This window comes from Pleuronectes platessa, chromosome 1 (genome assembly GCF_947347685.1).
Source record: "Pleuronectes platessa chromosome 1, fPlePla1.1, whole genome shotgun sequence".
Lineage (NCBI taxonomy): Eukaryota > Metazoa > Chordata > Actinopteri > Pleuronectiformes > Pleuronectidae > Pleuronectes > Pleuronectes platessa.
The window spans coordinates 22303182-22375270 of NC_070626.1; the positions used below are offsets into that span (position 1 = coordinate 22303182).

General features: G+C 43.2%; 1 protein-coding gene across 3 annotated transcripts; it reads right to left on the reverse strand.

The window, feature by feature from the left end:
• Positions 1-2543: 2543 nt before the first annotated feature.
• Positions 2544-35793, reverse strand: acsf3 (acyl-CoA synthetase family member 3). Of its 3 annotated transcripts, none has more exons than XM_053419708.1 (10): positions 35733-35793; positions 33402-34194; positions 32497-32652; positions 28984-29138; positions 27989-28134; positions 23446-23543; positions 22947-23073; positions 6887-7021; positions 6293-6404; positions 2544-3981 (listed from the first exon to the last, which is right to left on the reverse strand). In XM_053419708.1, exons 2-10 carry the CDS (start codon positions 34110-34112, stop codon positions 3867-3869), a joined length of 1755 nt encoding a protein of 584 aa, XP_053275683.1. In that variant the 5' UTR covers positions 34113-34194; positions 35733-35793; the 3' UTR covers positions 2544-3866. The 3 variants fall into 3 exon arrangements, with proteins under 3 accessions (XP_053275683.1, XP_053275700.1, XP_053275690.1); XM_053419725.1 differs by lacking the exon at positions 35733-35793 and adding an exon at positions 34745-34985; XM_053419715.1 differs by lacking the exon at positions 35733-35793 and adding an exon at positions 34659-34985.
• Positions 35794-72089: the final 36296 nt, after the last annotated feature.

A 72089-nucleotide genomic window follows, 5' to 3' on the forward strand; every position in this document is an offset into this window, starting at 1 on the left:
CATCTGCCCGTCACCCTCTCCAGCCTGCCTGGTTTCAGAACTCCTGTTCAGACACAACCTGCCTGTCCTGCTCAGTCAATCACAGCCACGTCTCCCGTCAAGCACCTCAGCCGAACAAGCCGGAGATCTGTTGCTAGCTTTTACAATAAACACTTAAAAATCACCAGTTGAACTCTGAGCCTGTCTTCTGCCAACTGAGACCAGTCATTTTAAAATCGTTAAAACCAAGACAGGAAACGGGAGAGAACAGCCTGGTTCTGTTCAAAGGTAACATGACCATCACCACCACCCACTCCTGGTGTGAAACCCCATGTGGTGCTAGAGACAACTTACATAAAGCTTCTTCAATCTGTAAAAAGAACTGTACATCAGGAAGCTGTGGTTTCACTGCTGGACTGCCTCTGGGCCTTGGGCAGCAACTTCTCGGTTATCTGTAAATCCTCTGTTTCCCGTCCTTCCGCTGAGACAACTGGCTACACACAGGAACGAGAGGAGATCCTCTCACCCAATTCATGACAAACCTATCTCTGCACATGAATAAATATTTATTTTATATTCCATGAGCTGTAATTGTGCCTTAAATCCCACGTTTCATGTTTCACAAAAGGTATCAGTGACGGGTGAGGGTGTATTCCTGGGGATCAGAGGGACTCTGAGGCACCAGGTTTAATGAGAATACGCTGGTTGTACATGTGGTTACACTGACGTCGAGTGCACTGAAGCATCCCTGTACACGTCCACATCACTGCAACACAGTGAGGGGTTAAATCACTGGAACCCCCCCCCCCCCCCCCCCTCAGCTGCCATTAAGTTTCTCTTCAACGGCTTTTTACTTTGAAGCTTTGGTGTTTTGTTATTCATGCCTGCCTTTGTGTCATTTTTTTATTTTTGTCTAGACTGAACTATGTGGCCATCGGTGTCTGTCAGTCCCTGTGGGCCGCAAGCTGTCGAGCGCTCCTGTTTGCCTTCGACCAGGTGCATGCTGGGATAAGATTCTGAAAGGCGCGCTCAGAGAAAATGAATCAGTGATTGAATGAGCTGGCGTTCAATCAGTGCGCTGGATGTCGTAAAAAGTGTAATTCTCTTTCAATCCTTTGTCGTCCTGTGATGCCACCTGATTCATGTTCCCAGATGATGTATCCGTCATCCGGACAGGAGGCCAAATTAGACCAGAGGAATAAATCTCACCTTCGAAGGAGGTTTACATAAAAAGTGAAACTGCGCCATGAGAATACCAACTTCTCCGCTATCTCTTTGTGACATCACCTGCTCTTTGAACCTTTTGTACTCTACAGAACACACAAATACGACCTCACCGGTGTCCCCGATAAACCCGCCCCTCCACCCTCAGGACCCTGGGGCCCAATAAGCAGCCATCTGCAGACAACTTCCTCCGCCTTGTCTCCAGCGGACTCAGGCAGGGAGCGTCTGAATGTGTGCTGGAGAGAAGAGGAGCGAAAGGGGAGGTGGAGGTGGTTCAAGGGCACGAGCGCTCCGTCAAGCTGGAGTCGAGGGAATATCTCTACCAGCTTCCCCGTGAGCACTGGATCCTGAAACACCCCTCATCCAAAGTACATCAACTACAACTGTGCACCAGCTCCACACTCTTCAGCTCTGACCCTCAGCTGCGGCCTCAGCGTGGCAGCCTCCCGCCCGTGGCCCCGGCCGACTCTCAGCTCTGGCGTGGGTGGCTGGGTGGGGCGGCGAGGGATTCGGGGGCACCGAAGCTGTCCTCTGGTGCTCCTGCAGCCCTGCCTGCTCATCCATCCTAGCCTGCCAGCCCACAGATCGATAGCTCTGCTCTCTTAATCAGGTCTCTGGTGACTGTGGGCGGATGAGCGTGTGTTTTAGTGTGTGTGTGTGTGTGTAAGTGTGTGCGTGTGGACGGGCGGTTTTATTGGCCGAAGGTTTTTGTGTTTCTTTCCTTCTTCAGTTCTCTGGCTGTTCATCACATCTGTTTATCTCAACCGTATTTTCGCACATCCTCTCTTTCCCCCTCTTCATCTCCATATTTCTTTTAGCACATCACTTATTCAAAACCACACACTGACTTTTTCTTTTGCATTTTCATTTCTTTCATCCCCTCCTCCTATCAACTTTCTCTAGCCAGCTCTTGTTAAGGCTCCAATCTCTGACAGTCCTGCTTTATGTTTTAACTCCTCTCTCTGCCTTTTCTTTCATCTTTTCATGCACTCTCCGTCTATTCTGGCTGCACGCTAGGGCTCATTGAAAAAGATCCCCGCTGTCAAGTTGGTCCTGTTGCTTTTGCAATCTGTTTTGACTTGTGATGAAGAAAGAGGCGGTGAAGTGTCTGGAGAAACGGAGATGAGAAAAGGACGAGAGGTTCCGAAGAGCGAGCGCAGAGAGAGGGTTAGTCAGATGGAGTGCGGGGCATCCAGCTGTGGTGTTGTGCCTTGCTAGAGAATCTGCCTCCAGGCTCTCATCACACCTGTGTAACCACAGCTGCACAGACACACACACACATGTAAGAAGTCTGCAAGAAGCAAACAAAAAATAACACTTTAGAAATTTATATTTTATAAAAACTTTTTTAATTTTCAGATAAACATGTCAAGTGCATCAGTGTGTGTGTGTGCACAGAAATGAATCTTAACCATGTTTCCCGCTGATTCATTTCAATGTCTCCTTTTCTAACCCACTTGTTCAGGTGTAATCAACCACTTCTACCAACAAAATGATGTGATCGCACCAATAAAACATCCGAACTTACAAATAACAGAACCCCTAAGCACTCTTTACCGAGAGGAACCGCTGTGTTTAACTCTTTTCTTGGAAAAGTTGGACATCCTGAACAGGGTTTGTGGATCTATTGATCAGGAGTCACAGCAGACGACACACTAGCTGTTCATGTCTCATTAGATGGAGCCGTGGATGGGCTGGGGGACTCTGAGGAAAGTGTATCAAATAGTTTGTCCCACTTCTGTACAGTACACACACCATAAACAGAACAATCCACAAACTGCACCAAAAGTTTCAAATTAATTTCATTAAAGAGGAAAAGATTAGATGTTTTAAGAGCTGTCTCAGTTTAGAGTAATTACAATTAACCTCTACCAACGGGTTATGTTTACGTCTGCATGGATTTGTATGTTATTAAGCAGGATTACGCAAAAACTACTCAATGGATTTCCATATATTTTGGTGGAAGGCTTGGAATGGGTCAAGGAGAAACCCATTACAATTTGGTGCTGATCAGGGGTTTGGATGCAGTTCTTTTTTTCATTTTCTTCAATGATGTTGGGAGGTTGATATTTATGAGTGTGTGCAATTTCGTGCAGATCCAAATAAAAAAAAAAATGGATCTAGTTAATTTAAATGTGGTTGCATAGATATGTGCATTGCTTCCATTTTATTTGTTCGACAATAGCTCTACATACTTATACATCAGGTGTCTTTTATCAGTATTATGACTGTCTAGAGTATAAACTTCTGTTTCCAGTATGAACCACTACATGGTCTAAGCCTTGTTATACAGTTTTGTGGCATGAAACTGTGACACTGCTTCAAATGTGAACCCTACAAAAGTGGGTCATATTATGTTGCGTCTGACACATCCATGTTAGTTAGTTAGAATTTTAAATCTATTTTTGATGCAACATCAGAAGATTTTTCCATCAGGATTACAATCTGTTTAAAATGGTCAAAAAAATACATATCAAATGGATTATTTGACATAAAGGGATCTCAGGACAACTGGCATTCAAGACATTAGAATTACCTAAATGTTTATCCATTATTTTGTGTTGCCTGCACTTGTCTGTGATATTTGAATCTAAGAACCAGATGACATCAGCCAGGAAGAGACCAGGAACCTGTTTGTTGTCGTACACATCGAGGTGACTCGGTCAATGGAAGAAGTGTTGCAGGAGCTCCTTCTTGTTGACCTTGCCCATCTGATTCCTGGGCAACTCCTCCACCAGGACCAGGCCTGTGGGGATGGTGTAGGCAGCCATGTGTTCCCTGCAATAAACACTGGTGTTAATAAACGGATGACTGTTTACTGCAGAAACGCACAGACTAAACTAACACAAGCACGCACAGGGACACACATAACACGAGCGGATGCATAAACGTGTGCACGCCGGCACGTATGCAACAACAAAAACAGAAAACAACTCCAAAACAAAGGCTAGCCCTGTGGCAGAGCAGTCGAGATAAGGAAAGAAATGTCCTTCATACACTCTGCAGCTCTCATCCCTTATATCCCCAATTCGCCTTCCAGACACAGACAATTCCCTTTGTGCAAAACAACATAATCACTGTGAGATGAAAAAAAAAAAAAAACTAATAATAAAAGGAAAAACAGAAGGCTGAGATAATTAAAAGTGTTTTATTTTTTCCCTTTTGAGTGCATGGTTGTTACGTCAAGTCCTGAAGCCTGAAGCTTTTTTTATTATCTCCTAACCTAGTTTGTTTGTTTGTGAGCGTTGTTGCGTGTGCGCGATTGCTTGTGGTGTGAGTGTGCATAATGACTCATGTTGCTGCCATCAAACACTACTTTTAGCAGATGTCTCTGTCCCTCAGTGAGTGAAGTGTGAGCGAGTATTTGTACACACATACACATCTCTGTAATGGGGCTCGCTCGTGTCACAGGTTTCTCGGGGGCAGCGTGTTCGTGCGTGTGCGTTCGAGGCTGCGTGGGGCGAAGGGAGCGTGACGGAGATCCAGACTGACAGCTGAAGCCAGGGCACTGAAGAGTGAGCATCCATCTACTTGTTTACGTCTCATCTTATCTCCCTCCCCTCTACACACTGGCCTCAGCACAGTGCGCTGGCACTGCCTGTCCACTGGCAGCACCCGTGGCTGGAAACACTGGGTGTGTTTGTAAGTGAGTGTATGAGTGTGTGAGTGTGTGTGTGTGTGTGTGTGTGTGTGTGTGTGTGTGTGTGTGTTATCCTGGGTAACAGGCAGCAGCAGTATGACCAGCCGAGCAGTCCACAGCAGTAGCATCTAACACCCCCACACCATATGGAGCCCACAGCGTACACCGACCCACCCACTCAGGTTACTAGACAGGATAGTGGAGGAGACAAACAGAGAAAAAAATGTTGGACAGATGAATGGATCCATATTTTATGAAAACGAGGTAACAGACGGGGAAAAGAAAAGGTAGAGGGGTGTCTGTCACTGTGTAGTGGAGGGCAGCGTGTCAACGGTACCTGTCCATGTTCGACAAAGCAAACTCTGCTGACATTTAGAAGGGGGGGGGGGGGGGGAGACAAAGCCCACTGTAACTATGGTTCGTTCACTTCTCACACATATTCCTCTTTTTCATCGCCTGTCTTTCTTTCAGCTCCCCTCATTAGTCCATCTCTGGCCTCTCTCTCTCCCTCACATCCTCTCATATTGATCTGAAGACTGCAGGGCCAGTCGCTGGGGATGTGTGTGCTGAACTGCTGGAAGAGCATTAGGAGCCTTCATTTGTTTACCGCAGGACTGAAAAATCGTCTTCTGGAATCACCGCAATAAGACAGGGTCAGCGGTCTTTGGCAGTAACGGGACAGAGCAATTCTTTTTTTGCGTTTTTGTTTTTGTGAATTCAGGATGATGGATTGGTCGCAAGTTATTCAGGTCACTGTCTCCACTGGTGGTACTGGTTGGAGTCCACCTGCTGCCACAAAGCACTTTTAAAGGTGGCAGGTGGTCCTGTGGCTAGTGGTTTCCTCCTCACTGGTCATTCATGCCAAAAATAACAGAAAAACTAATTGCTGCGCTGGTGTGAACGTAGCAAACCTTTGGTTTCATGTAGTGAGATCAGATATTATCCAGAAAGGCAAGTTTCCAGTTAATGTATATATCCATGTATTTATCTTGCTTTATTCCTTATTAGACACCAAAACTCTTTTATCTTTTTATTAAGAAAAAAGGACCTGACAACCATCTTTCTTGTTCCCAATACGTATCTTTTAAAAATTTATAATATAAATCACATTATGCTTAGTGGCATTTCTTTTTAGTTTGACAATGGGAGGAGAGAGAGGAATGAATGAAGGGGATGCTTAGACTCCTGCTTAGACTCAAGGATGCAGGTTTATTAGCATTACCCTACTTTAATGTCAATGAACAAAGCAATTGAGGTTGTTGTTGTTAAGGCTTATGTGTTGCTAGCCCTGTAGCAACAGTAATGTGACAATGAAGTTCATTTATTGATCTGTTAACAGACTGTGGCATGATATTAACATCATTCTGAAATCAAGTATAAACACATTTATAGGAGAAATAAAAAGTAGTTACAATGAAGGAATAATTACAAAGCTGAAAGTCACAGTACCTCGCCCAGGTCTTCAGCTCCGGCAGGGTCATACTCTGGCCCTTCTTCAGCTGCACCACCGCCGTGACTTTCTGACCCCAAACGGCATCTGGGGCCCCGACGACGGCCACGTCTGTGAAGTGAAGACCACACGAAGCAGACGCGTTGTTGTAAAGTTTCAGCTGCTCCCATTCTTTCATCTTAGGGCAGTACTTATAATAAGACACGGCCATGTCTGCACTGTACTTAAACACATTGGATTTAAAGGGCAGCAATGACTGGGGTTAGAGGTGCTGACTCTCAATTGTCATTAGAGGTTGTTTACGTGCACATTAGATGCTGAAATTACACTTTCTTTGTAACAGCTCACGGCTCGGTCATGAATTTCTCCTCCGTCATCTTGTCTGTGCAGCATCATTGTCTTATTTCATTTTCTCGACTGAGAAATACGATAATATTTAAAATCAGCTATAAGTCTTGATACAATATTGATTCAGAGGCCCATCAATTTCAGAACATAGTCACTTAATCTGGATCCTGAAGAACAGACATATACAAATTAAAAGTGGGTTATTGTTCTAAAATCTACAGACCAAACCTGTTCAGCTCTCTTACCTATGATGGCTGGATGAGCCAGTAGGTGGCGCTCTACCTCGAGAGCACTGATCTTGTAGCCGCCGCTCTTGATGATGTCGACACTGGTACGGCCCATGATCCAATACGCACCATCTCTATAGACGGCTGTGTCTCCTAAAAGACAAACAGGGAGAGAGGGAGTGTTCAATAAAAACAGTCCAGTAAGATTTTCATGGCTCATTCTTTTTTTATATTTAAGAGTGCCGAAAATGTATGGACTGATACAGTGTTTAGCCTGGAAGATAGAGTAGATATGACCGAAATGAAACGTCCTATTACCTTGACTCTGGACTGTACATTAAATGATTAAGTACACAAGTCAACAAAATGCTTAAGATAGGTCTATTCCTTTTTAGACATGTTAATAAATAATGCAAATATTATCTTTAATCTTGAAACGTCATCCATTTGCCCCACAGACACTTTAAAGTAGCATGATTGTCCATGATCAGCAGCTTATAGCATTTTCTCCAACTATATGCTCTCATCTTTCTAACATGCAGAGTATATTTTATTCTATGCCACAAGACCTCCTCATTTGCTGTAAAAAGCCATGAATGGATGATTGCGACAGAAAAAACTTTTCGGTTTTCTGGGGTATACTCAGCGGGTGACCAAAAATGTAACTGTACAAAACAAGCATATAAACTAGGGCTGATAGATATGGGAAAATAATGGAATTGCGATTTTTTTCCCAAATATTGCGATTGCGATTTAATATGCGATTTTTTTATTTTATCCTGTTTTTCCCCCCAAAAAACCACAATGAATGATTTAAATATGACCAACACAATATTAGATTCTTTTACTGTACAATATTCTTTCCCACATTTTTATTTAACTGCTCATTACAGAAACAAGAACAACAAATAAGTCAGTGGAGCAGCAGCAGTTTAAGCTCTGTGTCCACGGATGCGGCGGGCCAGCTGGATGCGCGGGAAGGGCAGTTTGCGGATCAGCAACTCCGTAGATTCCCGTTCATGTCCGGGTGGTCGTGTAGCGGTATGGAGGCGCCGGGCCTCAGCAGGAACACCCCCATGCTGAACACCTCCGTCTCGTAGATGTGCATGTAGGTGACTGGGGGGCTCTGGAGCCCCGCCGCACGGCTTGCTTTTCCGGGGAGCAATTTTCAGGTCCGCCGCCCACACCGCGGTCAGCAGCGGGATGAGCTCGCTCTGTGAGTCCGCCAGGTCGGCCGAAGACTTTAGGACCCTGTAGGTGATGCAGGCTTGCTTTGCTATCTCCTTGATCAGAGGAGTTTTGTGGTCCCGCGGCATTCTTGCTGCGGGTGAGGAGAGCATCCCAGAGGCCTACTCTCTTTCGCACGTTTTAATCGCTCACGTTGCGATTAGAAAATCGCGTTTTATCATATCGCGATTTTATCGCAAATGCAATTAATCGTTCAGCCCTAATTACCGCCATCTACTGGATCTCAATCTTTCTGCATTGATGTTCTTTGATCTTTATAAAAAAGTGCAGGTAAGGTTTAGGAAATTATGACAGATAATTTTCTGTCCTTTAGAGCTCTTTGATCTGTTTGTCGTCTTTGTATGCTTTGATCTTTGTTGCTGCTGAATTCTTTGAAATATTAGTTTATAAAGGCTTGGGAGAGGAAGTAAATTCACTTTGGTGTTGGTTGCAAGCCGAAAACTTGGTACCAGTCTATTATCACCAGGAACTAACCGACATCCGATGCCAGTCCATCATAACATGGATCAACGCTCCAACCTGGGACCAGTCTATTACCACCAGGATCAAGCCGACAACCAGGTACCAATCCATCATAACATGGATCACCTCGATCAAGGCGGTGGTCACCAGGGACCAGTCTATTATCACCAATATCAAGCTGACAACCTGGGACCAGTCTATTATCACCCGGATCAAGCCGAATACCAGGGACCAGTCTATTTTCACCTGGATCAAGCCGACAACCTGGGACCAGTCTATTATTACCAGGATCAAGCCGACAACCAGGGACCAGTCTGTTATCACCTGGATCCAGCCGACAACCCGGGACCAGTCTATTATCCCCAGGATCAAGCCGACAATCTGGGACCAGTCTATTATCACCCGGATCAAGCCGAATACCAGGGACCAGTCTATTTTCACCTGGATCAAGCCGACAACCTGGGACCAGTCTATTATTACCAGGATCAAGCCGACAACCAGGGACCAGTCTGTTATCACCTGGATCAAGCCGACAACCCGGGACCAGTCTATTATCCCCAGGATCAAGCCGACAATCTGGGACCAGTCTATTATCACCCGGATCAAGCCGAATACCAGGGACCAGTCTATTTTCACCTGGATCAAGCCGACAACCTGGGACCAGTCTATTATTACCAGGATCAAGCCGACAACCAGGGACCAGTCTCTTATCACCTGGATCAAGCCGACAACCCGGGACCGGTCTATTATCATCCGGATCAAGCCGACAACCAGGGACCAGTCTGTCATCACCTGGATCAAGCCGACAACCAGGGACCAGTCTATTATCACCCGGATCAAGCCGACAACCAGGGACCAGTCTGTTGTCACCCGGATCAAGCAGACAACCTGGGACCAGTCTATTATCACCAGGATCAAGCCGACAACCAAGGACCAGTCTATTATCACCTGGATCAAGACGACAACCTGGGACCAGTCTGTTATCACCTGGATCAAGCCGACAACCCGGGACCAGTCTATTATCACCAGGATCAAGCCGACAACCAGGGACCAGTCTGTTATCACCAGGATCAAGCCGACAACCAGGGACCAGTCTGTTATCACCTGGATCAAGACGACAACCCGGGACCAGTATATTATCACCAGGATCAAGCCAACAACCAGGGACCAGTCTATTATCACCTGGATCAAGACGACAACCTGGGACCAGTCTGTTATCACCAGGATCAAGCCGACAACCAGGGACCAGTCTATTATCACCAGGATCAAGCAGACAACCTGGGACCAGTCTATTATCACCAGGATCAAGCCGACAACCAGGGACCAGTCTGTTATCACCTGGATCAAGACGACAACCCGGGACCAGTCTGTTATCACCTGGATCAAGACGACAACCTGGGACCAGTCTGTTATCACCTGGATCAAGCCGATAACCTGGGACCAGTCTGTTATCACCTGGATCAAGCCGATAACCCGGGACCAGTCTGTTATCACCTGGATCAAGCCGACAACCTGGGACCGGTCTATTATCATCCGGATCAAGCCGACAACCTGGGACCAGTCTGTTATCACCTGGATCAAGCCGACAACCTGGGACCGGTCTATTATCATCCGGATCAAGCCGACAACCCGGGACCGGTCTATTATCATCCGGATCAAGCCGACAACCTGGGACCAGTCAGGGTAACCAAGGAGAGTTGATTGACACAGCTGAAGTTAGTTGGCCAATGAAGTCTCCCTTGATACATGTAGAGAGAGACACAGAGATGCAGGAGAAGACACACGCCAGAGCTGAGCTGTCATGACAGGCAGAAACTGATAGACAACTTATGTTTTGTTGTGTTAATGTTTGCTGTTTATCAATTAACGTGCTGAAACGGGGAATGTTCATCTCTGTCTGTTGTTGGGAGACCCCGGAGCCAACGTCCATTGCCACAGTTTCTCTTAGATTACTGTTTCAATTTATATTTTTGTAAAGATTATATATAATAAAATTTAAAATAATGTTATTATGTACATTTGTCTGTCTTATTAACATATTGTAATGGTACAAAGTCTAGAAATGATCTTGGCTCAGCAATATTTTTTCAATTTTTCCCACAATAGAGATTTTATCAGGTAGGGGAGAGCGGGGCAATGTGAGACATTTTTTACATTTGCTCCCCTCTAGGCGAACTAAAACGATATATCGGTAAAGTTTACACATTTCCCATTAATTCAGGATGTTTCCTAACAATGGAAATGATCAGGATGTCTTCAGCAGAAAGGGCAGTGAAAATATGATTGTTTTTAAAAAAGTGGTCTTGTGTCTCACTTTACCCCAGCATAGGGGTAAAGTGAGAAAGACCAGAAAAATCAAGGGGGTAAAGTGATCCACTTACTTTTTCCACTTTAAAACTATCATAACAACACATGTTATAATAGTTAAAATCCTGACAGCTAGATTGACAACCACACATTCCAAAACTAATATCGGACTAGTAACAGAATCATGGGGATTGGTCAATTAAGCACATTTATAATTATTATGATTAATGTGATCTCTTGCACACCCTAGCTTACCTGCACATTGTTTCTCTGTCCAATTGGCAGGAACAGGGATATTGTTTTTCTCTGCGTATTCAAATGCCAGTTCACGGCACTTAACTGGAGCAAGGCCATGGAACTGGTCAGCTAGTTGTTTCGAGTGTTTGGCAAGCTCCTCCTCCATCTTATCTGTGAATATTCTCTATACCTCAGCTACTGCACCCCAGGCTACTGATTTTACTTTCCCTTTTTTCTTTCTTTTTATGAATCTTTTGAGGGTTGTCTTATCAATATTTCTATCCCTTCCAGCTTTTCTTAAGGACTTCTTTCCTTGCATGACCTCAGCGGCTGCACTCTCCATCTCTGCGAGGGGTGTTTGGCCCCAGGTTGTATTCCTGGTAGGGCTGAACGATTTGAGAAAATAATCTAATTGCGATTTTTTCCCCAAATATTGCGATTGCGATTTAATATGTGATTTTTTTATTTTATCTTTTTCCCCCCCAAAAAACCATAATGAATGATTTAAATATGACCAACACAATATTAGATACATTTACTGTACAATATTCTTTCCCACATTTAACTTACAGAAACAAGAACAACAAATCAGTGTGCATTTAAGTAATTTAATCAAAGTCATTGTAAGTACAAACAGGCATGCACTTTTTATAACCTGTGTGCAAAATTTACCGTCTTGAGAAAAACATTTTTTAAATTATAGTCTTACTGCTCCCAAGTCAGTAACATTTCCAGTGTTGGGAAGGATACTATATTCTATATACGTATTCTGAATACTTGGATTAGTTCCACATTGAATTGTATTTTATAAGTGTTGGAATGCGGCGTTGTTATAGTCAGTGGAGCAGCAGCAGTTTAAGCTCTGTGTCCGCGGATGCGGCGGGCCAGCTGGATGCAATGGAAGGGCAGTTTGCGGATCAGCATCTCTGTAGATTCCCGTTCATGTCCGGATGGTCGTGCAGCGGTATGGAGGCGCCTGGCCTCAGCAGGAACACCCCCATGCTGAACACCTCCGTCTCGCAGATGTGCATGTAGGTGACCGGGGGCTCTGGAGCCCCGCCGCACAGCTTGCTTTTCCGGGGAGCGATTTTCAGGTCCGCCGCCCGCACCGCGGTCAGCAGCGGGATGAGCTCGCTCTATGAGTCCACCAGGTCGGCCGAAGACTTTAGGACCCTGTAGGTGATGCAGGCTTGCTTCGCTATCTTCTTGATCAGAGGAGTTTTGTGGTCCCGCGGCATTCTTGCTGCGGGTGAGGACAGCAGCCCAGTGCCCTACTCTCTTTCGCACATTTTAATCGCGCACGTTGCGATTAGAAAATCGCGTTTTATCATATCGCGATTATATCGCAAATGCAATTAATCGTTCAGCCCTAATATAAACTCATAAAAATGACATAACGTGTACAAGGAATGTAGGGTGAGTAAAGTTGGTTGGATATAGGGTGTGTGTTTGAGACAGAGGAAGTCGGGGCTGCAGTGGATGGATGAGAGTTCCCCCCACATCCTCCAGACACACACACACACAAGCACAGAGGTGTCTGGGGGACAGGTGTGGGGGAGGATGAGTACAGTATGTGGGATGGGGGACTCAGCTGGGCCCGGGGATGACAAGCACGAGGAAATGGGTCAGCATGGATGAGTGGAGAGAGACAGAGGGATAAAAAAATGGACGGAGGAGGGAAGGTGTGGGGGAGAAGAAAAGAAGGAACAGGAAGGTGTCCTTTTGGATTATTACAGGTGCTGCGCCCACAGCTGGGGCCGAGGAGGGAATGGAAGTGTGTGACGGTGTGTGTGTGTGACACTAATGTGGTTAAGGTTGGATGGGGTTGAATGAAGGAGAGGTCAAGTCAAGGGTGGGGGCCACAGCTGTAGACTACTGCTATATACATATAGAGTTTCTCAGACGAAAGGCTAATTGTCACCATTCTTAAATATGAGCTTTTACACTCACTGACACAAAATAACCCCAAAATATTTGTATTACTCAAACAATACATTTAAATAAAGTAAATACATGTTCTGGCCAAATGCAATAATACCTGCCACAGAGAATCAATTAGACCAGTTTGCAGGGACATCACATGTACAGAAACTAAACCATTAAATGGTAAAATCTGCATACAAATAAAAAATAAATAAAACTTATCATATTTTATATTTATTTATGTTTTGTTTTTTTAAAGGAATGATAATAATGACAATAATTTGACACTTATTTACTTTCTCGCGAACAGTTAGATTAGAAAATGAATTCCAATCTGATATGGAGCCTCTCACCTCGAGGTTTCAGTATTTCTACAATCGTCGGTACAGCCCTGCCAGGAACCTTTCCACAATGTGAGACTGTGCACGTCTGCAGACACCAGAGCTGGAAAAAAACCTGCACCTGAAATATCGACTCAATAAAGAATACAACTGGCCCTCCCTTTACCTGGATTCAACACGATGAAGCATTATAGAAGAAGGATTATATTTTGATAGTGGTCTGTTTTTACTGCCATCTTCCACATGTCTTGTTCTCCATCATTTAATCTCATTTGTTCTCTCTTCTAACCCGGAATCCTTCCATCCATCTCACATTTATGTCAACTTTTCCCCCCCAGCTTCCTCTTCTCCAGTGTCACAGTGTCAGTCAGGAACACACAACTGTTGTTTTTTTTTACTCCCATCCTTACCCTCCATTTTTTCCTTTCACTACGTCTGGAGCATCTCTCATCACATCTCCACCTCTCTTCCTGTCTCCTCCTTTCCCTCCTTGCCTCTCTGCCTCAGCATCAATAGAGGGCCCATCTGTTCCCATACATCACGCACTTCATTTCAGTTTATTAGCTGGGATAAATCATAAATATTTCATTATACATCACGGGCGGCTGTCGCCTGCACACCGACAATTTATCACCGCTGCCCTCTCTGCCGGCTTGCCACGGCGGCTATAAGCTTTCCAGTCTATTAAACAAGATTGATACAGTGTGTAAATTTAGATATTGGGAATTTCTTCACAGACCACTGCTCCGCACTGATAGGCTGGGGTAACAGAGGAGGGGAGAGGGGGGATGGAGGGAGAGGGGAGAGGGAGATGGAGGAGGGGAGTGGAGGAGCTTGGCTGGGTGTTAACACTACTAACAGGGTAGTTCTCCTCCGTCTTTGGATGAGGGGGTTGAAGAAAAAAATGATATGCAGCTCTATCATCTTATGCACATAGATGAGGGGAAAGGGACTGGTTACATGCACGTTGATAAGCTGTTATCGTGCCCTGTGAGTGTGTGAGTGTATGAGTGTGTGTGTGTGTGAGCTGAAACAGATAAAAACACCATAAAATGGGTCCATTTAGCTGCAAATGCTGAAGCGAGGAAACAGAATTATTGAGACTATGTTGGACAAAGGGGGTTTGAAAGAAACACTGGTACACAACATACTTGAGCTGAGTTTGAAGCACTTACACAGGACTCTGACCTTGTCTCTCTTTGAGGAGAAGTAAATAACAAGGGATAGAACAGCATGTTTGGAGAGAGGCACAAGTGGGAATAGTGATTGGAGAACGAAGACTGATAAAAGAGGGAAGAAGGTCGGGAGAGATTGTCGGGAACTGTGTTACTAGGACACACATACACACAGTATGTACACACATGCACACAAACACTACTTCAGGCATCAGAGACTCTCTGCCATTATGTGTTATGGCGTTGGAGCCAGATATGGCCGAATGGCTTTCTTAATTAAAACGATAAGAAGCCTAATTGCACTGGGCTTTCATCTCATTCTGAGGCATTAAAGAAAGTGAAGGCACACAGTGCAGGAAAAAAAAAAAGAAATAAAAACAGATCAAGACTTTAACTGAGGATGGAGGGCGGAGAAAACTTCACTAATGTCTTTCACAGAAAACAAGAAAATCACATTAGTTGCCGCCACAGAACTGTTAAACCACAACGGCAGAAAATCAACACCAAATTACTTTCAGCTATAAAAAATAATTTTGTTTACGGTAAAAAACAACACGTGTTGTTATGCAACATTGCTTTTAGGGGATTAATGAAATTATTCACATAGATTATCGATCTTCATTCCAACTGTCATGTTTTTTTATCCTGAGCACCCATATATTATTTTAATAAACAGACAAAGGCTTTTTGATATTTACAGAAATTACTGGTGACAAATGAAAGACATGTTTCCATTTATACCCACTATCAAGAAAAGAAGCAACAATATCCTGTATAAAAACGCTGCCACTTTTCACATATTTGGAGCCAGAATCTGTGCAGTAGTTATTGGAGGCTTGAGCTGTGGAAGCGAGGTCCTGCAACACCCCCATTCAACCAATCATAAGTCACTCTCAGCTTTCACCACGTTTTGATAGCATCTGATAACTAAACAATACCAAAATAACCAGTCAAATGGTCACTCTGTCATAGCTATATATAATAAAGACCCTTTGGATTCACTTTTGAGGAGCCGTCACATCGTCCATCTTTATAAAGAGTCTATAGCCCAGAAGAGTAAGGGAAGATCCTGGATGTAGAGCCAGGCTGTCGGCTTTAAAACTCTCCCTGCTTCTCTGAGTCCTCACTCAACAAACAAAGAGAGCTGAGGGTTCCACAGTTACGGTGCATTTGTGTTAACTCAGAATTTTTTATTAAAATGCTATAATTTGACATGTTTCCAAAGCAGCTCTGCTCTGCAAAGCAGCCACAAAGCTATTCAAAATTACACAGGCACACGGATACAGGCAGAGTCTGAGCATGTTGCTTTTCTAAGAGGAAAAACAAGAGAGTGAGAAAGAAAAGGGCAGAGTGTGTCACATGACAAAGGCCAACGCCACAACAACAGTTCAGCCACAAGCATCGCTGCCGGAGGTGTTGGGGAAGCAGAGCGGACACGGAGAATGCATAAAAACTGGTTTTGTGGAGGTGAAAGAAGTCATCTCTTCACTTTTAGGAACTTTCATCCCCCGAACACATTTCTGCTGTCACTGACACGGATAGAAAGAAGTGTTAGACGCGTGTTTGTAATTGAATGTGATTCCAGTCTGGCCTTGATCTAAGTACCATGTACTTGTTTTTGTGTGCACACCCCACTCAGCCCTGGAGACGTGGGCTGGCATGTAACTTCCTGTAAAGCGCATACTTTGAGGAATAAAAACATTTCCACATTCATTTACTGCACTCTCAAACAGAGACCAAAACACTTTAATAAGTAAAAAAAACCACTTAAATTCAAGGATGAGATGCGGCTTAATAATTCAAGTTCAATTGGGTGGTTAAAGGCAAAAGATCTTTAGTAAAATGATGAAAACACGCAAACACTTTAATTTTCCTCAAAATCTAAGTTAAAATGAGATTTATTTCTGATTATACAAAGCGTTTGTGTCACTTTCTTACTGAGCAGCTTTTGCACAATTCTTCTTTTGGGAAGATGAAGGAAATTTCTATCTCCTCTTATCTAATGTTGTCTTGCGAAGTCCTCATCAACTGCTTTTCTTTTCATTGCATCTGAAGGTTGATAGAATAAGCCTTGATGACAGCGAGGTCATATACGTCTATAACTTGTCCTATAAATGCTGTAAAATCCAGGTTATGTAAAATAATAAATAAGATGATCCCAAACTGTAACACAGAAAGGTCACATTTTTTTTCTAATATAAATGTTCACATCAGTCGATAGGCAGAATTATGACGTTAAAATGTCTTTTAAGTTTAAAGACAGATTTTTGTTCCTTAGTGAAAATTGTGGTTTTAAACAGATGATGACAGCAACAGCAAAACATGTTATAAATCTGAGGTAGATGAATTTGTTTTATACCTCCTCACTGTGTTTGCACAATGCATTAGTGATATATTGGACGTTAAATAAATTGCATTTGATGACAATTCTATTGGGATAATTATTAATATTTATTTGATGCCTTCTGCTCATTCCAGAAGGACAAAGAAAAGCTTTGACCTGACCAATCCCAGTATTTGTGGAGGTTGTTGAAGTTCTGTAGGCCTTAACTGTATTTAAATTAATCTTTTAACTAGAAAAAAACTAGAAAACAAAACTATAATAATAGATCTGCCTTCAGATCTGGCTCGGCAACTCATTTGAATGGGTTCTTCCCCGTCCTATTCAAAGCTTCCACTGAGTTTTGTAGAAATCTGTTGAGTTGTTTTTGTGTTATCTTGCCAACAAACAAACAAACCACAGACAAACAATACAAAGAAATGCAGATGAAAACATAATCTCCCTGGCCGAGGTAATAAGGAAAGATAGAAAAATGTCTGCAGACACCGAGGCACGTCGATTCAACCTTTTTAAAACCTGTTAAATAGTTTTAAAGAATTTCCCTCTTCAGCCAAGACTGAGAAGTGTCGTATCCCTTCTGAAACATTGACATTTCAGAGGCACTGACAGTCACGTTGTGTGGTGCGTAGGCGAGTCCAAAGTGGTTAGAAGTGGTGGTGCTTCTCCTCTGTGAGAAGGTACAAGTGGAGCCACCGTCTTTCATCACAACCTAAACCCTCACACTGCGGGTTAGAGCCGAGTGCCCTCCATCACAGTGGAGAGGGGAGCCTTATCTGAACAGAGATGACAGAGGTCTAAATGTGAGTCATGCCTCTCCTCAGACTGACTGTAAACACTTAGCATATATGAATATTAATGTTCCACATTAAAGCCCCACCGCCTAGATGGAAGAGTTAATGAGGATAAATAACAGACAGCCGAGCAGAGAAATCTCAGCTCTGACATTATTTATCATCCTTAACTTTTGTCACAGCTCCTTTTTTTTGTAATTAATATTGTACAATAAAGCACTTTGCACTTGGATGAGTGATCTAATTTGTTTAATATAATGCAATTAAAGGAGCGTGAATTGCTTTATGTTAATATTACTGATTATAGTCCGTGCTGGGCTGCCTCTCCACCAGCAGATAACAAGCTGAACTTGAGGATTGATGTCTGTCTCAGATCTTTCGTGATCATCAGGCAAACTACTTAACTGTTGTTTATATGCTCCTTCTCTGCTCTGAATCAAAAGAATAACTATCTGATAGTCAGTCGAGACACATTGAAGTCTGATTCTTGAGCAAAACAGTTTAAAAAAACTAAAATTCATTGAAAATATTGGTTCATAATGAAATCACAGTACATCTAGTGTCTTTGCTTTTGACCAGGGGCCTGAAGCAAGTGCAGCATAATGGAATTATATATATAATATATATTTTTTTTTCTTGATCCGGCTTTACAGAACCTAACACTTCGATATCCTGTTATAAGAAGCCCGGACTATCAACTGGCTCAGTGAACCCTTTGTTCAGTATAAATGAAGCTGTAACATATACTGTGTGTATTTCTTCAATGTGATAATATCTTCCTGTGTTTGTCTGAAGGACAGCCTGGACCAGCAAAAGGATTTGACCGATCTATATAAATATATGAATTTCTCTTCATCATTCGTCAGTTTAATCTTTTATCCCTGTCAGAACCCTGTGGGAAGGAAGTTGAGAGTTAAACCTGAAGTCACCTCGATAACCACAAATCCTGCTTCGTACTACAGGCTCCTAAACGGATGAATGTAAAACAGCAGATACCAATGAAATAAAAAAGTTGCCTTCAACTGGTGTTAATAAAACGAGGAGCAGCATGCAGTGCCACCTTTGCTGTTTAAATGTCACAGGGACGGCTTGTTGGAACCGAGTGCTCGGAGGCTGAGGTGTCGGCGGATCCCACAGGGAGCTCTGACATTGGAGTTAGGAGGACAAGATGTGACCCGGGGTAAAATATGACACTGGAAACACAGAGAGCGAAGGAGGCAGGGAAGAGGAGAGCACAGCTGGGAGCGAAAGACCCATGCACAAATGAGTAGTGATGGCTCTGCAGGGTATGAGCCACACTGCTGTCAGTCTGTCTGTGGAGAAGTTACCCCGCAGATCTGAAGCTCACCTTTACAGCTGGGGTGAGTGCTCGCTCGGTCACACTCAAGCAGAAGTACACACACACATATATGCACACACATACGTACCCCTTCAACCAAATGCTTTATAACCCAATGGTTTTGTCAAATGAAGGCGCTGACTTGTTGTATTTTACAAGCGTACATGAAATCCACTTAAAGCCAATGCAAGGCAGGATATTTTCCATAAATTTTCCAGAGGGGCCGTATGTGAGAAAGCATGTCAGGGCAAGTTGCTCCAGACATTTTTCTGGATCTTTTCCTGCCACACCCGAATAAAATATCCATAAAATATCCAAGTGAGCCCATAATCTATCCCATAATATACATATCTTGAAGATGAGGAAGATGAAGATTTGGGGCTTTTGACAATAAGGACTGAAATCAAATGATGTAATTTCGGCAATGGAATTTATACGTCTGATGCTTGAGTTCCTCTACCCACACGCCACCCCCTCCGGCTATTGTGAACTTGTTTGACACGGACAATCTCCCGCTGTGTCCCAGTTACAATTCTCCGGACTTCCTCAGGAGTCCATGTCAGAAAACAGCTCTATAGAAAACACTGTAGAGCACAAAAAGAGGTTGTGAAAGGTGAGAGGGGGCAAACGCACTCAAAGATGTTTGTGAACAGAAGGTGACAGCTTTCCTATGAAGCTGCCAGTCATGCTCCACAGAAGTCCCTCGCACTAGAGAGGACACCTCTGGCCAGCTGAGAACTTATTGATCTCAACCCTCACACTCCTCCTTTGATTCTTACGCTCAACTTCTCTCCAATCAGCTCTCCTTTGCCGTCTTTTACTCAAACTTTTCAAATTTATCAAACGCAAACTGTGTTATTTTTTTAATAACTCTGAAAATTAATAATGATCTTAATATAAGATGAGGTTTTACTAAGGATAAATGGACCTGCAAAACTAAACAATTCTTCTCTTAAATCTTACCCTCTGTTGGAAGTTGAGTTTGAAATGCTGGACAGTTTTTACCTTCAATGAACCACAAACCTCTTTTCAAACTACAGCGCTATCTCCTTTACTCATTCTGCATGTCTCAGCTAAAATGTTGGTCCTGCACTTAAGTCATGAGCTACTTTGATGAATAACAAATAGAATTTCAGCCCTAAATTGAGTCTCTCGGGCTGAATACAAATCCTTCCCACTACACTGCAGCTGGAGACGGACGAAGGGTCACAGTCCGGAAGTAGATGCTCAAGACAGGAGGCTAAGGTCAGAGCAGAGGAGAAGCTGATGATCAGTTAGTGGATGTGTGAGAGTTGAACATGAAATCACTTTGAAGTAGATCTAAGTCTGATTTCTTGAAAAGGGCTGAACATCCTTTATGTCCTCTTCCCTGACCTGGAGGTTAAATCCTGGGGGATATATAACAACTGACATATGAAAAGCTCAAAGGGAAGGTGACAAAAGATCAGCCAGGACTTAGTAAGTCAGCAGTGGAGTGTGAGAATGAGACAGTGTTAGAAATGAAGGTGGAGTGTGAAACAAGGAGCAGGTGTGAGGGTAAAAATGGTACGAATGTGAGAGGGGAGGTAGAAAGCTCAGGAGAAGGTTAAGTGCAAGAGTAGCGTGTGTGGGAGTTTCCAGACCACAAAAGCACGTGTCTATCTGGAAATTAACCCATTTAACTGTTTAGACTTGTGAATTGGGATCAGCTGCGGGCTACAGATGTTTTTTCTTCTTCGTAAATTGTTCCACAACAAAGAAACATAGGATAAACTAAAGTGTGTTTTTGTTATAGCCTTCACTTTAAATCTCCTCCCCTGACTGCTGCAGCACAGCAGCAGTGTAATCCTCGGGCAACTGCGACAGTCCAAGAAAAGTCCATTAAAAGAGATTTTTTTTATCACTAATAAAAGGTTCAACATTTCATAAAAGGCAACATTACACTTCTCAGTCAACAAGAAGTCTTACTCTCAAATCTTTTGAGACTTGGGTTGTTTTAGGATGGCAGAGGTGGAAACGAGAGAGAGAGAGAGGGAGAGAGAGAGAGAGAGAGAGAGAGAGAGAGAGAGAGAGAGAGAGAGAGAGAGAGAGAGAGAGAGAGAGAGAGAGAGAGAGAGAGAGAGGCTTTTGGATTGTTATGGCTGAATCTTTTCCTAATTTATGATCAAGCATTGACTACGATGGCTGCTCGTGTTTTGAGCCAGAGAATACAAACAAAGAGCTCCTACAAACTGAGGAGCAGACAAGGAGAGTGGGGCAACAAGCATTGGAGGAACAACTAGTCGCTGCACGGTTGCTTAGCTGGTAACACTGGTGGTGTTCATGTGGCTGCTGTGAATCTATGCCAACAGAGAAAGAATGAAAGACTCTTACCAAAGAGAAAACCAGATATTGTTCAGCTCAGTTTTCCTCATTTAAACAGATGATTTCATCACAATGAGCTTTGAAAGAGCTCCAACCAAACCAGAGACCCTTTCAATTCCCAGCTTCATACACTTAGTTGGCAGTTTATTAGGAACACCTAGATTTAAATTATCGAGCCTAATACAACAGTCTTGCAACTACACCTACATAAAGGATGGATGTTCATTTTCAACTGTTTTAAAGAGGTGAGTTGTAACTAGGTGTGTGATATACTGACAACTCAGTGTATGTGTTTGTTTAACTTCATCAGAGGCAGGTAGGGCCAGGATCGCGTTTGAAAGCTTCCTACAGAAAAGTCTACAGTATGTGTGTGTGTGTGTGTGTGTGTGTGTGTGTGTGTGTGTGTGTGTGTGTGTGTGTGTGTGTGTGTGTCAGTGTTCATGTTGCTTGAGGTACCAGTCTGTGGGGAGCTGATTGCACTGGCTCTCATTATGTGGCCAGTGGCTGTAATGGAGTGTGACAGCAGCGTGCTGTGCTCTGGATCTCTGTCCTTCCAGCCTGCAAAGCCAATTAAACACAGTCTGCCCTGCTCTCCCACTGCCTCACCCTGCTTCGCTCTCCATCACTCGCTCCTTCCTTGCTGCTTTTTGCCCCCCACTCCCTCTCCCTCCTCGTCCAACACCACTGTTCGCTCCCCATCCCTACCTTGTCCGTCACAAGTCTCTCTGGGACCATTCATGCCACCCTCTGCAGTTGCCTCTCTCTAACCCCTCCACCACTACATCTCCAATCTCAATACCTCCAGCTCTTTCTTCACTCTCTTGCCTATATCCTGTCGTGTACATTACAATTCAAAGCTCCTTGTGCACTGCCCAGCCTCCCCCATGACAACCTAACACCTGTCTGTCGGTGGCTTTGCAGTAAAGAAGCGCTCCTTTGGGGAGGGGGGGGCAGAGAATGAAGTGCTAGGCCGCAGGGGAGAAAGCCTCCAATGACAGCTTTTCTCTGTGCTTTTAAACGCACAAGTGCACACAAACACACACACACACACTAAAAACAGGGAGAGGGGGAAAGGAAGAGCGAGAGAGCAATACTTGGTTCCTCAAGACCCAGAGCAGTCATAACCACTTAGGAGGAAAAATGCCCTGCAGCACCAAAAACACACATAGTCCATTTATAGTCCCCGAAACACACACACACAACACATATACTCAAACTGTGTGTGTTTGTATGTGTGTGCGTGTGCGTGCGTGGTTGGGCTTGCGCAGGTGGGCGTGCATGTGTGTGCGTGTGTGCTTTGGCGACTTGACTCCTGATCCAGTGCTTAAAATCGGGCCCTGGAAGAGCAGTCTGTAGTGAAGATAAAAAAAAATCTTTTGACATCTCTCCTGCTCCCGTGAATCCCTCTGACAGCACCACTCATGTAGATGCAATTAGTGGCAGAATTCTCTTCCTCCAAGGGATTGTGTGTGCAAGTGTGTGTGTGCGAATGTGTGTGGGCCTGCGTACAGTGCTGAAGTGTGAGTTAAGACCAGAGCAAAGGGAAGAGGAGGAGACGAAGGGCTCAGTACCTGTTTTGAACCAGTCGCCATCAGTGAAAGACTCTCTGGTCTCCTCAGGCTTGTTCCAGTATTCCTGAAAGACAGACGGACCTCGAACCAGGAGATCGCCCTCTTTCCCCTCTAGACCTGCACGCACCTGTAGCATATGCAGAGAGAGAAAAGAAGAGACCGGAATAGATAGTTTAGACAGTTAGAAAGAGTTAATATTAGCCAGAATAGTGTTAAAGGACCATTTGGTTGATTGTATTTGTTGATGTTGATTGCATTTGGGTGATGAACTGTCCAACAAAAAGGAAGAAAACAAATATACTACTTTATATACTAAATATGTGCTGAAAAATAAACCTATCCCATATTTAACATACATTTCTGGAAAGTAAGTCACTATCTGTATCATGACTTTTTTAAGTACATTTCAAGGTTTGAATTTCAATGAATTGTACAGCCTTTTCAAATATTTCCCTTCCTATCGATAATTCAGTGCGTAACCTATTTATTTATAGATTACCCGAGTCTCTCTGTGGCTGCCCTCCGCAATCGTGGTGTTGCTTGCATTATTCATGACAATCCGAACCTCCACACCTGGGAGCGGTGACCCCACAGCCCCTGTCAACAAATCAAGCAGAGACACACACACATAAGTATCACAGTACAAAGGGAAGATGGTTTATTACAAACAAGATGGGATGATTTCGTCCCTTTTAAAAAAAGCTGGACATATTTGGGCCGTATCTAACAAAGTGATGATGATCAGCCTTCGACAACAATAGTGTTCTCTTCCAAGACGGCATTAACCTCCATCTGCAGGGCATAACCAGTCACTAAATGGTTTTCTGAGCTTGTAAACCAGTGGAAACCAAAAGCCATTCGTCTCAGTCGCCACAAGTTGGCTTACGTTGACAGTAATGGGGATTTCTGGGAAAATCACCAGCATCCGCGTAAACTCCAAATAAGAGAACTGTTTCTGGACATCTGTCTTAGACTCTTAAAAACAGATCCCAGATACACTCGGAGACACTGCCATCTATCAAGTGAATTGAATTCTCAAAATGTATGAACTGCAGCATCCATGGTATCAAGTAAACCCCAAAACACAAGATCCTCCTTCCCTGCTTCTACTTTATACAGATTTTTGGATGAATCGGGAAAAAAAAATCAAAGGATCCGAGGTTTGTAGCCAAGCTAATAAGTTATCAAATAACCTTATCAAATGATGTATCTATTCAAATAAAGTCATAGTGCTGGCAAAGTTATGCTTTTAGCTATTCTACAGTATTTTAAACCCTTTTCACACTGTTGTTTCACACTGTATGGACTTATGGAAAACTACAAAGCAAGCTGAATGTCAATGGCCAAGTAATTTTACATTAGCGACACAAACACATGTGATGATTAACAAGATGGGACAAACATTACTAATCTATTGGCTCGGCAACATAACACAATAATTTACATTGTCCGGCAATGAAAGAAGGATTGACTGCTCTTTCCCCTTCCTTGGTAATCCTTAGATTGGTACTATCCACTAGCATGCGCCAGATTAACAAGCTTTCACTCCAACCTCCCCTTTTTCACAATGTCCCTGCTTCTTCTACTTTTCCTGTGCATTAACATTGCCTGTTGCTGTAGCAGGAATAATGTTGTGTGGCATGGACCAAGATATTTTATTTATTTCTCATTTACAGAGCAAAGGCTGTCCAGTAACACCCACAGAATGGAAACTGGCGGGCATTGAGGAGTTATTTACTGAGATTGACAAAAAGTGTATCGGATGAGAGTCGCTTCCTTCACCTTTGAGGTTATTATGCCGTTTCACAGACCACTGATCTCCCAGTGAGGAGCAGGTCAGTTCCTAATTAAAGACTGATCCTCTTGCTTCATATTGATCCATTCCACTCCAGTCTTGATTGGCAATGTCTATCACATGCCCCCCTTCACATGCATTCAGTACATAAGGGAAATGACCACAAAAGAATGATACTAGGTAGGATAACAAACATGTCGGAGTCCGAAGATTAGACAAGCTGTGTCTGTCGAGGGCATAATCAGTGGTGGAAGGTAACAAATTAAATATTTAATATTGTAGTTCATTACATTTATTTGACTGCTTTAGTTACTTTTAAGATTTAAATGTTACAGATATCAAGCTGCTCAATTACAACATTGGCTGTTTCTAAAACACACTGATGCTTCAGTATTAATCATCTTATACTGCCATATATAATACCAGTATTGCATCTATTAATATTGATGTACTTTTATTCATAAATGGGATTTTCCATGCAGGAATTTTACTTTTACATATTATTACTGTATTGGTTCTCAATATATCTTCCACCACTGGTTATAATGATATCCTGGACTGCTGTGGACATTGTGAACAAGGTTAATTGACACCTGCAGCACAAGGTGGTTCTGGTAACTTGTTTTCATTAGTTCAGAAGCAGAGTGGGATCAGGATCAGGTTCAGCTGGAGGACATTCAGTGTCTGGCTAAATGACACTTCAGGTGGGGGGCATTACTTTGCCTTTGGCCTACAAAAAGCAAATTGGTTCAAATAGAGAGATCAGACTAAGTTCGATTTACAACAACCAGAATAAAGTTTATCCACAATCCTGGAGCGAGACCTGGTTCCCAGGAGAGCTCTCCAGTGAACTCCTGGTGACTGGGCCCTTGATCCCTGAAGCCATGGAATTACACAAAGTCATCACCCTGGGTTCACCACAGCAGGAGCAGGCATCAGGTTGGGCTGCAATGTAAGCCGGGCAACAAGCCAGGTCAGGGGCCTGGGCCTGCTGATCCCTGGCATCCTCCTCCAGAAGAAGCTGGAAAAGGTTGCTGGGGAGAGGGACATCTGGACCACTTTGCTCTACATACTTCCATGACAGAACAACCCTAAATAAGCGGCACAAAATTTATGGCTTTTGTTTTATTTTAGTAATTATTAGCAACCGTAATGAAATAATAGCCAAGGATTTAAATTGTCCTTGGGAACAAACCTGGTAATAAAAAGGGATAACAAAAGCAAATAATCACCTTGAGATCTTGTCCAAGTAAACAACTGGACAACAACCTCAATGACAAAGTCTCCAAAATCAATCAATAGTATAACTCAGGCAATGTGTGGAGTGGAACAAGAAGGATAAAGCTCCAAATAGTCAAATTGTAAATTACGTAAAGGTTTGGAAGGAGAACATCTGGAGGAAGAGACTTCGGGCGAGAAGGTGTCTCTGTTCTCTACGCACCAAAAAAGAGGCTGAAAATAAGGAAGAAAACGATTTATGAAGATTAAAAAGGGGCAGCAGAGTGAGATAGTAATGAGATGGAAAGAACTAGGGTGAACTCATCTCACATATTTACATCTCAACAAGGGCAACGTGACCTAGAAAGCCACGCTGCTGTTAATCTGGAACGCTCCAAAACTGTACGCTACACAACAAAATCAGGCCAGTTAGACGCTGTATTTACAGTCGGAACTTATTAATAAAATTGCTGTCAATAAGGTGCATTAAAAGCTGAGTTGTGTGCTGCTTAGTTGGCGAAGGACAGAGAGAAGAGAAAGTGAGTGTGTGTAAGAAGAGCATAGAGAAGGTGACTCCACTCCACTACTCTTCTGAGAGTGTTTCCTACGGTTGGCTATTGATCCATTTTAACCTACTTAAAGACAAGACAGGAACAGACTGACTCAAACAGCCACAAGCTCGTGACTGCATACACTTATATGTACAAACACACCTACGCACACAAACATGCACACATCCTCCACAAGTCTCAGCGCTGCAATGGAAACATCAATAGACCTCTTGAAGCCATTCTTAATAATCACCCGAGAGGAATCAAACGCAACCTGTTCAGTTTATGCCAAACATAACCTGACAAACAAACAAAACAAAGCCCCAGCAAGACAGCAGACAGAGGATTACCCAATCCACTTGCAAGCTAATTAGCTTTACATGTAAGAGGAAGAGTTGACTGGGGAACAGGAAGGGAAGGAGAAGATGGGAAGAGAAAAGGAGGGGGGGGGGAAAAGACGGGAGAAGAAAGCAACCGCCAGTAGTCTGACCTAATTTCCAGTCCCTGTCTTTGTTGTTGCATGTGTGAGGGAGGTGTAGTTGGGATCGTGGGTTTTTTACCTGACATCAAACCAGAGAGAACTTCCTATGATCAAAACACGACCCAAGAAGCTGAAGCACCGAATCAAACTGGTGAGGGAGATGGAATCATATCAGAGAGATCTGAGATTTGTGGTAAAGAAGACGAAAAGTATCTCAATCTGTGGTGAGACCAACGGTTCACTTTCTTTGCAAAAAGTGCAGAATAATCCCGGAGATGTGGCTCAAGCAAACATGGTGTCGTTGCTTTCTGTAAACCTGACCAATAATGCTGTGGTGCAAGGTTGTGGATTTTAAGTTCTTTTGCACTAAGGAAAATGTCCATTAGATCCCAGAAGATTCTACACATAACAAATCTGACATAAGCGAATCTTTAAGAAGGGGTGACTGGCAACCAATTTCACAGTCAGTAAAACTATGAGTTCAGGTTCACCAACAGAGTGATGACAATGTTTCTTAAGAGCACAACACAGAACATAAAACAGTGTTTTTATAATGTGAAAGCCTTGTTTCAGCATTTGAAAATGAAAGACAGAGATTCTTTAGACTAATGTTTGATGCTCTGGTTAAGAATGATGGTGTTCGAGCCATAGACTTTATATAAAGAAGGACAGCTCGTCTCCACTTCCTCAGCAGTCATCACTGGTTAATAATACCAATGACTGTTATAATACCATTCAAAACTTTTAGTTCTGGCTTAATTTCCTACCATTGAACCAACAGTTGGCACAGTTGTGTTTGTGCTGTCAGTCTTTTTACACCTGAGGCAGTACATTATTGTCAGTTATTAAAGTTAAGGATTTCAAATAAACCAGTTTGAAACAGAGCTGTTCTGACAGTGACCTTTTTTCTTACTTTCACTTGTTTGCCTCTGTGTTTTTCCATATTGCGTAAAAACTATTTATGTGTAGGTGTATGCAGTCAGTCAAACTTGTGTACCTGGTATGCGTGGGCCTTTGAGAGAGTTGGACAGTGCCATGCCAATCTCAGTCATACCGTAGCGTTCCAGCAGTGTGTGTCCTGTAATTTCCTCCCAGCGCTGCAGAGTGGGAAGAGGGAGAGCAGCCGAGCCCGAAACCATTAACCTGGAGGGAGAAGGCCAGACATGAGGAAAACACTCCAGGCTCCAAATAAAGAACTTTCTAGGCTTTAATAGGCCATAAAAACACTTATTTACAGTCTGTTGGGACTGGAACTTAAATGGGTATCAGGATATTGATGACCTTAAAGGTTTATCATTCGATTTTATTGCATCAAATAACAAAATAAAACGTAAGTGTGACAGGAACTACCTAAAACTGCAGCTGCCAAAACGTATTCAGCTTGTACTTTTACTTTTAGAGGAGGAGGTGGAATTTATAACCTGTACTGCAGCCAGCCACCGATCGAGGCGCTTTGGCTTCACTTTTGGGGCGGAGTCACGTCGTCAATCTTTAAATAAAATCTATGGGTACAACAAAAGTCAATTTTTTTGTAATATTGATGACCCACTGTGCTCTCACAGTTTGTGATGATTACTCTCTGAAATAATGAAGTTTACAAATGTGTTTGGCATCCCTGGGCAAGTGTCACTGTCCATGGTACTGAAATGTGGATTTACTTCCTAACTATGTTCAAGCATTCTCTAGCATTTCAATTCTTGTTTTGTTGTGTATGATCACATCCACCAACCATCCACATGAGATAGGCAGTGGAAATATGACACTAGCTAGTTGATGAATACAACATTTTGAGCTAAAATATTCAAAAATTTTGGCTATCGAAATTAATATTTTTCCTGACCCAAGTCGGTGGAGGTTGTCGATTGTTCAACACAACCATCCGACGCCCTGGTGTCAGTAATCACCTCCAATAGAATTGCACCCTGCATACACGTATCCACAAACACCTCTACCCATGAGTAAGCTGACTGTCAACCATCCCACAACCAGTACCTGATCCTTTCTTTGCACACGGCTTTGACAAAGTCCTTGACATGAGGCTGCGTGAAGTGCTGATCATAGTACTGGATCAGCTTAGAGTAGATAGTTGGCACGGCCATGAACACATTAACCATGGGAGCCTTAGAGCTCAACAGCATCTCCCACACCTGCAACGCAGCAAAGAGAGAGAGACAGGGAGAAAGGGGAGAGATAAGCACAACACTTACGTGAAGAGGGAGGACAGAGATAAGGAAAAGCAAAAAAGGAAAGCCGTGTATATAATGGATGGAGCCAAGCAAACTAAATTATAACGTCCAGATGCATTCCATTAGGGCATGTGATAGAGAGGTGTGATTTTTATTTTCCTGTATTTGATGTAAATGGCAGAGTATAGTCGAGACAGCAACCTTATTTTAAACCTGTCAACACAATGCCAAAAAAATACAAGAAAATAAGTCAGGGTTTGTAAAGGTCAGGGAGAGGAAAACAGCAGATCGCTGTGGGCCATTGAAAAGGCCTCTGTCCAGCTACTGTTGACAAATGTACTTGTGGACTATTACAGAAGCTTCACACAAAACGCACACACAGACACACACAGATGAACATAAACATACATTGTGAACAACATGCACATATAAAAATACTGTTCAAATATCACATTAACTCACTTATTCAGAGACAAAGCTGTTTCACACACCCAGCCCCACCCACCCCACTCCAACACAGACACACACCCACACACACTCAGAGTCGTCTGGGTGCATCGCAGTAGACAACGGGAGGATGGGACAACAGCATGAATTAAGTGAAGGTGAACGACAGCTTCCCTAACTCTGGTCTCCCCCCTGGGAGACAAACGCTCCTCCCCAGCTGTCTCCGCTCTCCTCCCCTCCTCTCCTCTCGTAGTCTACTTAAGCTCACTTCTTCTTCTTCTTTCATTCTACCTCAATTTACCCAGTGTGTCTTCTTTATTCTTTACTTTCATCTCTGACCCTGCATCTTCCCTTCATCTTCGGCCCCCCCTTTACCTTCGCTCCCTATCTCACATTCACTTACGTTCTTTCTCCATTTCGTAATTTCCTGCTTCGCTGCCTCTGCAGTTGCTCGCTCTCTCTCTCCCTCTCTCTCTCAACACACACACACACACACACACACACACACACACACACACACACACACACACACACACACACACACACACACACACACACACACACACACACACACACACACACACACACACACACACACACACACACAGAGAAAGATGCAGTCTCTCCTATTATCACTCTCCATACAGTACCTCCACATCCCTTTCTAATATGGCAAACCCTTCTCAACTCATCCTTCAAGTCACATCATCATAGACTACACCTTATTTTTCACCTATTAACTCCTCCATCACCTCTTCTGCGTCTAATAAAGAATATCTAGATAAATACAACTCAAATGATTGTTTACAGTCTATACTTGTGCCATTTCTCACAATATCATTAGAAGTTGATGTGCCAGCGTTGACAGTTCACCTGTGCTCATACAGAATAAAACTTTGTGCAGAGAGAGCAGGGTTATTAACTGTGTGCCCTGACCATTCTGGGTGGTGTCTATCAAGTGCAGTGGAGCGCTTCCACCAAGTCCAGTCTAGAGGGGAGAGGAAGGCAATTTATGTCTGTCAAAGAGTTGGCCTCCACCTAGGGGACAGGATGTGGTGAGAACCTTGAGCCATGGACTGCATCTTAAATAACTGTATGAGCTGCTCAGTGCGGCACTCAAATACGTCAATTCTTCTAAAGGACGATCAAATGTTGAAAACGTATCAAAAGTTAGCATTGATGGTTTACCAGATTGTATCATTTACTTATTTCTTCATCAGCTTTTTGTGATTGATCAGTACTTTAAGAATGGTTTTAATCTCCGGTGGCTTTTATCAAAACAACATTGATGCAACAAGGTGTTCAAACAAGGTACAAAAAGTGCAGTGCTGGTATTGGTTCCGAAAGTGTGTCGAAAGAACCTAGAGCTTCCCTACAGGCTCGTAAAAGCCAGTAAGCTTCATGCTCTCAGGACCATGTGACCATTGTGTGTACAAATATCCATGGAATCCATCCAATAGTAGCTGAGATACTTTTGTCTGGAGAAAGTGGTGTTTGACCGACAGGCTGCTATATGGACCTAAATTGCCCTCCCTAGAGCCAAAACACTGTCAAATGCTTTATGCCCCCAAGTCTATTCAACCTGAACCATTAGTGTATAAAATATCACTTTAGAGATAACAGTGTTGACTTTGAATTATAGAAGAGGAAGATGTGTGTGTAAGTAACGCCTCTATCAGTCAGTCAACTTAATAAATGCCTTTACCTGGTAGAACACAAGAATTTGTTTATTATCGTTTCCTTTTAATAAATATCAATGTCAGTGTCTTCAATATTTAATTTGTGCTTTTCTCCTATGTTGAAGGAATAGTTCCATATTGTTTGAAATACAGTATTACCTGTTGAGGTGGTCAGTGGGATTCAAGTAACCAAAAAAAGACTGGTGTTGTAAACCCCTGGATGACTATCTGCTCACGTCAGTCTGTAAACAGCACAGTTGAAATAGACTTAACAGCGATTTACTGGATCACAATTCCTGGGCTGAAAATTCCTGCCACTATCTCCAGGCGAAATCGGTAAAAATCAATGGTGGCCTCTGCTGCTCGGGCTACCCTTCAAAGATCTTCGGGGAGAGAAGAGACAGACTATCGATCACTTCATCAATGTACTGTAACTTCAGCAGGAGGAGAATAAAGGCTTTTTTCTAAGGTTGAATGAAGGGATTTTTGTGGTTTGGTACACAAGGTCAGGGATACCAGTTGAATACTGATAGCTATAATAACAACGTAGCAATACCCATGTTGATTGATGCATGCATGTCCTATAAAGACCTTTACTTTCCCTCTACTGTCACTGCCATCAAGCTGCAGAGGTCCTGACGAACAATAACCCATATACTATAGGGAAAACACGTGCATCTAAACTTCTATACGCACACGCTTAGCACCCCATCTTCCCCTCCCTTCTCCGGGCCAAACAAGCACTATCATCCTTCAATGTCAGCTCATCGATTGATCTGCTGCTTAAGCCCCTGCTGTGAGTCGGCATTGGTCAGATACAAAGCCACACAGGGCAATTCATCACTGAGCCCCAAACACTTAGTTTGACAGGCGGGGGTGCGGAGGTGGGGGGCTGGGGGGGGGGGGGAATGATAGAGGGAGAGACCGTGAGGAGATGAAGCGAGGAGAAAAGAGGGAAGAAGAAAAGTAAAAGAGGAACCATAGAGAAAGATGGGTTGATGTGGAAATTGCTCAAGGTCTTTTTCAACCGTGCAACACTTTGACCGAGCCGGACGTCTTCTTTTTGGCTCTTTCATTCTCCCTCCACGTTACAACTGTAAATCTGCCTCTTTTTGGTTGATGGAAGTTACACTGTACCAAGAGAAAGAGTTGGAAGAAGAGGATAAAGAAAGGAGATAAAGTGCAGGCTGGACCTTCTGAGGCTGGAATTCAGGCAGCATGATGCAGGTGGCGCCCACCCAGAGCGGGCAGAGCAGCTTGTTAACGATGCCATGCACGTGGTGGAGCGGCAAGGTGTGGAGGATGACATCATCTCTGGTCCACGCCCACTCTGAAACCAGACACTGTACCTGAGGGGGGAGGAAAGAAAAGAGGGGTGAAGGGTCAGACTATTTTATCATCTTCAGAATGAATCATCTCAACCGGCTCCCACTGTTGAAGACGTGATGATCTTCCTCTTGCCCTTAGTTGGGACACTTCAAGATTTCAGAAATGATTCCTGTTCTTCACCAGTGTACTAGGACCCTCTGGTAGTATGTAACTTGTTGTATGAAATGTTAGGTTTTTTATAGATGAATACAATAGATTTGATCTTGTCCTTGAGGAGGATGAATTTAAGAAAAGCCTCATGTGTAAGTCTTCTGACGAAGTTGATTTGCTTCACTTTCTATGTCCCATGTCCTTCCGATGTTATATTTCATCAAGATATAAAAAGGAGATTTATTTCCAATTTTTTTATTTTTTATCTATTTGTAATATTAAAACTGAAAATGGGTTGAAGTTTAAAAAAGCGCCTCCATATGAATTCAATAACACAAAACATGATAAATCTAAAATACTAATTATTGAAGGGGTCGTATAAACGAATACAATTATTTGAAACAGGTCTATTTAAAGACTATTGTGAATAAAACAAAAAATTACAGCTTGTTATTTTAATTGTTTTTCCGTCAGTGTGCAACAGCTGTATCATGCTCTACTGGGTCAGAGTGGTGAAAATAACACAGACAAACTGGAAGTCTATTAACCTATGACAACCAGGATTTGATATGTATTTGTTTGTTACCAATGTAGTAATGGTTAAAAAGACAACATTTACCATGGCTTGGATGGAGCTGTGCGTATGTAGAACCCCCTTGGGTCTCCCTGTGGTTCCGCTGGTGTAGATGATCATAGCTGGTCGATCCGCCCAGTCAGTGATGGACGTCTCCTTCTCCTCTGTGTGTTCCACAACTAAAGAGCCCAGGTCAGACGTAGGAGGCAGCGTCAGGCACGGCAGCCCCAGCTTCAGGGCCAGTGGCTCGAGGATCTCGGCAAAGGGATGCCCCGCCACTAGCAGTGAACTCTGGGAGTCAGAGATCACGTACTCCAATTCTGACTGAGGGTGTTTCCGGTAAAGTGGTACTGCCGTCCCTCCACTCATCCAGGCTGCCCACTGTGCCACTGTGTATGAACCGTCATTAGCACACAGGAAGGAGATTCGTTTTCCTTCCAGACCTGCAAAGTCACAGTTGAGAGCGCTGCTGATTCTACCTGCAAGATCTAAGCTGCTGCAGTATAGCTGCTTGTAGCTGTGGCTGCCACTGCTGTCTATAACAGCGAGCTTATCTCCAAATGCTGGAGCTCTGACAAACACTGGCTTCTGGTTCATCCTCGATGACGGGGCGGAGGTCCATCTGTGAGCGCACCTGTGAACCAGAAGCCATTGCCGGGCCTTTGATGGAAAACACGTTCTGTGAAGAGTGGCTTTCCAGTGAGGCACAGTCCCCTTCAGAGAGCGACGGGCAACAGCAACAAGTCCAGGCAGCATGTTTGAGACTCAGCTGTTCATACCCTCCAGAGACTGAACCTCAGGATGGCTTCACCCTCAGTCTGCTCATATCAGAGGATATCTGGGAGGTGACAGGACATAAAAGCATTAGAGCTAGATCAGCATCTTCTGGAATGTATGACTCTGGGTAATATTCACAATAACTTTTTCCTTCACATTTACACATGGTGAACTGATAAAGGAGGACATTTAAAAAATGCACTGAAACGATTATTGACAGAAATTAAAGCATGTATTAACTATTTTGTGTTGACCATTATTAATGAAATGTATGACCTATGTCAACTAAAACAAAAATGAAGGAATATCGTCCCGGTTACCGAGAATTATTCACACTGCCTGAGTACAGATCAAGTGAAATAGCCAAGTACTGTGTGTAATGTTTTAACATTTCTAAGACTGTTTAAAGACCTACAATTCAGATGAATACATTTCAAACTTTTTAAGAACCTGCAGAAACCTGTTAACTTAGAAGAGAGATCCTGACTTTTAGTCTCAATATTTACTCACAACACTTGGTCCTACCTCCGACTCCCAGCTCAGTTAGAACTGAGGAAGCCTCTTGGATGAGAGTGAAATGTCTTCAAGAAACTCAACCAAGTCCAGTTTACCTGTTTTGCAGCACTTGGATACTAGGTCCTACAGTAACTTTGGTTTTCTGGCTCAGACGCTGTCAGACTTGCACGCCTTCACAGCCACAGACTACATGGGGCAAATGTTTACACAGGCAGAGCAGTGCTCTCTGGGACAAGTACTCTGCAGCTGATGTGTACTGTCCTAACAGTGTTGAGTTTCTGGGCTGTTTATTACACCAAACTACACAACAAAAATTATATTACCAGTAGGTATATTTCAGAAATAGGAGTGTCTGACTGTCTGTAGATGTGTGACTGCCTCGAATGTGTATGACATTATCAATGCATAACTTTGTCCTAATCCATATATATATATATATATATTTATATGTGTGTGTATATATTTGTCTGGGTTCAATGCTCGCTTGTGTCTTTCAATAACGTTATACTAATAATATTTGTATTGTAAATACCTACATTATCACATGCTTCTTTACAGTGACAACTTTGTAGTAGTTCTGGTGGCTGGACTTTCATCTCCCTGTAGTGAACTTATTCTTGACTCATTTTGACCTTTATTATTCGTATGCTCTTGTGTTTGAATGTTTTGTGTGACACTGGATTCCTACATTTCCCTCGGATCAATACAGTATCTATCTATCTATCTATCTATCTATCTATCTGTAGGTGTCACAATATCAAGGTTCAACCCTTTTCTCAGTAGCTTCCTGAGATATTAAACATTGAAAAGGGAGACGAAGCGTCTGTGTTTATAACCATCACGTCAGTCACAGCAGCTGTAACCGCTCACATCAAGTTCAACCAGGACAAAAAGGTTAGAGAGTTCAGCTAAACATCACATTGGACTTGTTTCTGCGTCTGACAGCGACTGAAGGAAGCGATTCAACTCAGACGAACAACACGGGAGATTTAAACGCTTCATTTCCCCGAGAATAACTCATAAAAATCTATTTAACATTGTCTGTGTTCCGCTGTCAACACATTTCATTCTGTTCACACTCACCTCAACAAGAAGCCGGTACCTTGTCGTGAAGGACGGTGCACCGGCATTAACGTTCCGACATGAAACAAATATTGCTCGCGATGGTTCCCGCCTCATCAGTACACACAGATGTAACATATTATGTCAATATCGTGACAATTAAAAATGCCTGATATTTTAATAACACTGTTCTAAATTATTTAAGATATTTCAGTGATGATGTAATTTGTCTTCCTCTAAAAAAAAAAAACTTTATTCAAATATTGTCATACCTGGGTACATGAATAGACATATGCATTTTAAACAACGACACACACACACAAACATACATTGGCCCATTCATTTGGACTACACTATTAAAATCAATCAATAAAACAGTAGAAAGTAGTTTGCTGCTCACTCCATTTAGTAAAATCACAGCGTTGTAACACGTGTCACAGATAATGTTGAAATATCCTGTGACCAGATTGTAAGAACTGTATTAATATGACACCAGAGGTTAAGAGATACTGTGTGAGGCTTTATATCAATAACAATATAATGTTATTCCCTCCTGTTTTGTTTAGTATAATCTTCCCACCTTTTCATATAAAAAGCAAAGTTTAGTGAGGATATTATCATATTATCACCTGTGATTAAAGCACAGTTCCACACGATGCTCAGATTGTAGATTGCAGGACCGGGGGAGAGTCTGCTCACCAGAGACAGGGACAGGGGACCAGACAGCGCAGCTACCCCACACAGATTGGCTTTAGATCACATGCCAGTCCTACCACACTGTGTGCCAACTAGCTTGGCTGGCTCCATCATCACAGTGCAAGTAGGCACATTCTGCCGCCAGCTGGCAGTCGCGGGCCTCAGATAAGAGAATGGTACAGACATGGCACACGTTCAAAAAGTTTCATTTCCCTTCCCAAACCCCCTACACTGCAAACGAGGATGGCATGTTCCTAACCAAATGGCAGCCTTTGTTTCGGAGAACTCCCCTCCACTCTCAGGAATAGTATCGTCAAAGACCACTCGTTCCCATTCGTGGGGGGAAATGCTATTTAGGGGGATGCTATGCTACCTCAGCAGCTATATCATTTTCAGAGAATCCTTTATTCGAGGGGATTTTACACAGCCTTCAGTCTTTTTCGATGCTTATGCCACTGCCGCATTTTCTGAGGATTTAACATTAAAATGACCGAACGTCATCTCCGATGGAACGAAAGAAGGCACAGACGACCCACGTTTTGGGGATTTGTTTCCTGGAAGATGGCCATATTTTTGATATGCGACGTATGGGGACCGCATCCGGAGCCATTTAGAGACGTATTTACTGCTCCTGGAGACCTGCTGGGGCTGGATGAAGAGTGGAGGACGATCGGGGCATCGCGTTTATGTCCGTCAGGGGTGAGAAGACCGGACACGGCTAACATAAGGAGTTATCATTATGGTTATGGCGGAATGATGAGACAGAATATCTAGTAAGCAGAAGCTGGCATTCTGCTGCAATGGCCTGTTGCCAGCACACCATTCTGCAAAGACCACCTGAAAGGATCTCGCCACCGATGGGCAGGATGGCCGCAAGCAGGCGCCAACTCCCGTCTTGGCAGAGGATTGCATCTGAGGGAAAAGGGAGACAGGGGACCCCCCACAGATCTGTGCGAGAGGCTGAGATGGTAACACAAACCATGGGGAGTGCCCAAGCATGTGTCAGGTTGGCATCAATGTGCGAATGTCTTGGCAAGCGCTGCGTTCTCTCCCCTCCCACCCCGGCTCGCACACAAACACACTGTTGCCCTGCTTGGAACACATGGTACATCAGCAGCGGCATCTGGCTGCACTGACTCCTGGCAGCTGCGCTTCGTCTTCGCCAGTTGGGAGTCTTGGCACTGCCACTTCATCAACTACCTGTGGCTCCTCCTGGGTAAAAAGGCAAGCGATGAATTATTCCGAGGCTGCAGCTGCAAACTTGACTTCCATCCAAGAGATCCACTGTTAACATATGACTGCCTCGCGGCGCACATGCCACCCACATACTAATGCATGGTGGACAACATGGCTTCCGGTTGGCGCAAAAGGGATTTGTTTGTCTCCGTGTGATGTCATGGTTCACTTGAGGTGAAAGATGCTCAGGGAGGATTTTCAGTTGTATCTATATTTTAAATGCAAGTGCTTCTCAAGAGCCTCATGGGAAACGACTCATCGACACCTGGAAGCCGTTTTGTTTTTGGTAAAGAATTCACATCAACAAAAGCACATTCAGCAAAAGACGCTGTGACACAACGTTCAGAGAGGCAATGCATTTGGAGCTCAGTGCTGAATCGGTCCATCTCTTTTTTAGAAGCGGTGTTGAAAGATCAAATCAAAAGAAAGCCAAGGATTACACTGAAAGGAATTTTCACTTCTCGTTTATACATAATGAACAAATGGATGGGTGACCTTTCAACTCTACAATTATTGCCTCACATTCTATTCCCTAATGGAGCTTTTTTGACAACCAAGGACATTTGCCTGAAGCGCTCTGAATACGTCTCCGCTGACACCATGGGACTGCTGAAAGATAGGAGGACAGCTTTGTGTAAAGACTTCCTCTCATACCGGAGGAGACTTTCTAACGGCATCTTTGTGTGTTTTGTCATTTCTTGTATTAGAGCTAAATAGATGTTAGAAAGTTATTGTGCTGTGCTTAATTCTTGATTATATCCAGTGACCTTTTTACCTTTTTTGTTTTGGAACATACCGTGTAATCTGGTCTGGATGATTCCACGTCATTTTTTTGGCAATTTTTTTTTCCCATCAGTCTCGAAATATGTTTGCGTTCCCCTGCAGCTGATCTCTCTTGTAGAGAATTCCTCACATGGGACATTTCTAGGCCCCTAAACCAAAAGCTCTCCGTCTGTCCAAATGTCCAAATAGTGTATTAGATTGTGATCGCACTGAAGACTATCACGTGACATTAGGAGCCGTGACTCAAGTTATTGATCATGTCAGTTATTGATCATGATATTCTTATTCATATAATTACACATGAGGTAAAAGGTCAAGGGAAGCAGTGGAGGGAAGAGAGGTTAAAAAAGCAGGAAACTAAATTTAATGTTGGACATTCGGACTGTCCTTATTGCTCTTCATACCTGAGGGCTGCTCAAACAAATTTTGAATCCAAAACTTCCAAAAATCTAGTTGGCAAACTGTTCAAATCTGTCAAAATCTAACTACCTCACTCCCATAAAAACCCACACGTGCACATATTCTATCACTCCCCTTTTTTCCTTCTGTGAGTGTTAGTCATCTGACAGTGACCCAGTGGGAGTGGTTTTTCCTCCATCTGTGTCGGTCTGACCCATTTTAGCCCTCGGCCACGTCCAACTGTTCCATGTCCCAAACATATGTGCGGTGGCAGGGGGATAAGCGAACCGCCGCCGCTCGGGACCCGCAGCCACACTCCGCCGATATGACACTGGACCCGGCTTCCCTGTCTATCCGTCTGTTTCCCCACAGCATATGTCATCATCAATATTGGCCCCGAGGATTCACACCTTAGTGATTTGACAACACACAATTCTTACGACTGCCTCTCCTCCTCCTGCTCCGAGCCGGGGATGTCTGCCTTTGTTTGTGAATCAGTTTTGGATTTCAGTTTTTCTTTATTTATTTAGTGTGTATTTATTGTTGTGTAAATCGTGTTTGCCCTCGTTTGGCCTCCAGTTCCCGTCATGACTCTGCATCTCAATCATTAGCTACCCTCTCTTATTTAGTATGCACATTTATTTGTTTTGTTTTGACTGACTTGTCTGGGCACTAGACTGGCTGCTCTTTCTCTCTCTCTCTCTCTCTCTCTCTCTCTCTCTCTCTCTCTCTCTCTCTCTCTCTCTCTCTCTCTCTCTCTCTCTCTATCTCTCTCTTTCTCTCTCTCTCTCTCTCTCTGCAGCTCATGACAATAGCCAGTGAGGGCAAAATAGGACAACCAGAAGAGCCACTGTTTTTTTTCCCCAAGTGGTCCATGTTGGCAGATGAGATGATATCACTGCACATAGCCAGGGCCCACTGGGGACCTCGGGGTGTGAGGCACATATGGGCAAGCAGGCTGCTGATGAGCTGCTTTATATGAGCCTCTCATCATGGCCTCAGAGAGAGGGATCTCTCCAACAGAGGATTTGAAGGAAGGCTGTGCATTATTCGAGTCGATTTTTTATAAAATGGTTTCCAAATTCCTTGCGGACACCCACACTGTATAACTTGCTGCTGTAATTTACACGTTCCCTGAATAACTGAGGCGTGGTCAAATGGATGGAATAAAGTTGATTTAACTGTAGTCTTAAGGTAACTCACCCTAAATAAATGATAGCCAACTTCCTGACCTACTGGCTGTAATAAGCTTTGGATCGCTCTTTTTTTGATGGCTTTTCACTAATGCCTTATTGATTCTCTTCTTTCCCTTTTAACTCACATATGGAAGTGGAAACTGTTCTGTCAGATAGACAATCAGACCCGCTCAGTCTAACTCAGCTCACTTACTCCGTCCTGCATCCTCATCGATGTGCTGCCTCACTGGACATCCAGAGGCTTCTCGCATCTCATTCAAACAAGCATTTAGTTTTTCCCTTATAGTGCGTCCACATGTAAAGTGAAATGATTTGTTCTTCCATCTCCCTTCTCTTTTAACAAACATGTGCATGATGCAGCTTGAATTAAAACTGATTCCCTTCCTTCACATCAGGAGACGGTTCTTTGTTTTCAGAAGCCTTGTGACGGTTTGTCGTGTTCGACATCTGTTTGGTTGATGTGACCATGGAAACAAAAACAATTTCCCGTGCGTCCTCTTTGTTCTGTTTCCTTCGAGTTGTTTCTCTTCTTAAGCAGCCATCTTTCTTACTTTGTCTCCTGCAAAGATTCACATATTATAAGCAGCCACACACACAAACACACACATACATATTTTGAAACAATCAAACACACAGACACACACTCACTCTGAGACTGCCAGGCTGCTCTGGTGGTGTGTTGTTCTCTGGGAGACGGTGCCATATGCTGTCTAGCCTCACAGGGAGAGCAGGGCCTGCCGCTGCACTGTTGTCCTTCCTGACTATAAGGAAACCCCAGAGCAGAACAAAACCTCAAGTACCTACAACTCAACCTGTTCTATTTAATTTACTGCTTAACCTGCTGACGTCTAGATTTTAAACTGGGAGAAATGGAACAATATTTCATTTTGAAAAACTGAAAGGGTTAAAAAAATTCAGATTTTAATCAGGAGAGATTATTCACACTGAAACAAGATCCCCCGTTTTACCAGTGTGTCAAGTTGCCACTTTAACAGAGTTTCATATTGATATAAATTGCTGTTTGTTGGTATAACAGGGCTCTTATTTGTCAGTGAGATAGTGAATCATTGTTTATTATGTGAACTAAAATGAATATTTATAAAGGTATAAAAAGTTCAGATTTGAATCAGAAAAGATGTGTGGCTTTTCCATATTTTATTCATTAAACCATTATTCACATTAAGAAACAAGAACCCTTTTTAATCAGTGGGCCAAATTTGCACTTTAAAAAATTCTAAAGTTGCAACATTTTTTGTCAGCCCCTTCGCCGTTTAGTGCGTGTTTATTAGCATTATTGTTATCATTACGGATTTTTACAATAATACTGGATGGGGGCCCTCCCAGCATCCCTTTCTTACTGGGTGACAGACACTACTACCAGCAGTGTCAACACTTCTGCCAAACTGTAAACAAGCAAAGAGCTGCTGAGATGGATTCCAGACAATGGCTAACCTTGCAGTGAGAGCATCTGTCAATGCCTTGGCACATCTGCAGATAAGAAGTCTTGGAAAATTCATTACAGCCAAGGAAAGTGAAAAGAAAAGATGCTTTTATTCCTTAGTGCCATCCTGGGTCTTGTAGAGCCCCCGGATTTGTGCTTTCTTCTTCATCTCCTCCTTTTTTTTAAGAGAAAAAGAGACAGAGATGGAAAGTAGACAGTTAAATCGTAGAGTGCCGAGTGATGAAAAGAGTGTGTTTACCTTTGGCCACAAGTGCGAGGAGATGATGGGTGTGTTTGCCGAGAAGGGGATGAAGGAAAGAGTGGGTGTAAGAGTGTGTTTGTGCCCTGACTTGAGGGGTACGGCAAGCGTGTTCGGAATTTATGTTATCTGTGTGTTCATTACTACTTTGCATTTCAGGCAGAGAGCGTGGGTGCTCCACTAAATCGCAGGAAGGATTGTTAGACACGCGTGTTATTAATTTTTTCAGGGTCCCTGTGGCGTCTGTATGAATCTTAATGCTGCTGACTGGGCTGCAGCTCTATCGACTTTCTTTAAAATATGAAGAAGCTTTGCTGGAAGCGCCTGGGGTCATTAGCTGAAGAGTAGGCGCAAATCCCTCACGAGCCTGCTCCGGCTTCGCCATGTTAAATGTGCTCTTAAAATATTCATAATCATACTCTTGCCTGCACACACGCACGCACACACGCACATGCACACACACACATACACACACACATGCGCACAGACAATGCACCGGGGACGTGAGGGGATCAATATTAAAATGTATTCCTGTTTTGGTGTGCGGTTAATTAGCTGCGGTTCTTTTAAACCATGAAGTTTGAGAACAGATTAACAGTTTCTTTTCGTACACAAGATAATATTTACTTCTGCTCCGTCCGTGCAGACGTGGAGGAGAGGCGTATCAGAGTCTGTTGACATATGGAGACAATGATTCTATTTTGTACTGCTGCTTCTTTAGTATTTCAATAAAGCCTTTTATCATGTTACAGTGGCTTATGTCTTGAAGACACACAGACTTTTTTTCCACGACTGCTTTAATTTGTATATTTCTATGTTTATTCACCGTGGATCCGCATTAAATTTGCATGAAATGTTTATAAACTAGCATTTGATCCACTGGTGCGAATTTGGGAAATCGTGTGTTTCCAGTTAGTTTAGTACCGTGTCTGCTTCGTCTAAAAAGCCGTTAAGCTTATTATTCATTCACTCCTTTTTTAAATAAAGGTTTGGACCTTTATAACCACAGTCACATATTGTTTAACTACTTCAGGTCCAAATAAAGTCGTGGTATGTACAGTTTAACAGCTTATAGATATAATACTTAACAATCCTTTATTAAAATGTATAAAACATGATCAGACATATGTCATAAATTTGGTTGACACGTGTACTAACATTATCCAAAGAATGTCCAGTGTTCAAACCCAGAGAAATACACAATTTTAGTCAAAGTAATTGTACCTTTCATTCTGTCGTGTTCTGATCGTGTCATATCTGCTTAATTCATAATTGCAAGTCTCTGCTATAACGTCCTGTGACTAACAGCGGATGGCAAAGGGACAAAACATCCCTGGCCAGTCAGTCGGCTGTTTTTCTTGATCCTATGTTAGTTTTGGACACTCGTGGATCAGGATTATTCATTACTTTTACTCTGTAACGTGAAAAAAAACTTGAATACTTAACCTCATCTGTAAACGTGATTTGTACCTGACTCCCGCCAGATAGATTTTCATCAACAACTCCGATGATCCATCACTGGTGCACGATTTCAGGTCTTTCGTTAATGAGACCCCTAGTGGCCGAAGTTACATATTGTACGTTCAAAACTCTTTATCACGGTGCATTGAGCCTTTCATCAATGACCCTTTATCGGCTTTTATTCCATGGAGCCAATATAAGGGTCCTTAATGAGGCTTTGTAAGGAGTATAATGACCCTTGACCTATGGATCAATAACTGTACGACAGGTCAGCGGCCGGTGTGATACACCATGAGTCAGACAGTTCCATGTGTACATATGATTGTCTGGTAACTCTACTCTGGTTTTCATTGGCCAATCACTTGCTCTACGCTTTCTGCAGTGTTTGTTCCTGGCCAGTCCCAATAGAGGTGAAACCAAATATCAGTCACATACCATAATGTTACTTATTCAAATCCTTAGTGGAACATTTCGTCAGGCTTCAGTACACAAATAAATGATCTTTAAAGCTTGTGATGCTGTATCAACACATTTATGGGAAAAGCCCATTTATGACACAGAAATATCCATAAGCAGGAAAACGTCTTAAGCTTCCTCAGGAAAGCAAGGAGTGCAATAACTGATTCGTGTTTTTGGAGGCTGCCACTAATATTTGTGCCAATATTCAGCTTCCTTACAGTAGATGTTTGCTTTGTCAACAGAAACAAACCAAGACCGCAGGAGTCAGCAATACTGTATCTATCCTTGGTATCCTCTGAAACAGCATGCTTACATTGGATTAAAAGTCTCCACTTAGACGCAAAATAATATTCTTCAAAGCAGTGGTCAAGAAAAGAAACTTTGGAATACACCAGTCAAGTACAAATACTTTTATTAGTAGATTTGTCGAATACGAGTAAAACTAAATATCCAATTCTCCAGTTTTGAATCTATTTGAGGACTTTATTTCCATCTTTCTTTTCCCTCATTTCCTGCCATCTCGTCGACTCTCTAATAGACCTGATCCTAATGAATAATAGAGTAACATTTCGAGAAAAGAGAACATCGTTACATATCATCCACATGAAATAAAAAAAGAGAGTTGTCAGAGGAACTTGAAAAAATTAAAGTTATTAGCACAGTTATTAATATAGTTTGTTCAAATTAAAGTTATCGGGTCACATTAGTATGATTGATAACTTATGATATTGTTTGTTACCAAATGAAGAGATGTGGTGAGTTGGTAAATCATTTATTTTTCCATTGCCTACTCCTACTAACGCTCAGATGACAGAGCTATAACTTCACCCGTGTCTGACCATAAATATTGTCACCATTTCAAGTCAAGTCAGGTGAGCTGCACTATATGACTACGTGTGTCTCTTATATGTATGAATAATGATAATATGAATGAATAATTATTATAAACCAATAAGGAAAAAGGGGTTGTTCATGCACACTGTGTCAATGTGTCACAGTAAGGAGTTCTTAACTGATCAATAGCTGAACCTGACCTGTGTGGCACATGCTATTTTTACCCCTCGGATCATTGTAGCAGGGGTTAAGTTACAGACCATCAAAGGCCTCCAACATGTTTGAAACAGGTGCTGTGACGGAGACCAGGCCACAACAATCACGTTGCTACAGAAAGGGACAGCCTGCCTAATTGATGCCTGTTTGTGTGGCACGCTGCTGGACAATGGATCGGGGCTGGCAGATGTATCAGGGGGTGGATGAGCCGCTGAGAACAATAGCGCAGGAACAATGGGTGCAGGCTGCCGCACGTGTGAGCGTGTGTGTGTGTGTGTGTGTGTGTGTGTGTGTGTGTACGTGTGTGTGTCTAAAAAGAGCCAAGAAGATAAAAAGTACTTCACAGAAAAAGTAACGAGAATATTCATGAGATCAAAAGCTACTTATACTTACAGACTTTACTGTAGAATGAATGGTATTAAAAAAACATTAACTTTTTTGTGAGAATAGTTTTATACTGTAGTTTTACCAAACTACAGTATAAGGCTACAACCCGTGTTTGGCCTTGATGTGCTTCACATAGATTGAACCAAAACGTTTTTCCTATAGAACTCCAAATAGAAGTGTGACAGAGGAGATGTAAAACCACACTACGACTCTGTTTGAGTCCTGATATAATAATGTTCTTATGGATTTCAATTCATCAAATTAAAGACTGAAACAGTGTAAAATATTATATAAATATTGATAGATTACTTATTCATCGCTGTAAAAGAACTCACACCGGAGGAAATGGAGTTAAGAGCTTTTTAAAATGGAGAGAACGTGTAACTTTCTCGATGGAAAGGCTTCATCATGCTCTCACTCAAGACTCGCCCTCCACCGCCAGCCCCCAGACCCTCTTCCAGTGGTGTGTATTGATCTGTGTGTTGCTTAACGTTGGTCTTTATGGCGAGGCTGTGGTTAGACAAGCCAGTAGGAAAGCTACTTACTCCTGCCCACTGTTATAACTGAATCAATCCATTAGGTGAGTATTGAAACTGTGGTCACTCCCCACAATGTGTAGTGATTATATATGGCTGCAAATTGAATTATTCAATATGCAATTCAGTTATGAGACAGCATGTAAAAACCCAGATAGAGATGGATGTGCTCGGGCCACAATGCATTACATCTATACATAAAACGGAAAATGGGAGCCATGACATTGGGCGATTGGGCGTAATTACAGGCCGCTCAAAAACAGTGGGGCATGAAAACAACATTGTGTGTGTGTGTGTGTGTGTGTGTGTGTGTGTGTGTGTGTGTGTGTGTGTGTGTGTGTGTGTGTATCGGAGTCCCTGGGAAAGCGGCTGCTGTTTGGCTTGGCCCCCCGTCCCCTCTTCCAAAAGACTGTGAAATCAGAAATTAAACGCTGCGCCATCGTGAAGCAATTCAGCCCGATACGTCCTCTTCTCTTGTAATTGTTTGTTTATTGGACCCTGTTCAAAAGCAATATTGTGAAGGTCTCCGCAGGCTGTGGGAGTCCAGCATGTAAAGTGGACGGAGGTCACACCGTGGCAGTTAGTTTAAGGGAAGAGACGACAGGGGATGAAAAGACAGAAAGTGAAAGAGATGTAACAAGAAGACTGACGAAAACACATATTAATGGAACACATTTAAACATGTACTTTGTGGTACATTTATTGTCTTGATAATTTGTAAGCCTGCTGTGAGGGTCCAAAGAAGAGGGCAGACAGAAGTGACCTGACCAGCAATAACAAGCTGTTGAGGTGGTGGCAGCACAGACCACATTGATACTAACTGACCAGAGGGGTCGTGGCCAGGCTGACCTCTTGACCTTTTTACTCCTGCGGCCCATTGTTCACTTTCATTCTAGTCCATTTGTTCATTCTGGCTCTTCTTTTGTTTAGAGGTTTGTACAATATGGGGAGGGGGGAGGGGGGCATGGCTCGGCATATCACTGTAGTTGATGAGACGACAGAGACGAGACTTTAAAGGGCCGAGCAATAAAATACAGCAATTTAACAATTCAAGGTGAGAGAGAGGGAAGCCAGTCAAGTGCAGAAGCTGCAGGAATTGGAAGCTGGTAAAATGTTGGTATTTTAATAAAACATTTTTTTTGTATATTTGAGGATGAATCACTTTGTGATTTTGGGGCTTATTGAATAAATGAAGAATTATATTTACTGGGATGGAAATATAGAGATTGGTATATTACAATATTTTGTCTTTTGTAACTCATCCAATTTCAATCTATTTTCTCTTTGTAATGTGATTTGAGTAATAATATGAAGGACACCACTGTTCTTTTGTTTTATTTGAGTAGTTAGACTCTCTTTTTTGTATGTTATATTAAACATTATTTTTGCTGTATTAATTCAGTATTAGAACTGTTCTAAAACAAAATAAAGATAAAAAATTTGAAGTAGCATAAGAACATGTTAAAATGACATTTAAAAGAAAAGGAAAAATAGAAAGGAAATACAATTAATTTTTTTTAATTAAATTAAAAACAAAAACATTTGCATGAAAAAGTAAATAATAATATAACCAGGATTGCTCAACCCTTGAAAGTACCAAATATAAAATACAATTTCTAAAATTTCTAGGACTGCAAAGCAGCACTGAGCGGCCCGAGCATATGCATTTTGTCTTAACTGCCTTCCCATATTGTTTAAAATGTGTTTACTGATACCAACTATAGTCTTGTTGCCTTCATATTTCACTGTCAGTCATAATAATAGTTGTTATACCGGCAGTAATTGTTGTTATCACTGCTGAATCAAGTATTCTGATCTCCTTCTTGATTAGAAGTTGCAGGGTCTCATTTGAAAACAAAAATATATATAATACCAAATATTTTGGCATAAAAAGAGTTCTTAAGATTTAAGTCTGATACACACATATCATGTTTTTCATTGTTGAATCCGGCAATTAGGTTATTTCTTTGAAGGGGACGAATGCATGAATGAATGATGTATAGATAGAAAGACAGACGTGGCTTAGTGACAGCTGCAGGGTCTGTGAGCAGGTGTGATGGAGGCATAGAGGAGACTAATTTAGCCGTACACTTGTGGTGCTAACGAGACCTCTGCCACACACACACATGCACACACACGCACACACACACGCACGCACGCACTCACACACACACACGCACACACACACACACACACACACACACACACACACTCACAATGAACTACAAATCATCTGTTCTCAACCCCTGACACCTCCCACCCTTCCTGGTTTAGTGTGTGCATGTATCCGGGCACAGATGCCATATGGACTCACAGGTACCTGTCAATTGAAGGTAGAAAAATAATGGCAATGACATCTGATGAATAATTCAACTTTAACAGCAAGTTCTGCTGAACCTTCACACCGAGACGACTGCATCTCACATCTCCTGTCACCTGGACACAACAGTGTTCGTCTGATTTTAGACTTTAACAACTTTCTTGCAGATCAGTTGTCATTGCTTCACCTCCCTTCTGACAGACATCACCTTTTTGTCAAGCAATGATACGAAAATACTCTGTGTGCCTCAAAAAGTACAAGTAATTCACTTTGTATGGGAAATTGAACATCTTCAATTCTGAAAAACTGAATCAACATGTTTTTTCAAGCAACACTTTGCCTTCACAAACAAGAACTGATGCTGTGAAGCAGTAATTTTTCTCTTAGTATCAAACAGAAGAGCTGTTAGGATGTTCTGTCACATTCATTATATTCAGCTTTGCAGCAATAAACTGTTTCAGCTTCTGTCTTTGATCATATTTCCCTCTAATTTGAACATATTCAGTCAAAGTGAGCTTCAAATTTTAGATAGAATCCCTGTCCCTGATAATATGTTGGAAAAGTATTGAAAACAAAATGTCTGCTTTTGTAGAGTGTAGAGAACAAATCCGAATATTCATGAAAGAACGGAAGCTTCTTTCGGGGGGTTGACAGTGAGGAGAGTAGAGGAGTAAAACAAATTCACGTGTATATAAAGTGATCGGACAACGATTGGCTCATATCATGAGTCAACAGATAAGTCAGTCAAATAAATTATATAAATCCGTTGTTGCTACAAACATTTTATTATTTTCTGATATGGACTTTAACTTGCTCAACCAGGTCTGTAATTTAAAATGAAGTGTAACTTTTTTACGTTGAATATCTGACTCATTTTTAATGGGAAGTTATAATATCTGTCATAAATATTTAAGTGAAAAGTGTACAGGCCTTAAACCTGCTCACCGTAGTGATTCAGTTCTGACTATTGAAAAGCATCACTCTTACATAAGCAATTAAACAAACATCAGTACAGATCTAACAAGTGCAAGGCTGTACACTGTATAGTCCTGTAAACAACAAACTCACATTATGAGCCAATGAAAACAAAATAAAACAGAAGGCCTGTGCATTGAATCCATATTCAGTCGTTGCCAACAATCCAAGGCCGCACAATACATGCTAATGAGCTGTCATTGTCTGAAGCGTGAGCCATGGAAATGAGCACACACTGAGCTGCAGCGTGTGAGATGAGTGTGAAATCTGATAGAGGAAACAGACAGACAGTAGGAGACGGAGCCCCAGGGCCCCGAGATCTCACTGCAGAAAATATGTAGAACAGGGAGGAAAAGGTGTTGCTACAAACTACCGTGTGTTACTGTGTGTGAGTGTGAGTGTGTGTGTGTGTGTGAGGGGTTAGCCGCGGAAGGCAGATGTCAGACCTCTCAGCCCCACCCCCACTATGGGACCACCTGTTGGACCAAGGCCATCTGGAGGGTGGGCTATCTCTGCGGACTGATAGAGCGAGGGGTCTGACCCAGCGTGCTGACCAATGATACATGATCGCACCACATGACAGGAAACGTCCCGTGTGTCTGGTGCTCCTCTGTCTGTCCGTCTTTACTCCCTGTCTGTCCATTTCCATTCACGTCTTTAGTTTCTCTATTTGACTTTTGCACTTCCTGACTGACTTTCTGTCAAACGTACGTCCAAAAATGTCACAAAATATTGTATTAAAAAATTGGCCATGATTCTCTCAGTCCAGAGGCCGGTAATGGAAAAAAATATTTGTAAATCAAATGGTGCATAAGTGCATCTTACATGAAAATCTTAATTAAATCTACTTTTATAAGGTCCTACACCATAGTACCACCAGACCAGTCTAATGGAAATATTGAGAACTGTGCAGCCGCAGACGGAGTACACTCAGTTGTCTCATGGTGCTAACGCTTCTTAACGCCTCCTGAAAATCTTGCTGACAAAACAATTTTTCAAACACGTGTGTGTAAAACAGGTTTTCCTGCTCACACTCCGCTTGTATGTGTCTGTCTGGATTTGAGAGCTGGGTTCAGCCCCGAAAAGAAACTGTGATGAAATGTACTCACAGGTACAGGGTCTACTTGTTTTTGGATCACATCTGGAAATAAACACGACAGCTTTAGTTACCACACAGCTATTCGCAGCGTGACTCTCTCAAATGGCCGCAATGAGACCGTGAAACCTCCACCAGACTTTACAGTGGAGAAAGAGAGTGTGACAGTAGCTTCTCGTGGTCGTTTAGCTGAGCTCTATGGCTTTACATAACTGTCCATGCTACGTTTAGCAGTGGGCTATAATGCTGCGTTCCATTAAACCTCATTCTGCAACTTCCAACCCAGAAGTAGCAATTGGAAGTCGGAATTTCGACTCAGAAGGTCAGGGGAGCCTCACCATCGCCAACTTCGAAATTCAAGATGGCCCCTACGTATGTCAACATTAGTGAAAGTTTATTAGCACTTCTGTCATACACATAGTACTGCCCAATTACTGTCTATGGACATTTCACACAGACCGTTAGTCTGTGTGAAATGCAGCATAATGAGTTATCATGAATGGATTTAGCTAAGTTAGCATAAAAATTGTTTCTGTGCAACTTGAACTCTATCAGGGTTATTTGGGTGAGACGTCATTTGGGTGAGATCCGAGCTCCGAGGTGTAATGGAACTCTGCATCAGTCTCAGTTCTGTCTCCTGATCCTCCATATACTTACTACTTATCCACTGGGCCATGTTTTCTACATTCATACATACTTAGGTCGTTGTCGTCAATAGCTCTCGGATCTTCTTGTCTTTCTAAGTTTACACCTCTGTTTCTTCAAATTTATTTATTCCAGTTTTGTGTCCGTCACTTGTTTCAAACATCATCAACATGCCAACTCACTTGCTGTGAACTTTGTGGCCATTTTCCTGCGGTATCCTCACATGGGCTCATTTATATATTCTCCGGACATTTAGCAGGGGACTGGCCGGTGAAGTCCTAAAAAATGTCTGGACTTCAGCTCACATCAGAAAACATCTTTAGAAATATTTATCTATCCGAGAAAACGTCTACCACAAGGATCAGAAACCTTCTTATCATTAACCTAAGAAAGCTGTATTCACATAATTGGGACAGACCTATTTTCAAATTAAAATAAATATTATCTACTACTGTTTCTTTCCCCTGTATATTGAAAAGAACACAGGCGGCTGTTGAACTGAAAAGCATTATTTTCCATCTTGGTATGGTCTCATTTTGTGCTTTTGTGATACTTTCCTATAGCAACTAAACCGTCACACTCCAGATTGGAGAGAGGAAATATTAACAGGCTGTGGAGATTATGGAGACTTCTCACAGACAGAGGGAGCGGAATCTGCCTTCATGGTTGACAGGAGTGTTTTAAAAAAGTGTGTGTGTATATTTTTAACAATTGTGTTTGCAGTCAGTGTGTGTAGAACTCTGAGAACTCCACCTGTGAACATCGGCGGGAGCTGAGAAAATTATTGGAGAATATATTGGACTCATGCAACGGTTTGTTGTTTTGTTCCTTTTGCTGAGAGCTTGGTTTGTGGAGTAGATTAGTTTTTTTAATTGAAAAGTTGATGTTTCCCCTGAGCTATTTTGGGCTTTATAGTGTAATTGAAATTCGATCCCTTTAATTCTCCCAGTATTTGGTGTTTTTTCTTCAAATTTACAGACATATTGTGTAAAACCATTAACGCCTTTGCACATCGATGGAGACGCACACAATTCTGAAGTGAACTACATCTTGCTTTGTGAAATTCTCTCTCTGATGCAAAAGCTGGCATTGATACAGATTCAGAATATATCAGCAAAATGCATTATAAAACGCATCTAGCGTGCAAGGACATATATATATAGCATCAATCCTGTGCAACTGCAGAAAGAAAATTTGTATGTAGTTTCTCATCTTTTTACTTTATTTATAAATGAATCTTTTTTATTTGTTTGCTATTATTCCAAATAAATTCAAATATATTCTTATATCACTGACATAATGGAAAGTACAACATTTTGAAGAAGGAAGTTATATCTGAAGATTGATACCGCTCCCATGTCTGCAAACTAAATTTGAAATAACATCCAGGAAACACTTAGCTTAGCTTAGCCTAGCATTTTGACTATACAACAGCAAGCCTGTCGGTTTCAAAACCTGCCTACCAACTCCCCCACGTTCAAAATGAATACACGATCTATGAAATCCATGTTTTAACTTAAGTCAGCTACTGTGATGTTGACAGACTGTTGGAAAGTCAGTTGAGTTAATACTTGGATCAATGGGGATTTTAATTGGGCATCCCCACTGTGTAGGTTTGAATACCACTCAGATCGCTGTCAAAAATGAGACCAAATGTTTGGCTTTGTGAACCTTGTGAACAATGGCAAGCGATTTGAATGAAAGTGCCAGAAAATGTTCGTGGTTGGAGTTTCTGTTTTGAAGTGGTGGTAATGACTTGGCTGTTAAGCACATGAAAAGAAGACTTTGTTATGTGGAGGTCTTGCTATTGCATATTTGGATATATTGGGAGAGTTGAAGAGCACAATGTTATGACTTTGAAGTGTTCCCCAATTTTAAATAAACCTTTCACTCATCCGATACAGGATAGTAGGACTGTAATGTTTCAAAGCTTTGACCCATCAATATAAATACATTATTATTATGAATATAATAATAATCATACAATTGAACATCCCGATCAGGGGGGGAAACATATTAACTGTTTTGTACATTTTGGGTTACACAGTGATTTCATGAACTAACTTCCACTCAAATTAAAGCAGGAACAATATTAAGTATTTACACAACAGCATTGCTCGATCTGTTGTGACTCAGAAGTCTGTGGCTGCACCCGCTGGCGACTTATGAAGCTGACTGTGTGTGTCAGGATATTCACGCACACATACTCTTTAGTGTTGCAGAGTGCAAGCATATGTCTGTGTGTTCACCGGGCTTGTGCACTGTACATATTTGTGTGTGTGTGTGTGTGTGTGTGTGCCTATGTCCAACTCTGAGTGCGTATATTATCGCTTGTCTATTTTGGGGTCATATTTGATAAGCCCTTGAGTGATGTCGCGAGATGAAGTGACAGTTTGTCAGAAAGCGGGTCATGGGGCAGTCACTGTGTAGGCGGCCCTCTGCGCCCGTGTACCGGGTATAATTAGGCACTCATTACCATATCAGTCAATTACCAACAACCATTCTGGCGGCTTTCTCTCAGGAATCTGCCCTTCTGGACACCAGCTCTGAAGAAGGACCGATTTTTTTTCCCTGGCTACAGAAGTAATTATTTTCCCTGTCTTCCTCCCTCCTTCCCCTTATTATGATTGCTACTGGTAAAACAATGGCTTAGGTTTTGTTGTGTTGCTGCGGGCACCATCTGTGGCAGTGAGGGGGAGGCACAACAATACCATATGGTCAGGGCATCAGCAGCGGGCTATATCTGCTCATCAAGTCCTGTCATTGTCATCAGCCACTCTGCTATACACTAGTCCATGTTCATCTGTCACACACACACACATGCACACACACACACACACATACACACGCACGTGCGCACGCACACACACTGACACAGCAAGATATGGTCATACACTTATTTATGAGGGAGAGATGAGGTTGGACGAGCAGCTGTCTTGTTGCAATGTTGAACAGAATTTCTCACCCGATTCAAAATTTGTTTCCACGATCATGAGCCATCTTGCTTTTCAAGGGACTGTGTAACTCCTCAGAAATGTTTTTACTTGTTTGAAACATACACCGTGGCATGGATTTGATATCTTGTAATCAGTTTTCATCTGCACTAATGAAATAATTTGGCACCTCAACATCAATCCCAACCCGCAATCGTTGATTGGTGTTGGGAGCTCGGGGCTTTTTTAGACATACCCATCTGCTGTCTCGCACCTCCTAATCTGCAACACAGTGCGCACACACACACACACACACACACACACACACACACACACACACACACACACACACACACACACACACAAACACACACAAAGCCATTACTGGTGCCACCATACTGTCTACTACGCTGTTTTGCCATAACTTTTTATTTTGATTGTAGACAGTAAAGATCTATGTTAATTGCATCTATCTTCATTTTTATCAATTTGCACGAAAGGGCTCGGCTCAATGCGGCAGTTTACTTGTTATTCTTCCGCGTTGAAGGGAGGCAGGGCGCTGTCTGTGGAAACGAAAGATGAAGAAGGAGAAGGGGAAGACGAGAGGAGAGGAGAGAAAGAAAAGTAAGCCACATCATACAGTGAAAGGAGGAGTGGGGAGATGGTGAGATATCGGATACAACATTCCAAAATAAGCATGTTATATTGAAAGAGGGCATGAGGACACGGGCTTGAGGAAAAACAGATTACTTGTAAGAGATCTAAAAGTGGTAGAAAAAGAGATAGAGAGAGAGAGAGAGAGAGAGAGAGGGGGAGAGAGAGAGAGAGAGAGAGAGAGAGTGGGAAGGAGGGTAAGGGAAGGACAAAGCTGAAGGCATGTGAAGGCTGAGATAACCGGTTTATCCCCGCATCATCTCGGTCTACGTTTATCTTTGTCTGCCTCTTGCCGTATCTCTCCCAATCTCTGAGTCTCACCGAATAATAGAAGCCGTAGAAAAAACAAAGCCCAGTGTGACTGTGGTTTTTAATTGGTCTTCAGAATCCGTAATTAACAGAGCGCCCCACCGTGCACGCAACACCCTTCCTGACGTTGCTCGCAGATTGTTGTGTAGTTTTTTTGCATTCAACATCTCTGCTCTGGAGGAGATCTGGGATGTTGCATTCATTTTGCTCCCCACTCGATTTACCCACAATTCACTTAGTGCCCTGTCTAATTAGATGAGTAGATTTGAAACAATTTTCCACAAAGAAAAAATAAATGAATCATAGTAAAATGAGAGCAGGAGGCGTCAGGAACATGTGAGGTTTTAAACATGATATCAATGATGACCCATGCAGAAATGAGGAGGGGCTACATTTGGCTGGTTAGTCTTGTGAGGCCCCTGTAGAGACAGACTAATACTCAGCAGATCACAGGGATTGGGATATTGTTTATAGGATCAGCTGGACAATAGGCAGGGGAGCGCTCGTCTCCTCCAGCTCTGTTTTGCCCCAGGCACAATAGCAGACTGCACTACCCTTCTCTCTCCACCTCCTTCAATACATGACTTCTCCTCATCTTGTGTTCTCCCTTCCGGCCTCACACCCTCTGTTCCTGTCCTCTTGCGCTCTCCCTACAACGTGCCCTCATTCTTTTTGCAGCCAGGGCCATTTTCTTGGGGCCACTCGTCCTGAATGTTGTTGCAGACCAATCATCCTCCAGTGCTGTTTGCCCTCTGGTCGCCCGGCCCCACACCACGGCAGAGGGGATTTTCGGGATGACAGTTGCCCCTGGCGAGGCGAAAAACACAGGCCGAGGGACAGAGTGGGTGATGGGATATAGGGGGGAGGCGCTGGGGGTGGGGGACGAGGGGCTACATGGCTCAGTTGGTTCCAGCCCTGGGAGACAGCTGGAGTCCCTCTCACCTCCCGGCTTGTGGAGGTCAACCCTGTTACCGCAGCCATAAGGTCCAAATCCTTGGCCTGGAACATAACCAACGTCTGTGAGGTTTGGCCAGCAGAGAGGCCTACTACCACAGCCCAGTTAATACAGATCAGACAGAAACCTGAGACTACAGCTCTAGAGGTCACTAGTTTATCTGCACATATAAGCATGTTGTTGTTTACAATGGTTATAATTGATTTGCAACTGCTCAATAAATAAGTACACTATATATCATGACATTTTTTGTTTTTCATGATCAGGTTTTGTTTGATTTCTATGCCATCGACAAAATGATAAAATGTCCAGAGATATAAGTGAAGCGAAGACAAAAGACTTTGACGGAGGAGGGCGAAAAAAGAAAAAAAAAAAGCAATACAATGTACACAAAGCAGAATCAATACACAATAAAAACTTCTCTTTGTGATAGTATCTAACTTTCGGAGAGCGTGGCACCAGCAGCTGTGTTTTGGCATCTCTGATTGTCTTACACATATTTCCTTTTTATCAAATTTCCTGAAAGGTGTAATTATGTCGGCCCCCTTGAAATATCCCCGGCGTGTTCGCCCGTGTTCGTGTGGTGCTCGGCACATATAATTTAATTTGAATTCATTACTCCCCCTCCTGTCAGTTAATATATTCATGACTTCCAATTCCCTCAGAGCTGTCCCACCACCTGGAATGTCCTCCCTCATCTGTGTCACTCCTCCCCCCTCCTCCTCCCCGTGCTTCCTCCGCCTCACCCCTCCTGGTCCTGTGGGATCCCTGGGGGCCCATGAAGGGGTGTTAGGGCCAGGGTCACAGAGGCTGGGGGGCCCGCTGTCATTAGGGTGCAGTGGAATGTGTTAGCAGGGACCAGCTGGGACCAGCCAGCTCTGTCCCGGCCCTTTTCTGCTGGTGCTGCTGGTGTTGGCGTGTGTGTGTGTGGTGAGGGTACGAGTGTGTGTGTGTGTGTGTCTGTGTGTGAGTCTGCTGTATATGTGTCAATGACGGTGGCAGCACTGGGGAGATGGTGACACCTGCAAACAACAGTGATGAAATGGCAGAGATGGGTTTTCAGCGTTATTCTGTGACATCCTGCGTTTTTCCAAAGGTTAAAGTGAGAATAGCAGATTTGTTTGCTGTGTTCAAGTTTCTATTTTTGAGTCACAGCTTTGAAAGATGCAGGGTTGAAGTCTCCAGATTCATATTCAAGATTTATATCCATATTTGACGCTTGAATTGACAAACTAAAGAAGTTCATGGCTTCAAAACCTTATTAGTGATGGACTCAGCTTTGCGATATGTGTCTTAGATCACATATTTGAGTGCAGAGGTCTGACAGTCACCATCTGAGCTACATACAGGAAGGGGAGGGACAACAAAACTATATTTAAAAAAAATGGCAATATTTTGGGGGGTTCCAGTGTAGACAGCGAATATCCGGGACAAGAGTCTATCTTCCACTCGCTGTGCACTGTGTCCAGTCCGAGTCGAATGTCTCTCCACACAGAATAAAAACAACTGACAATAATTTGGCTCTCTATTAACGTCTATCTTTTTAAGAGAACAGATAAATAAAAAATACAGCCAATAGCAGATGCGTTTCGGTCAATATGTTCCACCATTCAAAAGTGAATGGGCAAAAACCAGAAGCCAGAAGCTTCAAAAATCTTGGCCCTTTGCCTACAGATTCTACATATCGACATTTAAAATCTGATTATAGAGATTATATTTCATTTGACATTGGTGCACAAAGGCTTTGTTTGATTTTGGATAACATTACCCTGACAGTACCCCAGTAAGAATTCTGAACATGTGGTTGTACAGACTGAAGAATCTGACTTTGAGACACACATGAGTCTTGTTTGGATGACAGTGAGAACCCTTTCATATTTCATCCACATAACTTCTCCCTCCTCTTCTTACAGATGCATTATTTATCTTTTGCCAAAATATTATCTCACGCAAAAAAATTGCAGACTGAGTCGTCATGTTCCGTTGCAGTTCTGTGGCAGAAATGACCGAGCTGCAGCTTCACAATGCTCCTCTCCCTCCGTTCATATTCTCTCCATCATTCATGTCGCACCTTTGTACCAGCCTCTCGACCGACACTGACTGAATATGTCCCTTCTGTGTGGTAAATATTTCATGGCGGGGAGCAGCTCGAAGTTTGATCATCGCAGGGTGCCGGTGTAGGAGTTCAAAGGAGACTGTGGGCCCCTCTGACAGCCAGCCAGAACAGAATGGTGGTGGGGGAGGAGGAGGAGGAGGAGGAGACAGTGGGGTAAGACAGGAGTAGGGGAAAGAGAGGAGAAGGTGAGTGCGGAGGGGGGAGCACAAGGGAGGGAAGCAGTGCTGCGTGCTCAGTTTAAATTCAGCACCACCAATTTCCTGGACAGCTCCCTCAGTCTTCACCAAAGTGGAAAACAGAAAGTTGCGCTGCTTTTTTTTGTGGGAATATTTTAAACCCACCTCTCATGTATTTTTCTGAATAATTACCTAATTGATGGAGTGAGAGAAACAGACATATTCTTCACGCCAGTCATTAGAATTAGACAAGCATGCGTACGTGCATGTGTGTGTTGCCCCCACGTGCACGCTCCTCCTGCAGTGTTTGTCTGTGCGCGTGTGTTAGTATATCTGTGTGCATGTGTATTAGAGGGAGGGGAGGGGGGCTTCATTATTAATCAGGACCCTTCCCTTAGTGTCAGAGCTGCTCACATTCCATGCCTTAATGACTGAAAATGAGCCATAATTATGGGCTGTCAGTCCAGCCCCTGGCACCCCCTCTGCTCTTCCATCTCATGGGTGCATGTCCTCCGCTCTGCTGCACCACACCCAGACTGCCATCACTTACCATCATTACTTATCACATGTATCTGAGTTACCCAGTGCACCCGCACAAGAGCCCTCTCCCATTATTAGACCATTATAAAATCTTGAAACTAATGCCAGGGAGAGATTAAGGACTGAATACAGATATCAGATGAAATAAAGCTCCCTGTCTGACCTCCATCCCCCCTTACACATCTCACATCTTACATTATAACACAGATCAGTAGATTTCCCATTAGCATTTCTTTTTTTTATAATTCAAAGCTAAATACGTGATCTGATCAGCACTTTATCTGGACATAGAAGTTTAGTTTGATAAGGTACTTGAAGTGGATTGAACATCTGGATTGAAATGATAACACATACATACAGTACATCTGCTACCTTTTCATCCACATTTCATTCCACACTAAATTTGTGGCTGAAAATGTATATCACATGATTCGAGTGTACCCTGGGCATTTGTGGGGCCGTGTTAACACAAATAGCTCTAATATTATCTTGTCTCCATCATGTAATCATTTGTATCATTGTGAAATACAGAATTTGACTGTGCATCAGCTGTTAGCAAGGACAACAGGGTCGGCAACGCTTGCAATTGATTATCCATGTTGCGTTCTGCGCTGGTAGCCGAGGCTAATGGCGGCTGGTTTCTTCCCGAGGAGGGGGGGTCATGTGATAGACGAATGAAAGACCGTTTCTGTGTCTAAGTCATAAAACGCAGCCACAGAGTTTTCAAACTAAAGCCGGACCAGCAGCATTTCCAAACTTCTCCATTTTAGCAACGAAAACATAGTAGTATGGATGTAGCCAAAGTGTGGTTTCATAATGGTTACCACTGCTCCTTATATAAACAGCATGCAGATATGTTTACTGTACATATTTCCCTGCTATCCATCTCTTTCTCCCTTTCACCCACCCCTTAGTCTCGCCCTGTGCACTTAAGCTCATCGTTATGCAGCATGTGGTTTATCAGAGCTGATGATGAATTTGTTTATGAGTGAAGCGAGATGATTTCCCCTGAGTGGTCTTTCTGTCTCTCACTTTCTCTTACGCCTTTTCTACTTTTCTTTTCTCCGCATGAGTCCATCCAAACAAAGAGAACCTCCCCCCCCCCCCCCCCCCAGCCCTCTCCCGGCCTGCAGGGGGCTTCACCCGTCGTGACGTCAGAGCTGATTTCAGACATGACCTCCGGGTTATACCCGGAGAATTGACTTACCCGTAGTCTGCCTTTCACACATGCACAATAATGGGGGGGTTCTCTTCACTGACGGGTTCAGAACGGCATCATATCCTCTGCGCTATTCAGGCGGGAGGTGGAGCAGCTGGGTGCAGCAGGCAGAGGCAGGAAGTGACGTACTAGCTCCGCTGCAGAGATCATGTGATGTTAGCGGCTCCCTGACAACGTCGTCGGCTCTTATCACCACAAACTCTCTTTACATCCTCGTCTGTGTCTTTCACATGTGTGACGCCGCTTTTTCACACGGGAGACATTAGTTTTATTTTTGTCTTTTCATTTTTGCATCTGTCTGTTTTTGTACAGCAACGTCTTTACCTGGTTTTCTCCGGACTTTAATTGGAGTCTGTAGAAACTATGGAGCGTCTCACTTTGACATTAGCGCTCACACATGCACCTCCTGCTGACCAAATACAGAGGATCAGCGGAAGCCAGTGCATGTCTGAAAGGATTTTAGAATCGAATTCCTGTCAATCCCGAGCTGGAAGGGTCACTAATCACAGGACTGTACAAAGGGAGGTGCGGATATGATTGAGAGCCTGATTTACACATAGCAATATTTACAGTGTGGCAAATTGTTTGTACAAGCCTGTGAGCTGAAGCCCTTTAATCATGCTCTTTAGATGAGTTAACGTCATCTTTTCCCTCCTGCAGCAGCAACTGGGAGAGAAAACACCAGGTTGTACGATGAATGGATCGCATGCTTCAAAAAAACGTGAACAGACATAGTCAGAGAAGCCCACATTTAACAATAGAATCCAACTGTGCAGTGGAAACTCTCATACATGAGTAATGTGTTGCTTGTTTAAGTCTTCAGCGTCTCTTACAAGATGGCAAGTCTAAAAACGTAGGCATGTTGATGCTACAGACAATAAAAACCATCTTGTCTGACAGGTTCCCCTCCTGGGCCTTTCAATATAAGCATGCTGTTTGAAAGCTGCCTGCATTGACACATGTAGTGCATGCGTTTACACAGGCGCCCTCAGACACGCATACGCACGCTAATATCCCTGTTGGAGGTGGTGGAAATGCCAGCTATTATCAATTAATCTTTGCCGTGTTTTTTTCTCTTGCAGAGAGCGGTACCATATGGTTCTCCGTCAGACACTGCTTTTAATTTACTCCTTGCGTCTGCTGTGAAAACATCCTATCTAAATTGCTGATTTGATAGAGGGAGTATAGCGAGACGGGAAGAAGAGCACTGCACAGTAGACACAGTATGTGTTGTGCACGCCATAGATCCTGTAGAGTACAAGTTTACACAGATTCAAGTTGACAGAACCTCTAATACATGGGAAACTGTGTAAAAACTCACCTTTTTGCAGTGTTATTTTAAACTTGTAGTTTTATTAGCGGATTTTGAACTGACTTTGAAGTAAAACAAGTGAAGTCAGAAGCTTATTATATCATTATTATTATATTGTTGCTGTTGTTATTATTATTATTATTATTATTATTATTATTATTATTATTATTATTATTACTATTATCAGTGGTAAAGGTAGCCCTCATAGCAGCTTTAGTAGTACTGAATATATATTTGTCATACTTTTTCTCAGATTATATAATAAACACAAACTTATTTACCTAACTAAATCAGCTGTTTCTTATATAAAAGACTCAATGATTCTCATCAATACTGGAACAAGTCTAGCTAACAGCATATGACCAAGACTGCAATGCATGTTATTGGTGGCTAATTGCAGAAATGCAAATATCGTTACAAGGTCAAACGCTGCTCCTGAGAGGCTGGTGTGGAGACCTCTGAATGCATCACTCCATGAATACTGCTCATTCAAATGTATCTTCTTGACTGTGAGCCAGAAAGGATTTTCTAAACCAATGTGTTTGAGAGATTTTAACATTAACATCCACAACAAAAGAAGCAGAGAATTTCTTACAAATCTTTCTACCCAATTAAATTTGGCTTTGTGGCCTTTCTGATCAAATTCACATTTTTTTCCTTTCACTACCACAGCTTGTAATTATTATCTACAGCGAGACGTGAATAGCTCAAGGTTACATGGTTCCAACTGCTCCGGAGTTCGATACACTGCTTAGATGTCTTCTGAAGCACTGGCAGAGCCATGGGGGGGTTGGGAGCAGAGCTATTTTCTCTGCCCTGCTGTGTGTGGGAGTAAAAGGGGTAGAGGTGAAGAGGGAGAGGTCCTTGCTGTTGTGGAGGAGGGGTTAAGGACAGATGTGTGTGTGTGTGCGGCGTGTGTGTGTGTTTCTTTTCTGGGTGTGAAGGTCTCAGGTGGAAAAGGGAATATGTGGGCTGGAGTGATGGTGAGGTGAATATCGTGTGTGCATGTTTATGTGTGTGTGCGTGTATGTGTGTGTTATTGTGTGTGTGTGTGTGTGTGTGTGTGTGTGTGGGTGTGTGTGTGTGTGTGTGTGTGTGTGTGTGTGTGGGTGTGTGTCTGTCTGTATGTGATGGATGAGGTGTGCTCATGTGGTCTCTCACCACAGATATTATGGTCAAACAGACAATCCATCAGTGCATATTGGACCAGAGGATTCCTCCACTCCCACCCATCCTTTGCACTACCAAGCAGACGTGTACACTGTGCTCTCCTCTGCAGGAGTGATACAAACTGTACAGTTTGTCAAACGTTTCTCTGTTTCCACCAGATTCATGATGGGAACAGGCTTATATAGGCCACCAAAAATGGATGGAGCCAATATAATTACAATACTCACCTCAACAAGAGATGCAATGGCTTTGTTTTATTTTTTTTGTTATAATTTCTCAAGGGGTGATAATTATGAAGAGAGCAAAGTAAATAGATTAAGTTGTAGAAAACAGTAAAAATGTGTGTTGTTTACTTACTTGTACAGTGCTGGTTTAAAACGCCCCTGTTTGGAATGGATTGTTTGAAGTAATGCTGGTTGCAGCTTTTCTTTTGGAAACTGTAAAACTGACCTGCAGTAAGTTAGCTGTGGCAAATGAAGACCGGCTGCTGGACCCAGTTCACAGAACCCTGAAGCTGAGCCACCGCTGCTGCACAAAGAGCTGTTCACCTGATTATTCAAGGATCGGCGAAACTCCTCTCAGTACACAGAACCCCAAACCGGAGATTCAGTTGTTGTTGTCATGAATGCGCTGTCGTGATCCACAAAGTTCTTTCTGCTGGTGAGTCCCAGCCACCGCTGCCAACAAGCGCTGGTCCACTGTTTATTCAAATTTCATTAGTACTGAACACGTGTGTTCTTGAGATGTGTGAGACGGACAGTTAGATCAAGGAAGTCTAAAACACTTTAAAGTATTCCCTTTTTGTGAACCATTGTTAAACATTTAAATACAAACACCAAACCAGTAAGATTTGCAAATGGCTCCATATCTTGAACAAAAATGTGACACACAATATTTGATTTTGATTGGCAAGATATTGAATTGAGATTTGTAGATTACTCTGCAGAAATCACCATTGTTACATACAGACCGTCAGTTTAAGCCTTTTGCACTTTAGGTTTTTATTTGGTTTCAGAGCAACATAGTCTAGTCACAACAAAGAAGCATGTGAGTACTATGCTCTCATGACAATGAAGCCTAGTAGGAGACAGCATGGCAGCAGCAGTGTAGGATGGAGTGAGTCTGGCTTAGTGCTCAGGTGCTCAGTGGCGAAGGCCAATCATCACAGGGTTGGCTCTGCCTAATGAGGGGATCTCCACGTTCCAGTTTCCAGGACAGGGTACCCTGACCCTCATCCACCAGGCCTCCCAGCTCCAGGCACCAGCTGCAGCCGTGCTCTACTGGCACAGGATGAAAACTAAGGACACATGCTTGAGTTGCATCATCTTGACCGTCCCTTTCAAATCGTATTTTGATTGTGAGTTCAAGTGTTTTTACTCCAAGTAGCTGCAATATGGGGCCAAATATTAATTTCATCAATATTTCAATATTCTTGCTCTAAAAACAACATCACCATGAATAAGATCAGATAGGCTAAGATGAGATAAAGATAAGATAAGATATCCCCCCCCCCCCCAAATAATTGACAATATTCCTGAATACAGCAGCATTCACCAGGACATCACGTAGGAACTGTGTAACTCTAGCTGACAGATCTGGAGAAGAGCAGGTTAAATGTTTATGAGGATGTGTGTCTCTCCAGCTCCCTCCTTTACGCCGAGTCCCCAGATTAGTGCAGACTTAAGTAACAAAAGAGTGATTAAAAAAACATCCGTATAAATAAACACAGATTTACAAGACCTGAAAACAAACAAACACGTTTTTTCATTGAAAGCTATACGGGAGGAATCACAAATTATTTAATTTCAGCGCGCTATCTTATGCGAGAGAGTTGCTTTCAGCGCAGAGGCAAATCTATTATAACTAACCTTGCACCCACTGCTTTGCGAAGAGCCTTGGCATGTCTCTTCTCAAATAGGAACGTCAGACGCCTTCTCAAGCAGGAGACCTTGAGGTGCTTGTGTGTAGGCTACTTCATTATATCATGAAGAGCACTCTCTTCTACTCATAAAGTTAAGGTGTATTCACCATTGACCGTATTCTCTTTTAATGGTTTTATACGTGGATGTATACAATGATGGATGACACGTCTCCACTTCCTCCTTGGTTGATTGACAGTAGCTGACCTATTCAAACAAAGAAGAGAATGTTCCTATTTATATACCACAGTTAAAAATCTCAAATATGAGCAAAAAATATATATATAACATATATTTTACAGTTTTTTATGAAGGTTCCTTTTCCAAATATTATCTCATCTCATCTTATTTTATCTATCCTCTAAATTAAAAGAACCCTTAAGTGGTGATGGTTGTGGAGGCACTTTTAGAACATTTAAATAAGTATTTAAAGAACAATTTTTGGGAGTGGGGATGAAGAATTTTTATAAATGCTGGTATTAGACATTAAGTGTTAGTATTGGTCTCTCTGGTCAGGACAGTGTCTCTTATTCAAAAACAAACCAAAGTGTTTGATTGGATACAGTAACAGGCACAAGGCCACAGTTATTGTGTCACTTCTGTTTTGCTGCAGACATGAGGACCACGTCAGTCCCTCTCTGTGTCGCTCGGCTCTTCATCATCTTTCATCAGGTTTCATCACAATGAACAGTGTTGGATCGCAGCTTTGCCTGTTCACATTCGTACTAATATGTTGCAATAGGCGAACAGCTCAGAGAACAACAACATGACAAAAAAATTAAATATGGTCATTAGGAGAGGAATCGGTGACTTATAAGCAGCATGAAACTGAACCAATTTTTCACAATCAACTTATAATTATGCCGAGCCTTGTCGACCGTTTGAATGATAATTGATTTGTAAGCAAACGAGTGACACTGTGAAAAACTCGTTTGATAAAAAAACCAAACAGGAATGATTCTGGCGATGTGGCGCAGGATTTCTTTTTCCCACTGAATTCATTCACTCGGTTTGTTTTGTTCTGGCTGCGGCTGCTGGTCTTAAAAAATCAAATTAGCAAAACAAATCAACCATATAATGCCCAGGCTTGCTGATTGCTGCTGTTTTTTCCCTTCTTTTTTATTGGCATTTTTTTCCCTCCCTTCTCCTCGTCCCCTCCTTCCGTCTTTTTCCTCCTGAAGTTGCAGCTTTCTCACCACGAGGGTCCCTGTGGACCGGACCAGATGTTCCAGGCAGCACACTTCCCCACTCTCCGCCTCATGGAATATTCATGGGCAACCAGGCACCGCAGCACAGCACAGCACCGCGCCGCACAGACCAGAGACCACTTATTTATTTATTTATTTATTTCATCACTCTACTGCCGGGCTGTCTAATGCACAACAACAGTTCAACACACAACAGCATCTTCTCACCTTCACGTTTTCCATCGCAACTCTTCTATTTCCCTTCATCTACAAACATGCCTCGCTCCTTGTCGCTGGGTGTTCGGACGGACCCCCACGATCCCCCCATCTCTGGCCCTCTCGTTCTTTCTCATCTCTTTCTCTACCTCCCTCGCTTTTATTAGGCAGATGGATGGGGACTGAATGGAGTGTTGAATAACTGATGTTTGTCTGCGCAGCCTAATGGTAGTGCTTAAATACAATGCCATTATTTACAACCCTGCCTAATGCATTGGGACACTTAAATTCTTTGTTTGGTGGTGATAATTGGGCTAAATGCTCTACAGTAATGCATCCTGTTGGGCCGTTAGTGGCATGTTTTCCATGATGGATCGGCTTGTTGTTTGGACAGAGGTTCGGGGGCCATTATTCGCCCAAGTAGCATTTTAGGGGCTAAGATTTGCCCCGATGGCCCAGTAGTGACAGGAGGAACCCGGATGCACGTGGACACATTGTGGATCCAATCACCGTGAGTGAAAGGTCAGGCCCCCTCAAATGATGTCTCTATTTAACGGAGTCAGGGTCAAGGGCAGAGAATGAAACGATGGCTGACTGAGAGAGCAGTGGGGAGACAAGCCAGCTCTGTGGGTACACAAGGAGCGAGGGAGGGAGGGGGCCAGGCGGTACCTCTGCTCCACTTGAATGCGGTCCAAAATGACAGCTGACTGCTGCTGCACAGACATCATGGACGAGCAGATGTGGCGGCAGCTTTCCAAGTGCAGCAACACTTCATCCCTCCACTCGATAGCCTTCTACTTCTTCTTCTTCTTCTTCTTCTTCTTCTTCTTCTTCTTCTTCTTCTTCTTCTTCTTCTTCTTCTTCTTCTTCTTATTTCTCACTGCTTGTGTACTCTCTCATTCTATCATTTCTGACGTATTTGCAGTAGTGGAATTTAAAAAAGTACATTTACTTTACTGTACTTCATTTTGAAAGCAAATATGGCACTTTTGTTTGTACCTATCGTCTGTTTATTTGTACTTTTACTTAGGTGAACTGTGTGAGTACTTCCTCCACCTTTGTTATTTGCACATCTTCTCCCCTTTTCCTTTTCCTCCCTCGCCAGTGAATACAGTGAAAGAGCAAAACAAGAGGAGGTTTGTTTTTAAAAATACTCTGTTGTGGTGCCAAACACTGACACTGATCATCCCGCAGTCTCCCAGCATGCACCTGTGCTAGAGAGGTAATTCTGCTCTCTCCCAGCTGAGGCACAGCTGACGACTCTCTGGCCTACATCCACCAGCGTGTGTACTCCAGATAATCAAATTGCATTGACATCTTCTCCAAATTTGCAGCTGATATAGTTCTTCAATTATTTTAAACTCTTAACAGTTCATTCTTAAATAGTTTACAGAATAAACGCCCCTGTTTCCTTCCTGTACTTTAATTTCCTCTCTGTCTCTGCATGTGTATCTGTATCTACCATCTCTTTCTAGGTGGACTTTATTCTGATCACTGGATGTTGATGGTCTCCTCTGGTCCTGGAGATAGTAAGCCCCACACAGCAGCGGGCAAAGAAAAGCAGGGATCCTCAGCGGGATGAGTTTATCAGGAGTGTAGGTCAACTAGGCCAGTTAATAACGCTGTTATCTTGGAGGCAGGGCGGAGAGGGGAGGGGGAGGGAAAGGTGCACGGAGAAAATAAAAGTACACGGAAGAAGATAAAGAAAGGTGGAGAGGGAGGGAAGCAGAGCGGAGGGAGGACAACAAGTGCAAGAGGGAATTAGTCCACGGTTCAAAAGGAGCCGTGCCCACAGAGAGAGAGCCCTGCTGGGTGTAGTCTGGCAGTCTGGAGGGCTTGGTGTGTGTGTTTGTGCATCCCTGCCCGTGGATGTGTTCCTTTGTGTGCAGTATGCAAAGGCAAGTCTGCCATATTCAATATCCCTGTCAGTCTGGACTTAGAATACCAAAACAACCTGTCTGGGAGAGTACAGATGCTCCCGCCTCTCCTCCGCACCTTCCTCCTCCACCTCCTCTGCTCGGTTCCCCTCCCCTCGCTCCTCTCGCACATATGGCCCGACGTCTCGAGTGCTATTCCTCCGACAAAACTGGTATTTGTTTCTAATGGCGCTTTAAGTTTGTTTCGAGAGCTCATTGATGCGTGCTAATAGATGAATTATACCACCGCTGCATTTTTTTCTTACAAGCAACACGGATCCAAGCGGCTGCACAGATGTTGGCTGTTGTAACTGAGACAATTTGTACATTTTGATCTCAGACAGTGATGGTGAGTGGAGGCAAAACGCTGTCTGTTGCTGAAGGCACAACTTTGCGGAGATAAGAAAGTAACAGGGTTCTGCAATCTCTCGTGTAAAAGCTGTATCAGCTGTGGATATGAATGGGGTGGGGGGAAAAAACAACAACATAACATTTCTGTGGATTTGTCTCTCCTCTGCTCCCTCTCACATTTAGACAAACCTCATAAGATATGCTTGTAGTGTTGAGAAGAAGGCATGCTCTGCAGAACAAATGGTGTTAATTTGCCGCGCCTCTCTGAAGCTGCACATTAGAGAGAAGCCTTCAGGGAGAGAGGGAGGGAGGGAGGGTGAGCGGGGAGGAGGAGACGTGAGGTTGAGGGGGTGGCTGGGGGTGGCGGAGGTGGGTAGAGGATGGAGGGAGGAGGAGGAGGAGGAGGCAGCAGCTGTGCTGGAATTAATGTCTGCATGCCAAATTAGAAACACCATGCATCTCCGTCAGAGATTCGCAGAAAAAAATTAGGGAAGGCATGGAGGGAGAGAGAGAAACAGAGAGAGTGACAGACGTAGATAGATAGATGAATAGATAGAAAGATAGATAGATAGATAGATAGATAGATAGATAGATAGATAGATAGATAGAAAGATAGACAGATAGATAGATAGATAGATAGAAAGATAGACAGATAGATAGATAGATAGATAGATAGATAGATAGATAGATAGATAGATAGAAAGATAGACAGATAGATAGATAGATAGATAGATAGATAGATAGATAGATAGATAGATAGATAGATAGACAGACAGACGGATGGATGGATGGATGGATAGATAGATAGATAGATAGATAGAAACACAGACAGACAGACAGATAGTTAGATAGATAGATAGATGGATGGATGGATAGACAGATAACATCCATCATGCCACACTCGCAGCTATGTGTTGTTTAGATATGCGTATCACTCGCCTCCGGAAAACCAGTACGTGTGCGTGTGTGCGTGTGTTTGTGCACATGTGTGTACTGATGTGTCGTTGATGGAACACCCTTACAGCAGCGGTGCAGGGCTGGTGGGGGCCACCGGTCCCAGTGGTGCCCCCTAGGGACGGAGCATGCATAGCATTATCAGGCAGGGGATCGATAATGAGAGTACAGGCTCTCTCTAATGATAGCTGCAGGCCACGGGGCCAGGGGCCTCAGGGTACTGAGCTGGCAGGACGGCCCTCATGAATACAGCATCAGATTGGAACAAACCGTGTGTGTGTGTGTGCACGTGTGTGTGTGTGTGTGTGTGTGTTAAGCCCAGGTCGAGTGTGTGTCTGTGTGTGTATGCGCCTGTATGGGCCACTATGGGTGAGAAGTATGTCAGATGAAGGACACAGTGAGCAGATGGCTGCTTGGAGCTGTTTGAACACCTCATCTCTCCCTGCATCATCCAGGCTTTTCAGGAGCTTTTACCTCTGCTGCATGATTCCCAGTGTCTCACTGCTGTGCACATTTCACACAATCCCGAATCCACCATTAAACACACACACACACACACACACACACACACACACACACACACACATAAGCTCAGTGCATGCACTCACAGGCAGGTTGTCTGTTAAGGTTTCACTTTTGTCCCTTCTCCCTGGGTGATATTGTCCTGCAGTGTACACACAGACTAATGCCTAGTTGAGAACTTTCTGGACTGTTTGGGTTCAGATGTATAGTGAGAAGCATTATTAGACAGAATTAGCGTCATTGTCATCCCCCCCCCCCCCCCCCCCCCCGTCGTGATTCCTGGCAGACACGAGCTGCAGCAGGTCACACAGCAAAGAGACCGTACAGAGCGACAAACAAGAACAACAACAACGGGCTCATTAGCTCATTTCTGTTTTTTTCTCTGTCTCCACTGAGCTAAATTAACCATCCCATTCCTCTTCTTTGTGTCCTCTGTTGAAACAAAGCCCTGTGCCCCCCCCCCCCCCGAGCACACCCCTCCTCCACATCACCCCTTCCTCCCTCCCAGCATCCCCTCCCTGCACTCCCCCCACCCATCCTGTCATTGTAAAGTGTGCGTCTCCTGTCTGACCAAACTCCACCCCCCCTCCACTTCTCCTTACCCCCACCTCACACCTCCCTGTGCACCCCCCCCCCCAACCATTGCCTCCCTACCTTACCCCAAACCCCCCTTCCGTCCTCAAGCACACATCCACACACTCTCTCTCTCTCTTTCTCTCTCTCTCTCTTTCTCTCTCTGTCTCCCACCCTGCCTCCCAATCACCCCCCGGGAGGTGACATCTGCCGGGATGCGCTCGGCTGGTTCCAGATGCACCACCGCCTCTTCCACCACCACCACCACCTCCGCCGCAGCCGCCACCGCCACCAGAGCGAGTGAGGGAGCAAGCGACACCCCAGCACTCATTTCAATTCCATCACCCTCTTCCAATCATCTCGCCTCTCCCCAGTGCAACATTAACGAGCCTCTTTCATTTGAATACATAATTAGCCGCCCGAGCACTCTGCTTCACTAATTTTGAGACAAAAGGATGGAGGAGACGAGGGGGGGTGGGTGGGAGGAGGGTGAAAAAGGGGTGGGGGTGGCATGTGGGATGAAGAGGATGAGGCAAATAATGATAACAAAAAAAAAAAGACACAAAAAAAACATTTGCATTTTAATTTGGAAGTGGAGGGGGGACTGTTTTTCCCCCCAATCAGGTTATTTTCTTTGTCTCTGTCTCCTTTCTCTTGCCCTTGCTCCCTCCATCATATCTCTTCATCTATTCATTCTATTGTGTGCACGATATATGTGTATGATATTTTAATGTAATGATTGCCTTTAAGTTGATCTTTGGTGTGTGTGTGTGTGTGTGTGTGTGTGTGTGTGTGTGTGTGTGTATATGTGTGTGTCTAGATGACAATGCACGCATGTGTCTGCAAATCCCTCACCAGCCCTTAGGGCACGTTGTGCTCCCAAGCCAAAATAAACCCCACTTACTCCTGCACAATAAATCATTCTTCTCAATGAGCTGAAGCCAGCTGAGACACTCTTCATTGCATTACAATATCATCTACTTTCAATAAACATCGCTGCTCTTGCCCTCACTGTGGGTGATTCCAGTTTGCTGGGAAATAAAGGCCTTGAGGCTTCATACTGGTGGACTGACGACACACTCAGACACAAATGAACATGCATCAGGCCTATATCACATTCCTAACTTACATTTCAATAATGAACTGGAGCTGCATTAGTACGTCTGTGTGAGTGTGAACAGTGCGGCTGCAAAATGAGGGGAAACCTGCCAGACAGAAAAGGAAGAATGGAGATGGAAAGTGGGGAGCCATACCACAGAGAGGAACAGCGACTAGCGAGGAGGCGGGCGTTTGACTATGTGTACTTACGTAGCCTGGGAAAGTGGTGTCGTCTCTCTTTCCTTCTTGGTGGCGTGCCAGGCCTGGCCTCCTGTCAGCCATCGAGGGAGCCAAATGACAGCTTTGATCCTATTAGGATCTGCGCCAAATCAACACTTTGCTCATTAAGGGCTGCGCATGCCAGCTTACAATGTGCCCGCCCTCCATGCCTCTCTGTTGTCGACCCTCTGTGCCAAGCAGCCATGGCCTGTGAGCGCCTGACTCACCTGTCGACGCCGGGGGGGGGGGGGAAACACGCCGACACTTTCGCTGAGTCAGCGGCGCCTCATCACACGGTAAATGTCACATTTTTCTGTGTGGCAAATAAATTAGAAGGGAACAGACGTCTGTTATAGTCACATAGTCGTTATTGATCCACGTTTATAATGTATAATTATACAGTTACTGCAAGTGTCAATAATTATTTTAGACCTGTTAAAACTCACTGCATCTGTGTGAATCTGTCAAGCAAAAGTAAGCAGGAAGTATCGTGTGGTGATACTGTTACAAATCTCTGTGTTGGCTGAAAATATAATAATTAGAACTGATAATTACAAAAGAGAAAATATAATTAAATGACTTTTCCAGACTGTTAAAAAAAATTACGAAAAATGTCTGAAGGTCGAACAACAACTGTGCAGAGGGGAAACTTATACATGACATTTATTTTAAAAGAACTTAAAGGTCTATTGTGAATTAGACAAATGCTGCCATCGACAACTGCATAGTAAAGACAACAGCATCATGCCTTCCTCTTCTCTCCTGTTCCCCCATTACATACTTCAATCCTCCGCCACCACTTCTACCAACGCAGGGGGCCTCCCACCCGCCTGCACCATTCCTCCTTCACCCAGACTCAAACCTCACCTCCTCTTAACCTCCTCAGCCAACTGCACACATCCCAATCTTCCCCAACCACCTCCGTCATGCCTCACCCCTCTGCAGCCATGTACGCTTTACTTCACCATCTCTCTTTCATATACATCAGCAACTGCAAAGCGGTTCCATCCACTTTAATACACGTAAAATATCGAATTATTTTGTCCAATTTAAGTTTTATACGACAAAACTGTGCATCGTTACAAATATTGGAAACAGGA

Excerpts from the sequence above, each read along its gene's own strand:
- acsf3 (XM_053419708.1), bottom strand. The coding sequence starts at position 34,112 with ATGCTGCCTGGACTTGTTGCTGTTGCCCGTCGCTCTCTGAAGGGGACT. Across the intron at positions 23,074-23,445 it reads GCAGCCACAGAGAGACTCGG|GTGCGTGCAGGTCTAGAGGG; the intron begins GTAATCTATAAA and ends CATATGCTACAG. Across the intron at positions 6,405-6,886 it reads GGCTCATCCAGCCATCATAG|ACGTGGCCGTCGTCGGGGCC; the intron begins GTAAGAGAGCTG and ends TTCACTTCACAG.